The sequence below is a fragment of the Taudactylus pleione genome, unplaced genomic scaffold, assembly GCF_031769625.1.
Source record: "Taudactylus pleione unplaced genomic scaffold, aTauple2 ptg000174l, whole genome shotgun sequence".
Lineage (NCBI taxonomy): Eukaryota > Metazoa > Chordata > Amphibia > Anura > Myobatrachidae > Taudactylus > Taudactylus pleione.
This window is the reverse complement of record NW_028284576.1, coordinates 6,668,927-6,741,015: the sequence shown is the minus strand read 5'-3', so window position 1 is coordinate 6,741,015 and position 72,089 is coordinate 6,668,927. Positions and strand designations below refer to the sequence as shown.

General features: G+C 36.8%; 20 non-coding genes across 20 annotated transcripts; 9 read left to right on the top strand and 11 right to left on the bottom strand.

The window, feature by feature from the left end:
• Nucleotides 1-20,528: 20,528 nt before the first annotated feature.
• TRNAN-GUU (transfer RNA asparagine (anticodon GUU)) lies at nucleotides 20,529-20,602 on the bottom strand. The gene has a single exon. It is a non-coding gene; the product is annotated as a tRNA-Asn (tRNA).
• Nucleotides 20,603-21,384: 782 nt separating this feature from the next.
• Nucleotides 21,385-21,457, top strand: TRNAA-AGC (transfer RNA alanine (anticodon AGC)). Its single transcript has one exon. It is a non-coding gene; the product is annotated as a tRNA-Ala (tRNA).
• A 1,850-nt stretch (nucleotides 21,458-23,307) lies between these two features.
• TRNAA-AGC (transfer RNA alanine (anticodon AGC)) lies at nucleotides 23,308-23,380 on the top strand. Its single transcript has one exon. It is a non-coding gene; the product is annotated as a tRNA-Ala (tRNA).
• A 5,826-nt stretch (nucleotides 23,381-29,206) lies between these two features.
• TRNAN-GUU (transfer RNA asparagine (anticodon GUU)) lies at nucleotides 29,207-29,280 on the bottom strand. Its single transcript has one exon. It is a non-coding gene; the product is annotated as a tRNA-Asn (tRNA).
• Nucleotides 29,281-30,373: 1,093 nt separating this feature from the next.
• TRNAA-AGC (transfer RNA alanine (anticodon AGC)) lies at nucleotides 30,374-30,446 on the top strand. Its single transcript has one exon. It is a non-coding gene; the product is annotated as a tRNA-Ala (tRNA).
• A 4,527-nt stretch (nucleotides 30,447-34,973) lies between these two features.
• On the bottom strand, nucleotides 34,974-35,047 carry TRNAN-GUU (transfer RNA asparagine (anticodon GUU)). The gene has a single exon. It is a non-coding gene; the product is annotated as a tRNA-Asn (tRNA).
• A 1,093-nt stretch (nucleotides 35,048-36,140) lies between these two features.
• On the top strand, nucleotides 36,141-36,213 carry TRNAA-AGC (transfer RNA alanine (anticodon AGC)). The gene has a single exon. It is a non-coding gene; the product is annotated as a tRNA-Ala (tRNA).
• Nucleotides 36,214-42,039: 5,826 nt separating this feature from the next.
• On the bottom strand, nucleotides 42,040-42,113 carry TRNAN-GUU (transfer RNA asparagine (anticodon GUU)). The gene has a single exon. It is a non-coding gene; the product is annotated as a tRNA-Asn (tRNA).
• A 1,093-nt stretch (nucleotides 42,114-43,206) lies between these two features.
• Nucleotides 43,207-43,279, top strand: TRNAA-AGC (transfer RNA alanine (anticodon AGC)). Its single transcript has one exon. It is a non-coding gene; the product is annotated as a tRNA-Ala (tRNA).
• Nucleotides 43,280-47,806: 4,527 nt separating this feature from the next.
• On the bottom strand, nucleotides 47,807-47,880 carry TRNAN-GUU (transfer RNA asparagine (anticodon GUU)). The gene has a single exon. It is a non-coding gene; the product is annotated as a tRNA-Asn (tRNA).
• Nucleotides 47,881-48,973: 1,093 nt separating this feature from the next.
• TRNAA-AGC (transfer RNA alanine (anticodon AGC)) lies at nucleotides 48,974-49,046 on the top strand. The gene has a single exon. It is a non-coding gene; the product is annotated as a tRNA-Ala (tRNA).
• A 2,606-nt stretch (nucleotides 49,047-51,652) lies between these two features.
• Nucleotides 51,653-51,726, bottom strand: TRNAN-GUU (transfer RNA asparagine (anticodon GUU)). The gene has a single exon. It is a non-coding gene; the product is annotated as a tRNA-Asn (tRNA).
• Nucleotides 51,727-52,819: 1,093 nt separating this feature from the next.
• On the top strand, nucleotides 52,820-52,892 carry TRNAA-AGC (transfer RNA alanine (anticodon AGC)). Its single transcript has one exon. It is a non-coding gene; the product is annotated as a tRNA-Ala (tRNA).
• A 2,295-nt stretch (nucleotides 52,893-55,187) lies between these two features.
• TRNAN-GUU (transfer RNA asparagine (anticodon GUU)) lies at nucleotides 55,188-55,261 on the bottom strand. Its single transcript has one exon. It is a non-coding gene; the product is annotated as a tRNA-Asn (tRNA).
• Nucleotides 55,262-56,354: 1,093 nt separating this feature from the next.
• On the top strand, nucleotides 56,355-56,427 carry TRNAA-AGC (transfer RNA alanine (anticodon AGC)). Its single transcript has one exon. It is a non-coding gene; the product is annotated as a tRNA-Ala (tRNA).
• Nucleotides 56,428-58,720: 2,293 nt separating this feature from the next.
• Nucleotides 58,721-58,794, bottom strand: TRNAN-GUU (transfer RNA asparagine (anticodon GUU)). The gene has a single exon. It is a non-coding gene; the product is annotated as a tRNA-Asn (tRNA).
• A 1,093-nt stretch (nucleotides 58,795-59,887) lies between these two features.
• On the top strand, nucleotides 59,888-59,960 carry TRNAA-AGC (transfer RNA alanine (anticodon AGC)). Its single transcript has one exon. It is a non-coding gene; the product is annotated as a tRNA-Ala (tRNA).
• Nucleotides 59,961-62,557: 2,597 nt separating this feature from the next.
• On the bottom strand, nucleotides 62,558-62,631 carry TRNAN-GUU (transfer RNA asparagine (anticodon GUU)). The gene has a single exon. It is a non-coding gene; the product is annotated as a tRNA-Asn (tRNA).
• A 3,772-nt stretch (nucleotides 62,632-66,403) lies between these two features.
• Nucleotides 66,404-66,477, bottom strand: TRNAN-GUU (transfer RNA asparagine (anticodon GUU)). Its single transcript has one exon. It is a non-coding gene; the product is annotated as a tRNA-Asn (tRNA).
• Nucleotides 66,478-71,237: 4,760 nt separating this feature from the next.
• On the bottom strand, nucleotides 71,238-71,311 carry TRNAN-GUU (transfer RNA asparagine (anticodon GUU)). The gene has a single exon. It is a non-coding gene; the product is annotated as a tRNA-Asn (tRNA).
• Nucleotides 71,312-72,089: the final 778 nt, after the last annotated feature.

Here is a 72,089-nt window from a genome sequence, read left to right as displayed (position 1 = left end):
TGCAAGTAAGTGTGCATCTTGGTAAACCCATGCCGTACTGCAGTTAGAGCAAATATAAAATGCAGAGAGATTTAGATTTGGGAGAGGTGTGTCCAAACTGACATCTACATTGCTGTGTAAAAATAAAGCTGTCCAGCATTTTTGGGCTACATGAAACAGCAGCCACTATTTACCCCACATGCAGAAAATGTATGTATTTGTAGTGGTGTCACAAGGGCGTGTGGGACACAGCCGGGTGTCACCTGCTGAGGGGTGACACCAAGATGCAGACTCCCCCCTCAGTGACAGGAGCCGGGTGCTGCACTGTAACATTTAGTGCAGCACTCGGCTCCTGACACTGCGGGAGCCGGCACTGCACATAGGGCAGTCCGCACCCCCCACCAGTAAGAACCATGGGGGTTAAGGCAGCAAGGCCATGCCCCCTTCCCGCATGATCACGTGCCCAGGCCAAGCATAAACCATCCATCCAGGTGATACCACGGGGGAAGGATGCCACTGTGTATTTGCACCTCTGGCATTGCAGCATGGTTTATACAAGTGCACAGTTACTTACTCTATCTTACTCTATTCCCAAATTGAAATAAGGTCCTATGAGCATTAGAGTGTGTTCTTTCAGGCTGACAGATATCGGACTTTAAATAAATTTCAAATGCTTTGAATTTTCTAAAGATAGATGAGTGATATGTCCAACCATTCATCATGCATCTTCTAGTGGAAAGCAGGAAACACTATTGCATCATCTTCTCTGCTTATGGAAATTGGAGAGACTGAAGACTCATCGCTACTAATGATACCCATCTGCTGCCAGGCAACCACCGGAGGACATTGGTGAAATACTGTCTAATGCGTTACACATGCCAGGGAAAGCTTAGCATAGTACCTTATGCCTAATCTATTTACCAGGTTTTTAAATCGTATATATCATGTTTTTTTAATTTTCTCCATCCACTCCGGGATGTGTATCATCTGACGTTTAACTACAATGAAGGAAAATTTGTTCTGGTTCTACATAAAAGAGTGCAGGAGGGACAATACCCCTTTTCATGTAGCCTTAGAGTGGTAACCACATAGCCTTATAGTGGTAACCAGTAATCAAACAATTATACGACCTGATTGGATGGCAGTAAATAGCTCAACAATGAAAAAGGTGACAGCATCTAGGTAGACTATGGTCGACAGGTACAAAAGGTTGACAATTAAAAAGTCAACATGGATGAAGATCTACAAGTAAAAAAGGTCAACTTGGTCAAAATGTACAAGGGACAAGGTGTGCTGGAATAGCCAGTCCTTGATGCCCTAAATAAGATTTTATTGATGCCCCTTAAATGATGCGGGGGCAGGCCACATTGCCGGTTGTCCCCCTGGAACATGGTTCCCCAGGCATCTGCCTACATGACATGCCCAGGATCAGCTCTGTATACAGGTTATGCAGTAATATCATTAGTTAATTAGGCATCGGTATGACATACCACCGGACCTAAGCCCGATGGATGAAATACTGATGTCGGAAGTCCGGTAGATGAAGATCCCAATGGTGCCTGGTAAGTAACCGCACCCCCCTAGTACCTACACCTAACCCACCCTCCCTGCACCTTAAACCTAACCCTAAATCAAATCAATATTTGGTGTGATCACCCTTTGTCATCAGTTCTTCTAGGTACACTTGAGGAACAACCAACCTCTGCTACAAAGTTGAGGTTGTAGAATACAGTTTCATGTCACAGGTCATACACCATGGCAAGACTGAGCACAGCAACAAGACGTGAGGTAGTTATACTGCATTAGTAAGGTCTCTCCCAGGCAAAGATTTCAAAGCAGACTGGGGTTTCCAGATGTGCTGTTCAAGCCTTTTTGAAGAAGCACAAAGAAACGGCCAACATTGAAGACCATAGACACAGTGGTCGGCCAGGGAAACTTAGTGACAGATGATAGACACATCAGGCCAAATATAATAGGTTGCAAAGTTGTTAAAAAATGTGAGTTTAACGCTAAACTTGCATTTTTTTACTCACATGCAAATGTAATAGGGTGTGCCTGTAGTAAAACTCACATTTTCCAGGTTTTATTATTACTTGCAAAGAAGCATCTCGCATCCAGATGTTTTCCCATTCTTTAGATAGAACTCGGGCAATGTAATAGAGTGCGAGGGCTTCACTCGCACATATTACTGCCTGAGAAATCGTAAAAACAATAGACCAGCTTCAGGATAGCAAATATATCCTGAGCAGGTCAGAGTAACACAGGAACATGCACATATCCATGAGATACGTGCATGATTCAGTGTGTACATATTAAAATTCTTTAAGAAACAAAAAAAAGATGTGCAGCCCCTCCCCAGAAGCATAACCAGCCTCGGGCTCTGTACAGCCTGTGCTGGTTTTTAAAATACTGGGGACAAAACCTGTAGGGGGCCCCTGTATTTTAAGAACCAGCATCAGGCTATTTAAAGACTGTCCTGGTTCTGAAAATACAGGGGACAAAATTAGTAGGGGCCCCTATATTTTAAGTACCAGCATCAATTTTTTTGATCCGGTCCAGTTTGTGGAAATACAGGCGACAAAACCAGTAGAGGTCCAATGTAATTTCCATAACAAGGACCGGACTCTTTCTAGCAGGGGGGGGGGGGGGTAATGCCACAGCCAGGAAAACCAATTAATCGGGACATCACCACTTAATTCACATATATATTTTTTATCACTTTTCTAATTGTTTGTTTATGTAATTTTAATTCTCTCTTATTTCATTAACACTTATTGATTTATCTTTACACATCTATTTTTTACACTTCACTATCACCTTTTTTCCCCTTTTCGAGTGATGCCCTGGGGATGGTCCTTGGCTGGAATTTTTTGGGGTACCTTGCTTCTCGGATGTGAACCCCTTAATGTTAGGGATGCCAGTATAGAGGAGCCTTGACGATGGCCTGATGCTTATTCATATATTTGCAAATGTATGTTACTAATACCTCTGAATCTCTATTATCATGTAGGATTTAAGTATTTTTTGTTAATTTTGCTGCAGTGTGCTGGAGGGCAAATCCCTTTTTTTTCTGTGTTCAGTGTAAACCCCGCCCTTTACAAGCACCTCTGCTATGTCATTAAGCTGATATGAGTGACCACCATAATTTTTGTTTGCAGTCTTGAGAGGCATGAAGGGAGCCAGCATTGGGAGGATGTGCTGGTCCTTATAGTGCCATGTGGAGGTTTCTGGGGTACCTCCAAGGTGAGTCAGCTCTCAGCTTATACATGTGCTGTTATTATGCAGTACACCAATTTGTAATTATATGACCCAGAGTGGGTGCTACTATTATGTAGCAATAATTATTTTGGGGTGAGCGTTTGGGAGTGAGGCCCCCGGAATTGTTCTGGCTGAACCTTTTTCAGGGCATCACCACTTAATTCACATAGATATATTTTATCACTTTTCTAATTGTTTGTTTATTATTTATGTCATTTTAATTCTTTCTCATTTCATTAACTTATTGATTTATCTTTACACATCTATTCTTTACACTTCACTATCACCTTTTTTCCCCTTTTCAAGTGATGCCCTGGGGATGGTCCTTGGCTGGAATTTTTTGGGCTACTTTGCTTCTCGGACGTGAATCCCTTAATGGTAGGGATGCCAGTATAGAGGAGCCTTGACGATGGCCTGGCGCTTATTCATATATTTGCAAATGTATGTAACTAATACCTCCTGAATCTCTATTATCATGTAGGATTTAAGTATTTTTTGTTGATTTTGCTGCAGTGTGCTGGAGGGCAAATCCCCTTTTTTTCTAAGAATGGAAATATATATACATTCAAAATTCTAATGCAGTAGAATCAATAAGTAATTAAATACAACTCACATTAAAAAAGGAGCAATTTCACAATTGTCATTTAGTCCATTGGGAACTAGAGTGTTCAGTGTGTATGAATATATATATATATATTAATTCACAATATTGACTTGATTTAGAATCCTCTTCTATTCATTATCTTTGCATTTTTTGTGTGTGTATGTATATATATATATATATATATATATATATATATACATACTGTATATGTGTGTGTGTATATATATATATATATATATATATAAAATCTTTGCATATCTAATTTCTATTCATATTTTTTGGCAAGTTTTTGTTTCCATTATATGAAAGACGTAACTCAAATTCTATTCTTTACAAGTGTAATTTTTTATGTATGTTTATGTAAGGCTCCAGCGTATTTCATCTGATTTTGTATGATGGCCGGGACCATTTGGGAATATATATATATATATAGCGCAGCACAGATGGTGTTATGGTTATCATTAATGCCACTACGGCCCGAACTGTGTGGAGTTTGTATATTCTCCCTGTGCTTGCTTGGGTTTCCTCCGGGTACTTCGGTTTCCTCCCACACTCCAAAAATATACTGGTAGGTTAATTGGCTCGCTACAAAATTGACCATAGTGTGTGAGCATGTGGTAGGGAATATATATTGTAAGCTCCACTGGGGCAGGGACAGATGTGAATGGTAAGATATTCTCTGTAAAGCGCTGTGGAATATGTGTGCACTATATAAATAACTGGTAATAAATAAATAAATTTACATATATACAATTTCTGTACATTTCTCACCCTAGGTGCTAGATCCTTATAATGTATTGCTAATCAGAGTGTGCATTCATCCTGTTTTTTTTTTCCTGGCAGCTGGGGAGTTGCTGATATAATAATTCATATATCTCCTAATCTTAATTAACACCTGATTTCCAAAAACTGGGTTTCTTTACCCTTCTATTGATTCCTACCTATCTATACACTCTAAAATTGTCGCTATTTAGCGTTATGAGTCGCACAAGAAATAATTGCTTTCAGACTTTGATTGTGGTTCCAAAGCACAAAAGTTATTATTCACCATAAAAACAGATAGTTACACGCTGTGATCTAAATACAATTAGCGCAAACAAATTATACAGTCACAAGGTACAGTCGTTACATACGCATGCTCTCTGGATCCAGATCCCGGCATCAAAGATGAAACCTCCGTCAACAGCAAAGAAAGGATGACTGGCATCTAGTTTCAGAGAGCCTGCATATATACTCTTACAGAGATAGGCAATACAATAAAACAGGTTGGCATGATTCCATTGGTTCTTCTTCCTGGTTCTTCTGTTACAGTACAGTACATAGTCAGTTCGTATGGCCACAGTCCAGCCTCCAACAGCTCTTTGTGTCATTTTCCCGCTGCATAACAAATCTAACCTGGCTGCATTACAGAGTACATTTTAATGCCTAACTCTCTATGATCCATAATTTGCAGACACAAGTTGCGATCTCCTCACCGATGAAACCGGAAATCTGCAAAGAGACAGTGGTTTAGAATGACACCAAACACAGTCGCTTATCATGTACTAAACCTTAGATATCAACTAACATGTATTTCACAACATTACTGATAATGAATAAAACCTTAAATATTAACCTTAATGCTAGGGAACCTTTTTATGTAAGTGTGCAGTGTGTAATTATTGGGGTATTAAGAAAAGATGCTAGTTAGCGTTGTGAGACTACATGTTTGTGGAGTACACCACGGTACGTGTTTTGCAGGGTTGATCATATTATATGTTTTAGTGACTGTCTGTATTTATATAATGAGGACTTTTAACATTTTTCTATTGCGGGGGAATGGCACGATGCTAAATAATAGCATCGCCTTATGTACTTATTATGTGTGAGATTCGCTAAAATGGTGCTGTGCGGCCATTCGCAAAATGGTGTCTTGCAGATTTAATTTTAAACAGATTCTGTCTCAGCCAATTATCCAGCTTCGACACTTCTTTTTTAGTTTCATTTTTCTAGCCCCGGCATCTTACTTGTGATGGACATTTCAGCAACCTTTGGGTTGCTCAGAGGTCTGATGTTCATCCATCTTTCTATGCTAGCGGCAAATCTGAGATGCTGGCAATGGGCATCTCTGTACAAAAAAATGGCGGCTTCAGTGATATTTGCATAACTTCTCAGATCCACTGCCAATGAAGATGCAGCACCAATGGCCCTTGCTCCCACTTCTGATTCATGCCCAATGTTAACAGAAGTAAAAAGAATAAACTCAGTCTTGGAGAGGGAGGAAAAGTCCAAAATGAGAACTTATTTGTAGTGGTATAAATGTAAGTGATGTATTCACAACTATAGATCTGCCAAAAAATTTTTTTATATCGGGTTGCCAAAAGTGCAACTCCAACTGCAGTTACTGGTGTTACTATCTTGTTGGAAGAGAGACCATATTTTCCATGAGTAACTGACTATTAGCTACATTTATGGTAGCGCCGAACTCGCAGCAATTTGTTTGTAGCCCCATAATGAAGAATAAAATAAAGTGATATCGGGTTGCTAGGGGTACGATTTCAACTGCTGTTACTGGTGTTACTATGCTGTTGCAAGGACAACTTGACCCCTTTGTGGATAATTAAAAAAACATCTCAGAATTAACCCAGTGGATCCCAGTATCTGGTATATATTAATACATTTCTCTTATTCTTTTGGCAAAAAGTCACTGTGAATTTTTTGCTTATTCTCTATAACTTCTCAGGACTGATCACTGGTTTTAAATTTGTAAAGTTCTTTCTAGTATTGTCTGACACTAGCTGGAAAGCTATGGATGTAGATTTAAGGCACACATCCACTAGACAACAGGCAAAAGAATGCACGATTACGAAATTGTAATCGTGCAGTTGTTTGTCTGTCTGTGATATGCCTTAACTGAACGAGCAGTTGTTCAGTGAAGGCACATCAATTATCTGCAAACATGTTGAACCTGATGATATCGTCAGGTTGTACAACATATTGTACGATAATTGATGTCTAAATGACCAGCGAGGTCATTTTAGAAATTTTTTAAACAATCTGCAAACGATTTTCAGATGATTATCAAATGACAACAATATTGTTATCATTCAATCGCTCAATTTAATAGTCTAGTGGATGTGTGCCTTTAGAAAAGTCATAACCTGTGAATTGCCATGTAAGTTTCTGTATTGAGGTAAAATTAAGACATATGCCTGGTAAATACAGTCAGATATAGAGTATATTTTTTTGTCAAATACAGAATCCTCCTGCCACAGAATAACAAATACTAAACACGTCCCTGGGTGGGCTTGAACCACCAACCTTTCGGTTAACAGCCGAACGCGCTAACCAATTGCATCATAGAGACACGTGAAAGTGCTTTCTAATGGATTTTTATCAGTAAGGGAAGATGAACCAGCAGAACTGAACTTAAACTGCTTAAAAGTTTCTAACTTGGATCATTTCTTACAAATGGACACAATAATATGAATTTGTGCAAAGTAAGAAATAACAGGATTATACCCTGTGAATTGAGAATTTTGTCAGGGTGTGAGAATATCTTAGTCATGATGGGGGGGAATCAATCCAGTTATAAAAGGGTTGAAATAAGTGGATTTCAGTAAATCCAAGGATCCAAGTATATGAGAAATTATTCGCAGTGTTATGAAAAATTCTAGTGATGTATTCACAATGATAGATATGCCAAATTGTATTTATAATCAAGATAGAGGATGGTGGAACTGAGTTTTTCCAATATAAAGCTATATGGCATTTGGTAGCACTCAAAATATGTGTTATACATTTTTGGGTATACTTAGGAATATCAGAAATATAATGAGATAAAAGGGAATCTGACAGGGAGTTGGGCATTAAAATTCCTATGAGAAGGAAAGTAAGACAATGTATCACAGTCCACCATGGAAGTAAGTTAGCACAGTGCCACCAGATGTGGGACAGTTTCCTCAGCCCCACAAAGTCTCTAACACAATGGTGATAAAGAAGGAAACATTTTATGAAATCATTAAGGTACTAAATACCAACGATAATGGGATTTCACTAAACTTGAGGCTAATGGATGTTTTTAAAATGTTATCACTAAATGTAATCCAGTCCTCTTGGTGTAAGTGGTGTAAATGGTTTTAACATCAAAGGGGAATTAGCTCAAATGGTAGAGCACTTGCTTAGCATGCGAGAAGTAGCGGTATCGATATACGCATTCTCCAGAAAAATTTTTGCAACCAAAATTTGCTGAATTATATCAAGTGAAGAATAACATTCCTGACCAAAATTCTTCACTCTTTTTATTTTCTTCTGATGCCCCAGAGGAATGCTGAGTTACATATAGTTGTCTTGAAAATTACATGCAACCAATTTATGGTTGATTCAGAGAGCTGATACACCAAATTTCCTGTGAGTAACTGACTATAAGCCACACTTATGGTAGCTCCAAACTTGCAGCAATTTGTTGTAGCCAAATAATGCTGCATAAAAAAGTGATATCGGGTTGCTAGGGGTCCGATTTCAACTGCTGTAATTGGTGTAACTATACTGTTGCAAGGTTAACTTACCCCCTTTGTAAATAATTGAATCAACTTCTCAGAAATAACCCAGTGGATCCCAGTATCTGGTATATATTAATACATTTTTCTTATTCTTCTGGCTAAAAGTCACTGTGAATTTTTAGCTTATTCTCTATATCTTCTTAGGACTGATCACTTGTTTTCAATTTGTAAAGTTCTTTCTAGTATTATCTAACACTAGCTGGAAAGCCATGGATGTAGAGTTAGTAAAGTCATAGCTGTTAATTTCCATGTAAGTTTGTGTATTGAGGTAAAATGAAGACAAATGCCTGGTAAATTTTGTCAAATATAGAATCCTCCTGCCACAGAATAACAAATACTAAACATGTCCCTGGGTGGGCTTGAATCACCAACCTTTTGGTTAACAGCTGAACGCGCTAACCAATTGCACCACAGAGACACAAGAAAGTGCTTTCTAATGGATATTATCAGTAAGGGAAGATGAACCAGCAGAACTGAACTTAAACTGCTTAAAAGTTTCTAACGTGGATCATTTCTTACAAATGGACACTATAATATGAACTTGTGCAAAGTAAGAAATAACAGGATTATTCCCTGTGAATCGAGAATTTTGTCAGGGTGTGAAAATATCTTAGCCATGATCGGGGGGAATCAATGCAGTTATAAAATTGTTGAAATAGGGGGATTTCAGTTAGTCCAAGGATCCAAGTATATGAGAACTTATTCTCAGTGTTATGAAAAATTCTAGTGATGTATTCACAATGATAGATGTGCCAAATTGTATTTATAATAAAGATAGAGAATGGTGGAACTGAGTTTTTTCAATATAAAGCTATATGGCATTTGGTAGCACTCAAAATATGTGTTATAAATTTGAGGGTATACTTAGGAATATCAGAAATATAATGAGATAAAAGGGAATATGACAGGGAATTGGGCATTAAAATTCCTATGAGAAGGAAAGTAAGACAATGTATCTCTGTCCACAATGGAAGTAAGTTGGGACAGTGCCACCAGATGTGGGACAGTTTCCTCAGCCCCACAAAGTCTCCAACACAATGGTGATAAAGAAGGAAACATTTTATGAAATCATTAAGGTACTAAATACCAACGATAATGGGATTTCACTAAACTTGAGGCTAATGGATGTTTTTGAGATGTTATCTCTAAATGTAATCCAGTCCTCTTGGTGTAAGTGGTGTAAATGGTTTTAACATCAAAGGGGAATTAGTTCAAATGGTAGAGCGCTCGCTTAGCATGCGAGAGGTTCCGGGATCGATGCCCCTATTCTCTAGATAAGATTTTGGAACCAAAATTTGCTGGAAAATTTCAAGTGAAGAATAACATTCCTGACCAAAATTCTTCACTGTTTTTATTTTCTTCTGATGCCCCAGAGGAATGCTGAGTTACATATAGTTGTCTTGAAAATTACATGCAAACAATTTGGGGTTGATTCAAAGAGCTGATGCACCACATTTCCTGTGAGTAACTGACTATAAGCCACACTTATGGTAGCTCCAAACTTGCAGCAATTTGTTGTAGCCCCATAATGCTGCATAAAAAAGTGATATCGGGTTGCTGGGGGTCCAATTTCAACTGCTGTAACTGGTACTACTATGCTGTTGCAAGGTTAACTTACCCCCGTTGTAAATAATTGAATCAACTTCTCAGAATTAACCCAGTGGATCCCAGTATCTGGTATATATTAATAAATTTTTCTTATTCTTCTGGCTAAAAGTCACTGTGAATTTTTAGCTTATTCTCTATATCTTCTTAGGAGTAATCACTTGTTTTCAATTTGTAAAGTTCTTTCTAGTATTATCTAACACTAGCTGGAAAGCCATGGATGTAGAGTTAGTAATGTCATAAGGTGCATACACACACAATGATTTTCAGGACGATTTCACTATAAGGACGTCGTTATATTGAAATCGTTTCTAAAAATCGTTGTTCATTTAACCAAAAATGATGAACGAAATTCGTTCATGCGCGCGCCCATTTGTCGTTTTTCGTTTGCATTCATCGTCCATTCTGACCATCCAACAGAAAGATTTTCATTTGGAAAATCATTCTTGTTTGGCAGAATGAACGATAAACGACGGACCCTCCCACAACACTCCCCGCCGGACTACAGTCATTGCCGCGCATGGACATCTGCAAGATGCCAGCTATCCACGGAGTCCCCGACCAGCAATTTCTTGTGGTAAGTACACATCTCACCCTCCCCCCACTGTCCACCAATGCTTTAGGGGCTCATGTGGCTGCAGATTAGGGGGCATATGTCAGCATTTGAAGGGCCTGAATATGGCAGCATATTAGGGGCCTATGGCAGCATATAAGGGTCATATGGCAGGATATAAGGGGCCTATGGCAGCATATAAGGGTCATACGGCAGCATATAAGGGGCCTATGGCAGCATATAAGGGGCCTATTACAGCATATAAGGGGCCTATGGCAGCATATAAAGGGGCCTATGGCAGCATATAAGGGGCCTATTACAGCATATAAGGGCCTATGGCATCATATAAGGGGCCTATGGCAGCATATAAGGGGCCTATGGCAGCATATAAGGGGCCTATTACAGTATATAAGGGGCCTATGGCAGCATATAAGGGGCCTATTACAGCATATAAGGGGCCTATGGCAGCATATAAGGGGCCTATTACAGCATATAAGGGGCCTATGGCAGCATATAAGGGGCCTATGGCAGCATATAAGGGGCCTATTACAGCATATAAGGGGCCTATGGCAGCACATAAGTGGCCTATGGCAGCATATAAGGGGCCTTTTACAGCATTTAAGGGGCCTATGGCAGCATATAAGGGGCCTATGGCAGCATATAAGGGGGCACTATGGCAGGCTTTTGGGCCCTTGGGGTTGTTTTGCAATTTAAAAATTGGGTACATAGCATCTTTGGTCGAACAACTGTGAAATGTTATGTGTGTTTTCCAGGCCAAGTTGGTAATTGGAAGTTGGTGATCTTGGGGGAGTGGGGGAGCCCCCAAAGAAGTGTCCCACCCTCCCCCACCCAAGCACCACAGGCTTATGAAGGCCGGGGTTCTTCCCCGCACCCCTGGAGCGGTTGTTAATGGGGTAATGGGGGGGCCAAATAATGACAAACTATTGAATGTTACAGTGGAACTACAACTGCCAGCATGCCTGCCATTTTGCACTTGTGCAAATACAAGTGCCAGCAGACATGCAGTACCTGTAATTTCAGTGTAAAATTTTTATCCTTTGTATAAAACACACACTGTCACAGTCTAACTTTATTACACACACCTACTCATTCACACATACTTACCTATACCAGAATAATCTGTCCCCTTTACCACTAGAATATCCATGATTGTCATTGTAAAATCAAAACACATACTCACCTATACCCTTGTGCTGATCACCGCAGAACACATACCGCTGAGACGCCACACACAACAGCTCTGAATATGTGTGTTTACAGACATATTCAAAGCTGGCGACTGGGATCTGACGGGACATGCAGGGATATCCATGTGCCCTCAGCCAATCATCGTTGCGGCTTTCGGAATAACGTCCTGCTGATTGGCTCCGGCTACTGACAGTTCCCACGTGTGAGTTCCCACATGCCAGCTGTCAGTATCCGTACCCAAACAACGGTTGTTTCTCATAAAGCAGCGCCGCTGATTGGCTGAGGGGACATGGATATCCCTGTATGTCTCGTCAGATCCCAGTTGCCAGCTATGAATATGTGTGTCAACACACATATTCAGAGCTGTTGTGTGTGGCATCTGACCCGTATGGGTTGTGTGGAGACCAGCGCAGGATATTGGTGAGTATGTAAACTTACTGACAGGCCCAGTCATCATGGTTTTATACTGTAGAAGGGGACCTAAACATCTATTATAGGTAACTATGTGTCAATGGGTAGGTGTGTGTTTAAATTTGAAATGGACATGGTGTGTATTTTTTGTATATTTTTTAAAAGCATTTTTGGAGTTTGAAGTGACAGGTGTGCCATGTCTGCTGGCACTTCTACTTCCACTGCAAAGGAATTTTTTGATACATTACTTAGCACCCCTATTTGGCCAAAAGATCAACATTTTGAAGACCAACATGTGTAAAAGAAGGCATTTTTCCTGTAATTAGCCCTCCATAAGCATCTTCACATCAATTTGACAATTTTTGTACCCCTCTATTTTACCAACAGAAGTGGCTGCTAACCGAGAGTTCTGGACAGGATTCATTGATATATACAGAGATCATGCGTGCCTCTGGAACCCAAAAATGAAGTCCTTCTTAGATCGGCAAAGGAAGGCAGTAGCATATGAGAAATTGATCACATATGCACAAACCCGGGATTCCAAGGCAAACCTAGCTTCTGTGAAGCAAAAAATCAACAATTTCCAAACCGCTTTTACAAGGGAACACAACAAGTACCTGAGCTCCATGCGTTCCGGAGCTGGGACAGACGAGGTCCATAAACCAACACTATGGTATTATGATCTGTTCACCATTGTCTTGGATAAAGAGCCGGAGATGCCGTCGGTGGGTACGCTGGACGAGGACGTTCCTTGCCAGGATTTGGAGAGTTAAGACAGCGTATGTTTTTTTATTGACTTAATGTGTTTTTCAAAAGGACTATTTGTTTCACATTTTCCGTAAAAAACTTTCCACCATATGTAATATGTATTACAATTTTGTCTGTTAACATTTTCAAACCACATCTTAGTTTTTTGAGACAGCAAGTATTGGATGTACCTTTTGTTTTTATCATGCTTTCAATATGGATGAGGAGAATAGGTTAGGTTTAATTTTGATATTTTTAAAAAACTTTACATTTAGGGTGAAAATGATCATGTGCCCCCCATAAAGGTGTTTAGACATGTGGTGTAAATGTAGTTTCCGCCAATTTGAATGGTATTTGGGGTTGTAATTTTTAAATGTTGCCCTCCAGGTGTATATTTCTGTGCAGAATCTTAAAAGTCAAATTATTTTTAGAAAATGCAAACCTCACAACTTATTATAACAATGTCATTATTGTGCTTGTTTCTCCTAGTTTCGTGCTCCGGAAGTTGTTGTTGGCTCTCCAACCAGTGTACACATCGACCGTGGGGAGAGCAGCATGGTGCAGCCAACAGCTGAAGAGCCTGCCCAAGAAGCCTCTCAGCCACCGGCAAAGAGGAGGAGGCCGGGTGGCAAGGCTGCTGCGAAAACCTCACGGTCGGGATGGTCAGAGGAAGAGGATGAGTTTATGAGGCTTGCAAAGGAGATGTTGAATACAAACACTGACAGATTTACAGTGTTCGGGCTTAATATAGCGCACGACATGCGGAAAATGAATCCCCAGGCACAGGTGTATTTTGAAAGGGTCGTATATGAGGCATTGCATCGTGGGTTAGTCGATACTCTCAAAGAACACACGATGCTAACCCCATATAGTCTCCACCAGCTACCACCACCATCATATCCAACCTTTGCTCCCCTTCGTTCGTTTCCACCAAACCCTCCCTATGAATATCATTCCCACTATGCGTCGGGGTCCACTGCTCCCGGTTCCCAACAACCTGGGCCATCCACGAGTACTGTGCAATAACTTTGGCACAGTACTCATGCAGTACTTCATCCTGATGATGAGTATTGATTTTTGGATAACCAATTTTGTTTTTAAATTTGCGTGTTTTTTTTGGTGTAAGTTTCATAATTTAATCCCTCCTCTATCTCCAGCTCTTTATTTAAGATAATGACTGAATAGATCATATTATCATACAGTTGGTTTATTACCCTCGTTTATCCCTGCTCTGGAATATTGGAGTTCAAGTATTTTGTTGTGATTCCCTTGTATAGTGGTCGGAAATTGGTTTTTTTGGCTTCACAAAACTAGGTCTGTTCTTTGCATTGTGGTTTGTGCCATATGTGACCAATTTCTCATGTGCCTGCTTCCACCGATCTGAGAAGGACGGATGTTAAGGGCACCCATGATCTCTGTATATTTATTTGAATCGTGTCCACAATTTAATTTATTATAATGGCCAGGAATGGCATTATAAAACTCTGAAAAAGTGAAAAACTTGTCTGTTTTTTTTTCAAATAACAAAGTTATTGGTACCAAAACCTCACTTCCAAAGTTTTACAATATTTAGTGGCTATTTTATTCAGTTGTAAAAATGTACCAAAACAATCTACATAAAATCCTGGCCAAACTAATGCAAAATTTGCACAATGTACATAGCTCAACATGGCACCCAAGGTACGAGGGGAACACATGAAAAAGTACCAAGGTAACACATTGAACGGTGCTAACACATGGTACCAATGTAACACATGAAAAGGTGCTAACACTGGTACCAAGGTAATACATGAAAAGGTGCTAACACGGTACCAAGGTAATACATGAAAAGGTGCTAACACATGGTACCAAGGTAACACATGAAAAGGTGCTAACACATGGTACCAAGGTAACACATGAAAAGGTGCTAACACATGGTACCAAGGTAAAACATGAAAAAGTGCTAACACATGGTACCAAGGTAACACATTGAACGGTGCTAACACATGGTACCAAGGTAACAGTAAACCTATTTAAATTTGTATCTTTGTTTGGGGTGTGTGTGATTTGTAAAAAGTTTGGTAGTAGTTCTCTAAAAAATGAACAATGTAACTATATATATATATATATATATATATATACACAATATACCTTAAAATAATGACATGACAAGACGTTATATTGTGAAGGGTTCAATATATTTATTTTCATGTGAAATAAACGTGTAATAAAAAATGTCTTCATTTGGGAAAGTCATTAATTATGCTAAGAAATCTGGGATTCTTGCCACGGAACAGCACCTTCCCCATTAAAGAAAGACACATATTGTTCTCTTATCTGTCTACCAGCAGGAGTACTTGATTGTGGAACTGTGGGGTGAGACACAGATATGAGATGTTGGGAAATTTGGTCAGTACCTTCCACTGCAGTAGAAATACTTGCATTTAGGGTCTTGTGCCTTAATAGATTGTGCAATGCACAGGCTGCTAAAACAATGGCATTAATCTTGTCTATGCGGAGGTTTATAGCACTATGAAAAATGCAAAACCGGTTTGTGAGTAGGCCAAAAGCATTTTCCACACATCTGCGTGCCCTGGATAGCCGATAGTGAGTCAGAGTTCTTTGGGGAAAGGGCTTCAACAATTGTTGGCCTAAGGCAAAGGCCTCATCGGCCACAAACACAAAGCCAAGTCCATGTGCACACTGATCCTACGGGGGCAGATGGAGGGTGTTATTAGCAAGACGTTCTCCAAACTGTGTTTTTTTGAAGGATCCCCCATCGGAAGACCTTACGTTTTTCCCAACATCAACAAAGAGAAACTCCAAATTCGCATTGACTACTGCCATTAAAACAATACTAAAAAAACCCTTATAATTATAATATAAGGATCCAGATGGGGGGAATCAATGCAGTTATAAAATTGTTGAAATAGGGGGATTTCAGTTAGTCCAAGGATCCAAGTATATGAGAACTTATTGGCAGCGTTATGAAAAATTCTAGTGATGTATTCACAATGATAGATGTGCCAAATTGTATTTATAATAAAGATAGAGAATGGTGGAACTAAGTTTTTTCAATATAAAGCTGTATGGCATTTGGTAGCACTCAAAATATGTGTTATAAATTTGTGGGTATACTTAGGAATATCAGAAATATAATGAGATAAAAGGGAATATGACAGGGAGTTGGGCATTAAAATTCCTATGAGAAGGAAAGTAAGACAATGTATCTCTGTCCACAATGGAAGTACATTGGGACAGTGCCACCAGATGTGGGACAGTTTCCTCAGCCCCACAAAGTCTCCAACACAATGGTGATAAAGAAGGAAACATTTTATGAAATCATTAAGGTACTAAATACCAACGATAATGGGATTTCACTAAACTTGAGGCTAATGGAAGTTTTTGAGATGTTATTTCTAAATGTAATCCAGTCCGCATTCTCCAGATAAGATTTTGCAACCAAAATTTGCTGCAATATATCAAGTGAAGAATAACATTGCTGACCAAAATTCTTAACTGTTTTTATTTTCTTCTGTTGCCCCAGAGGAATGCGGAGTGACATATAGTTGTCTTGAAAATTACATGCAAACAATTTGGGGTTGATTCAAAGTGCTGATACACCACATTTCCTGTGAGTAACTGACTATAAGCCACACTTATGGTAGCTCCAAACTTGCACCAATTTGTTGTAGCCCCATAATGCTGCATAAAAAAGTGATATTGTGTTACTAGGGGTCCAATTTCAACTGCTGTAACTGGTATTACTAGACATTTGCAAGGTAACTTACCCCCTTTTTAAATAATTGAATCCACTTCTCAGAATTAACCCAGTGGATCCCAGTATCTGGTATATATTAATAAATTTTTCTTATTCTTCTGGCTAAAAGTCACTGTGAATTTTTAGCTTATTCTCTATATCTTCTTAGAACTGATCACTTGTTTTCAATTTGTAACGTTCTTTCTAGTATTATCTAACACTAGCTGGAAAGCCATGGATGTAGAGTTAGTAAAGTCATAGCTGTTAATTTCCATGTAAGTTTGTGTATTGAGGTAAAATGAAGACAAATGGCTGGTAAATTTCGTCAAATATAGAATCCTCCTGCCACAGAATAACAAATACTAAACACGTCCCAGGGTGGGCTTGAACCACCAACTTTTTGGTTAACAGCTGAATGCGCTAACCAATTGCTCCACAGATACATGAGAAAGTGCTTTCTAATGGATATTATCAGTAAGGGAAGATGAACCAGCAGAACTGAACTTAAACTGCTTAAAAGTTTCTAACTTGGATAATTTCTTACAAATGGACACTATAATATGAACTTGTGCAAAGTAAGAAATAACAGGATTATACCCTGTAAATTGAGAATTTTGGCAGGGTGTGAAAATATCTTAGTCATGATGGGGGCGAATCAATCCAGTTATAAAAGGGTTGAAATAGGGGGATTTCAGTTAGTCCAAGTATCCAAGTATATGAGAACTTATTTGCAGTGTTATGAAAAATTCTGGTGATGTATTCACAATGATAGATGTGCCAAATTGTATTTATAATAAAGATAGAGAATGGTGGAACTGAGTTTTTTCAATATAAAGCTATATGGCATTTGGTAGCACTCAAAATATGTGTTATAAATTTGTGGGTATACTTAGGAATATCAGAAATATAATGAGATAAAAGGGAATATGATAGGGAGTTGGGCATTAAAATTCCTATGAGAAGGAAAGTAAGACAATGTATCTCTGTCCACAATGGAAGTAAGTTGGGACAGTGCCACCAGATGTGGGCCAGTTTCCTCAGCCCCACAAAGTCTCCAACACAATGGTGATAAAGAAGGAAACATTTTATGAAATCATTAAGGTACTAAATACCAACGATAATGGGATTTCACTAAACTTGAGGCTAATGGATGTTTTTGAGATGTTATCTCTAAATGTAATCCAGTCCTCTTGGTGTGAGTGGTGTAAATGATGTTAAAATCAAAGGGGAATTAGCTCAAATGGTAGAGAGCTCGCTTAGCATGCAGGAGGTAGTGGGATCGATGCCTACATTCTCCAGCTAAGATTTTGGAACCAAAATTTGCTGCAATATATCAAGTGAAGAATAACATTCCTGACCAAAATTCTTCATTGTTTTTATTTTCTTTTGATGCCCCAGAGGAATGCTGAGTTACATATAGTTGTCTTGAAAATTACATGCAAACAATTTGGGGTTGATTCAAAGAGCTGATACACCACATTTCCTGTGAGTATCTGACTATAAGCCACACTTATGATAGCTCCAAACTTGCAGCAATTTGTTGTAGCCCCATAATGCTGCATAAAAAAGTGATATCGGGTGGCTAGGGGTCCAATTTCAACTGCTGTAACTTGTGTTAATACACTGTTGCAAGGTTATCTTACCCCCGTTGTAAATAATTGAATCAACTTCTCAGAATTAACCCAGTGGATTCCAGTATCTGGTATATATTAATAAATTTTTCTTATTCTTCTGGCTAAAAGTCAATGTGAATTTTTAGCTTATTCTCTATATCTTCTTAGGACTGATCACTTGTTTTCAATTTGTAAAGTTCTTTCTAGTATTATCTAACACTAGCTGGAAAGCCATGGATGTAGAGTTAGTAAAGTCATAGCTGTTAATTTCCATGTAAGTTTGTGTATTGAGGTAAAATGAAGACAAATGCCTGGTAAATTTTGTCAAATACAGTATCCTCCTGCCACAGAATAACAAATACTAAACACGTCCCAGGGTGGGCTTGAACCACCAACTTTTTGGTTAACAGCTGAACGCGCTAACCAATTGCGCCACAGAGACACGTGAAAGTACTTTCTAATAGATATTATCAGTAAGGGAAGATGAATCAGCAGAACTGAACTTAAACTGCTTAAAAGTTTCTAACTTGGATCATTTCTTACAAATGGACACTATAATATGAACTTGTGCAAAGTAAGATATAACAGGATTATACCCTGTGAATTGAGAATTTTGTCAGGGTGTGAAAATATCTTAGTCATGATGGGGTCGAATCAATCCAGTTATAAAAGGGTTGAAATAGGGGGATTTCAGTTAGTCCAAGGATCCAAGTATATGAGAACTTATTTGCTAACCAATTGCGCCACAGAGACACGTGAAAGTACTTTCTAATAGATATTATCAGTAAGGGAAGATGACCCAGCAGAACTGAACTTAAACTGCTTAAAAGTTTCTAACTTGGATCATTTCTTACAAATGGACACTATAATATGAACTTGTGCAAAGTAAGAAATAACAGGATTATACCCTGTAAATTGAGAATTTTGTCAGGGTGTGAAAATATCTTAGTCATGATGGGGGTGAATCAATCCAGTTATAAAAGGGTTGAAATAGGGGGATTTCAGTTAGTCCAAGGATCCAAGTATATGAGAACTTATTTGCAGTGTTATGAAAAATTCTGGTGATGTATTCACAATGATAGATGTGCCAAATTGTATTTATAATAAAGATAGAGAATGGTGAAACTGAGTTTTTTCAATATAAAGCTTTATGGCATTTGGTAGCACTCATAATATGTGTTATAAATTTGTGGGTATACTTAGGAATATCAGAAATATAATGAGATAAAAGGGAATATGATAGGGAGTTGGGCATTAAAATTCCTATGAGAAGGAAAGTAAGACAATGTATCTCTGTCCACAATGGAAGTAAGTTGGGACAGTGCCACCAGATGTGGGCCAGTTTCCTCAGCCCCACAAAGTCTCCAACACAATGGTGATAAAGAAGGAAACATTTTATGAAATCATTAAGGTACTAAATACCAACGATAATGGGATTTCACTAAACTTGAGGCTAATGGATGTTTTTGAGATGTTATCTCTAAATGTAATCCAGTCCTCTTGGTGTGAGTGGTGTAAATGGGTTTAACATCAAAGGGGAATTAGCTCAAATGGTAGAGCGCTCGCTTAGCATGCGAGAGGTAGCGGGATAAGATTTTGGAACCAAAATTTGCTGCAATATATCAAGTGAAGAATAACATTGCTGACCAAAATTCTTCACTGTTTGTATTTTCTTCTGATGCCCTAGAGGAATGCTGAGTTACATATAGCTGTCTTGAAAAGTACATGCAAACAATTTGGGGTTGATTCAAAGAGCTGATACACCACATTTCCTGTGAGTAACTGACTAAAAGCCACACTTATGGTAGCTCCAAACTTGCAGCAATTTGTTGTAGCCCCATAATGCTGCATAAATAAGTGATATCGGGTTGCTAGGGGTCCAATTTCAACTGATGTAACTGGTGTTACTATACTGTTGCAAGGTTAACTTACCCCCTTTGTAAATAATTGAATCAACTTCTCAGAATTAACCCAGTGGATCCAGTATCTGGTATATATTAATAAATTTTTCTTATTCTTCTGGCTAAAAGTCACTGTGAATTTTTAGCTTAGTCTCTATATCTTCTTAGGACTGATCACTTGTTTTCAATTTGTAAAGTTTTTTCTAGTATTATCTAACACTAGCTGGAAAGCCATGGATGTAGAGTTAGTAAAGTCATAGCTGTTAATTTCCATGTAAGTTTGTGTATTGAGGTAAAATGAAGACAAATGCCTGGTAAATTTTGTCAAATACAGAATCCTCCTGCCGCAGAATAACAAATACTAAACACGTCCCTGGGTGGGCTTGAACCACCAACCTTTCAGTTAACAGCCCAACGCGCTAACCAATTGCGCCACAGAGACACACGTATGTGCTATCTAATGGATATTATCAGTAAGGGAAGATGAACCAGCAGAACTGAACTTAAACTGCTTAAAAGTTTCTAACTTGGATCATTTCTTACAAATGGACACTATAATATGAACTTGTGCAAAGTAAGAAATAACAGGATTATACCCTGTAAATTGAGAATTTTGTCAGGGTGTGAAAATATCTTAGTCATGATGGGGGCGAATCAATCCAGTTATAAAAGGGTTGAAATAGGGGGATTTCAGTTAGTCCAAGGATCCAAGTATATGAGAACTTATTTGCAGTGTTATGAAAAATTCTGGTGATGTATTCACAATGATAGATGTGCCAAATTGTATTTATAATAAAGATAGAGAATGGTGGAACTGAGTTTTTTCAATATAAAGCTATATGGCATTTGGTAGCACTCAAAATATGTGTTATAAATTTGTGGGTATACTTAGGAATATCAGAAATATAATGAGATAAAAGGGAATATGATAGGGAGTTGGGCATTAAAATTCCTATGAGAAGGAAAGTAAGACAATGTATCTCTGTCCACAATGGAAGTAAGTTGGGACAGTGCCACCAGATGTGGGACAGATTCCTCAGCCCCACAAAGTCTCCAACACAATGGTGATAAAGAAGGAAACATTTTATGAAATCATTAAGGTACTAAATACCAACGATAATGGGATTTCACTAAACTTGAGGCTAATGGATGTTTTTGAGATGTTATCTCTAAATGTAATCCAGTCCTCTTGGAGTGAGTGGTGTAAATGGCTTTAACATCAAAGGGGAATTAGCTCAAATGGTAGAGCGCTCGCTTAGCATGCGAGAGGTAGTGGGATCGATGCCCGCATTCTCCAGATAAGGTTTTGGAACCAAAATTTGCTGCAATATATCAAGTGAAGAATAACATTGCTGACCAAAATTCTTCACTGTTTTTATTTTCTTCTGATGCCCTAGAGTAATGCTGAGTTACATATAGCTGTCTTGAAAAGTACATGCAAACAATTTGGGGTTGATTCAAAGAGCTGATACACCACATTTCCTGTGAGTATCTGACTATAAGCCACACTTATGATAGCTCCAAACTTGCAGCAATTTGTTGTAGCCCCATAATGCTGCATAAAAAAGTGATATCGGGTGGCTAGGGGTCCAATTTCAACTGCTGTAACTTGTGTTAATACACTGTTGCAAGGTTATCTTACCCCCGTTGTAAATAATTGAATCAACTTCTCAGAATTAACCCAGTGGATTCCAGTATCTGGTATATATTAATAAATTTTTCTTATTCTTCTGGCTAAAAGTCAATGTGAATTTTTAGCTTATTCTCTATATCTTCTTAGGACTGATCACTTGTTTTCAATTTGTAAAGTTCTTTCTAGTATTATCTAACACTAGCTGGAAAGCCATGGATGTAGAGTTAGTAAAGTCATAGCTGTTAATTTCCATGTAAGTTTGTGTATTGAGGTAAAATGAAGACAAATGCCTGGTAAATTTTGTCAAATACAGTATCCTCCTGCCACAGAATAACAAATACTAAACACATCCCAGGGTGGGCTTGAACCACCAACTTTTTGGTTAACAGCTGAACGCGCTAACCAATTGCGCCACAGAGACACGTGAAAGTACTTTCTAATAGATATTATCAGTAAGGGAAGATGAATCAGCAGAACTGAACTTAAACTGCTTAAAAGTTTCTAACTTGGATCATTTCTTACAAATGGACACTATAATATGAACTTGTGCAAAGTAAGATATAACAGGATTATACCCTGTGAATTGAGAATTTTGTCAGGGTGTGAAAATATCTTAGTCATGATGGGGTCGAATCAATCCAGTTATAAAAGGGTTGAAATAGGGGGATTTCAGTTAGTCCAAGGATCCAAGTATATGAGAACTTATTTGCTAACCAATTGCGCCACAGAGACACGTGAAAGTACTTTCTAATAGATATTATCAGTAAGGGAAGATGACCCAGCAGAACTGAACTTAAACTGCTTAAAAGTTTCTAACTTGGATCATTTCTTACAAATGGACACTATAATATGAACTTGTGCAAAGTAAGAAATAACAGGATTATACCCTGTAAATTGAGAATTTTGTCAGGGTGTGAAAATATCTTAGTCATGATGGGGGTGAATCAATCCAGTTATAAAAGGGTTGAAATAGGGGGATTTCAGTTAGTCCAAGGATCCAAGTATATGAGAACTTATTTGCAGTGTTATGAAAAATTCTGGTGATGTATTCACAATGATAGATGTGCCAAATTGTATTTATAATAAAGATAGAGAATGGTGGAACTGAGTTTTTTCAATATAAAGCTTTATGGCATTTGGTAGCACTCATAATATGTGTTATAAATTTGTGGGTATACTTAGGAATATCAGAAATATAATGAGATAAAAGGGAATATGATATGGAGTTGGGCATTAAAATTCCTATGAGAAGGAAAGTAAGACAATGTATCTCTGTCCACAATGGAAGTAAGTTGGGACAGTGCCACCAGATGTGGGCCAGTTTCCTCAGCCCCACAAAGTCTCCAACACAATGGTGATAAAGAAGGAAACATTTTATGAAATCATTAAGGTACTAAATACCAACGATAATGGGATTTCACTAAACTTGAGGCTAATGGATGTTTTTGAGATGTTATCTCTAAATGTAATCCAGTCCTCTTGGTGTGAGTGGTGTAAATGGGTTTAGAATCAAAGGGGAATTAGCTCAAATGGTAGAGCGCTCGCTTAGCATGCGAGAGGTAGCGGGATCGATGCCCGCATTCTCCAGATAAGATTTTGGAACCAAAATTTGCTGCAATATATCAAGTGAAGATTAACATTGCTGACCAAAATTCTTCACTGTTTGTATTTTCTTCTGATGCCCTAGAGTAATTCTGAGTTACATATAGCTGTCTTGAAAAGTACATGCAAACAATTTGGGGTTGATTCAAAGAGCTGATGCACCACATTTCCTGTGAGTAACTGACTAAAAGCCACACTTATGGTAGCTCCAAACTTGCAGCAATTTGTTGTAGCCCCATAATGCTGCATAAAAAAGTGATATCGGGTTGCTAGGGGTCCAATTTCAACTGATGTAACTGGTGTTACTATACTGTTGCAAGGTTAACTTACCCCCTTTGTAAATAATTGAATCAACTTCTCAGAATTAACCCAGTGGATCCAGTATCTGGTATATATTAATAAATTTTTCTTATTCTTCTGGCTAAAAGTCACTGTGAATTTTTAGCTTAGTCTCTATATCTTCTTAGGACTGATCACTTGTTTTCAATTTGTAAAGTTTTTTCTAGTATTATCTAACACTAGCTGGAAAGCCATGGATGTAGAGTTAGTAAAGTCATAGCTGTTAATTTCCATGTAAGTTTGTGTATTGAGGTAAAATGAAGACAAATGCCTGGTAAATTTTGTCAAATACAGAATCCTCCTGCCGCAGAATAACAAACACTAAACACATTCCTGGGTGGGCTTGAACCACCAACCTTTCAGTTAACAGCCCAACGCGCTAACCAATTGCGCCACAGAGACACACGTAAGTGCTATCTAATGGATATTATCAGTAAGGGAAGATGAACTAGCAGAACTGAACTTAAACTCCTTAAACATTTCTAACTTGGATCATTTCTTACAAATGGACACTATAATATGAACTTGTGCAAAGTAAGATATAACAGGATTATACCCTGTGAATTGAGAATTTTGTCAGGGTGTGAAAATATCTTAGTCATGATGGGGGCGAATCAATCCAGTTATAAAAGGGTTGAAATAGGGGGATTTCAGTTAGTCCAAGGATCCAAGTATATGAGAACTTATTTGCAGTGTTATGAAAAATTCTGGTGATGTATTCACAATGATAGATGTGCCAAATTGTATTTATAATAAAGATAGAGAATGGTGGAACTGAGTTTTTTCAATATAAAGCTATATAGCATTTGGTAGCACTCAAAATATATGTTATAAATTTATCGGTATACTAAGGAATATTAGAAAAATAATGAGATAAAAGGGAATATTACAGGGAGTTGGGCATTAAAATTCCTAAGAGAAGGAAAGTAAGACAATGTATCTCTGTCCACAATGGAAGTAAGTTGGGACAGTGCCACCAGATGTGGGACAGATTCCTCAGCACCACACAGTCTCCAACACAACGGTGATAAAGAAGGAAACATTTTATGAAATCATTAAGGTACTAAATACCAACGATAATGGGATTTCACTAAACTTGAGGCTAATGGATGTTTTTGAGATGTTATCTCTAAATGTAATCCAGTCCTCTTGGTGTGAGTGGTGTAAATGATGTTAAAATCAAAGGGGAATTAGCTCAAATGGTAGAGAGCTTGCTTAGCATGCAAGAGGTAGTGGGATCGATGCCTGCATTCTCCAGTTAAGATTTTGGAACCAAAATTTGCTGCAATATATCAAGTGAAGAATAACATTCCTGACCAAAATTCTTCACTGTTTTTATTTTCTTTTGATGCCCCAGAGGAATGCTGAGTTACATATAGTTGTCTTGAAAATTACATGCAAACAATTTGGGGTTGATTCAAAGAGCTGATACACCACATTTCCTGTGAGTATCTGACTATAAGCCACACTTATGGTAGCTCCAAACTTGCAGCAATTTCTTGTAGCCCCATAATGCTCCATAAAAAAGTGATATCGGGTTGCTAGGGGTCCAATTTCAACTGATGTAACTGGTGTTACTATACTGTTGCAAGGTTAACTTACCCCCTTTGTAAATAATTGAATCAACTTCTCAGAATTAACCCAGTGGATCCCAGTATCTGGTATATATTAATACATTTTTCTTATTCTTCTGGCCAAAAGTCACTGTGAATTCTTAGCTTATTCTCTATATCTTCTTAGGACTGATCACATGTTTTCAATTTGTAAAGTTTTTTCTAGTATTATCTAACCTAGCTGGAAAGCCATGGATGTAGAGTTAGTAAAGTCATAGCTGTTAATTTCCATGTAAGTTTGTGTATTGAGGTAAAATGAAGACAAATGCCTGGTAAATTTTGTCAAATACAGATTCCTCCTGCCACAGAATAACAAATACTAAACACGTCCCAGGGTGGGCTTGAACCACCAACTTTTTGGTTAACAGCTGAACGCGCTAACCAATTGCTCCACAGATACATGAGAAAGTGCTTTCTAATGGATATTATCAGTAAGGGAAGATGAACCAGCAGAACTGAACTTAAACTGCTTAAAAGTTTCTAACTTGGATGATTTCTTACAAATGGACACTATAATATGAACTTGTGCAAAGTAAGAAATAACAGGATTATACCCTGTAAATTGAGAATTTTGTCAGGGTGTGAAAATATCTTAGTCATGATGGGGGCGAATCAATCCAGTTATAAAAGGGTTGAAATAGGGGGATTTCAGTTAGTCCAAGGATCCAAGTATATGAGAACTTATTTGCAGTGTTATGAAAAATTCTGGTGATGTATTCACAATGATAGATGTGCCAAATTGTATTTATAATAAAGATAGAGAATGGTGGAACTGAGTTTTTTCAATATAAAGCTATATGGCATTTGGTAGCACTCAAAATATGTGTTATAAATTTGTGGGTATACTTAGGAATATCAGAAATATAATGAGATAAAAGGGAATATGATAGGGAGTTGGGCATTAAAATTCCTATGAGAAGGAAAGTAAGACAATGTATCTCTGTCCACAATGGAAGTAAGTTGGGACAGTGCCACCAGATGTGGGACAGATTCCTCAGCCCCACAAAGTCTCCAACACAACGGTGATAAAGAAGGAAACATTTTATGAAATCATTAAGGTACTAAATACCAACGATAATGGGATTTCACTAAACTTGAGGCTAATGGATGTTTTTGAGATGTTATCTCTAAATGTAATCCAGTCCTCTTGGAGTGAGTGGTGTAAATGACTTTAACATCAAAGGGGAATTAGCTCAAATGGTAGAGCGCTCGCTTAGCATGCGAGAGGTAGTGGGATCGATAGTGGGATTCTCCAGATAAGGTTTTGGAACCAAAATTTGCTGCAATATATCAAGTGAAGAATAACATTGCTGACCAAAATTCTTTACTGTTTTTATTTTCTTCTGATGCCCTAGAGTAATGCTGAGTTACATATAGCTGTCTTGAAAAGTACATGCAAACAATTTGGGGTTGATTCAAAGAGCTGATACACCACATTTCCTGTGAGTATCTGACTATAAGCCACACTTATGATAGCTCCAAACTTGCAGCAATTTGTTGTAGCCCCATAATGCTGCATAAAAAAGTGATATCGGGTGGCTAGGGGTCCAATTTCAACTGCTGTAACTTGTGTTACTACACTGTTGCAAGGTTATCTTACCCCCGTTGTAAATAATTGAATCAACTTCTCAGAATTAACCCAGTGGATTCCAGTATCTGGTATATATTAATACATTTTTCTTATTCTTCTGGCTAAAAGTCAATGTGAATTTTTAGCTTATTCTCTATATCTTCTTAGGACTGATCACTTGTTTTCAATTTGTAAAGTTCTTTCTAGTATTATCTAACACTAGCTGGAAAGCCATGGATGTAGAGTTAGTAAATTCATAGCTGTTAATTTCCTTGTAAGTTTGTGTATTGAGGTGAAATGAAGACAAATGCTTGGTAAATTTTGTCAAATACAGTATCCTCCTGCCACAGAATAACAAATACTAAACACGTCCCAGGGGGGGCTTGAACCACCAACTTTTTGGTTAACAGCTGAACGCGCTAACCAATTGCGCCACAGAGACACGTGAAAGTACTTTCTAATAGATATTATCAGTAAGGGAAGATGAATCAGCAGAACTGAACTTAAACTGCTTAAAAGTTTCTAACTTGCATCATTTCTTACAAATGGACACTATAATATGAACTTGTGCAAAGTAAGATATAACAGGATTATACCCTGTGAATTGAGAATTTTGTCAGGGTGTGAAAATATCTTAGTCATGATGGGGTCGAATCAATCCAGTTATAAAAAGGTTGAAATAGGGGGATTTCAGTTAGTCCAAGGATCCAAGTATATGAGAACTTATTTTCTAACCAATTGCGCCACAGAGACACGTGAAAGTACTTTCTAATAGATATTATCAGTAAGGGAAGATGACCCAGCAGAACTGAACTTAAACTGCTTAAAAGTTTCTAACTTGAATCATTTCTTACAAATGGACACTATAATATGAACTTGTGCAAAGTAAGAAATAACAGGATTATACCCTGTAAATTGAGAATTTTGTCAGGGTGTGAAAATATCTTTGTCATGATGGGGGCGAATCATTCCAGTTATAAAAGGGTTGAAATAGGGGGATTTCAGTTAGTCCAAGGATCCAAGTATATGAGAACTTATTTGCAGTGTTATGAAAAATTCTGGTGATGTATTTACAATGATAGATGTGCCAAATTGTATTTATAATAAAGATAGAGAATGGTGGAATTGAGTTTTTTCAATATAAAGCTATATGGCATTTGGTAGCACTCATAATATGTGTTATAAATTTGTGGGTATACTTAGGAATATCAGAAATATAATGAGATAAAAGGGAATATGATAGGGAATTGGGCATTAAAATTCCTATGAGAAGGAAAGTAAGACAATGTATCTCTGTCCACAATGGAAGTAAGTTGGGAAAGTGCCACCAGATGTGGGACAGTTTCCTCAGCCCCACAAAGTCTCCAACACAATGGTGATAAAAAAGGAAACATTTTATGAAATCATTAAGGTACTAAATACCAACGATAATGGGATTTCACTAAACTTGAGGCTAATGGATGTTTTTGAGATGTTATCTCTAAATGTAATCCAGTCCTCTTGGTGTGAGTGGTGTAAATGATGTTAAAATTAAAGGGGAATTAGCTCAAATGGTAGAGCTCGCTTAGCATGCAAGAGGTAGTGGGATCGATGCCTGCATTCTCCAGCTAAGATTTTGGAACCAAAATTTGCTGCAATATATGAAGTGAAGATTAACATTCCAGACCAAAATTCTTCACTGTTTTTATTTTCTTTTGATGCCCCAGAGGAATGCTGAGTTACATATAGTTGTCTTGAAAATTACATGCAAACAATTTGGGGTTGATTCAAAGAGCTGATACACCACATTTCCTGTGAGTATCTGACTATAAGCCACACTTATGGTAGCTCCAAACTTGCAGCAATTTGTTGTAGCCCCATAATGCTGCATAAAAAAGTGATATCGGGTTGCTAGGGATCCAATTTCAACTGATGTAACTGGTGTTACTATACTGTTGCAAGGTTAACTTACCCCCTTTGTAAATAATTGAATCAACTTCTCAGAATTAAACCAGTGGATCCCAGTATCTGGTATATATTAATACATTTTTCTTATTCTTCTGGCTAAAAGTCACTGTGAATTTTTAGCTTAGTCTCTATATCTTCTTAGGACTGATCACTTGTTTTCAATTTGTAAAGTTTTTTCTAGTATTATCTAACACTAGCTGGAAAGCCATGGATGTAGAGTTAGTAAAGTCATAGCTGTTAATTTCCATGTAAGTTTGTGTATTGAGGTAAAATGAAGACAAATGCCTGGTAAATTTTGTCAAATACAGAATCCTCCTGCCACAGAATAACAAATACCAAACACGTCCCTGGGTGGGCTTGAACCACCAACCTTTCAGTTAACAGCCGAACGCGCAAACCAATTGCGCCACAGAGACACACAAAAGTGCTATCTAATGGATATTTTCAGTAAGGGAAGATGAACCAGCAGAACTGAACTTAAACTGCTTAAACATTTCTAACTTGGATCATTTCTTACAAATGGACACTATAATATGAACTTGTGCAAAGTAAGATATAACAGGATTATACCCTGTGAATTGAGAATTTTGTCAGGGTGTGAAAATATCTTAGTCATGATGGGGGCGAATCAATCCAGTTATAAAAGGGTTGAAATAGGGGGATTTCAGTTAGTCCAAGGATCCAAGTATATGAGATCTTATTTGCTAACCAATTGCACCACAGAGACACGTGAAAGTACTTTCTAATAGATATTATCAGTAAGGGAAGATGACCCAGCAGAACTGAACTTAAACTGCTTAAAAGTTTCTAACTTGGATCATTTCTTACAAATGGACACTATAATATGAACCTGTGCAAAGTAAGAAATAACAGGACTATACCCTGTAAATTGAGAATTTTGTCAGGGTGTGAAAATATCTTAGTCATGATGGGGGCGAATCAATCCAGTTATAAAAGGGTTGAAATAGGGGGATTTTAGTTAGTCCAAGGATCCAAGTATATGAGAACTTATTTGCAGGGTTATGAAAAATTCTGGTGATGTATTCACAATGATAGATGTGCCAAATTGTATTTATAATAAAGATAGAGAATGGTGGAACTGAGTTTTTTCAATATAAAGCTATATGGCATTTGGTAGCACTCATAATATGTGTTATAAATTTGTGGGTATACTTAGGAATATCAGAAATATAATGAGATAAAAGGGAATATGATAGGGAATTGGGCATTAAAATTCCTATGAGAAGGAATGTAAGACAATGTGTCTCTGTCCACAATGGAAGTAAGTTGGGACAGTGCCACCAGATGTGGGACAGTTTCCTCAGCCCCACAAAGTCTCCAACACAATGGTGATAAAGAAGGAAACATTTTATGAAATCATTAAGGTACTAAATACCAACGATAATGGGATTTCACTAAACTTGAGGCTAATGGATGTTTTTGAGATGTTATCTCTAAATGTAATCCAGTCCTCTTGGAGTGAGTGGTGTAAATGGCTTTATCATCAAAGGGGAATTAGCTCAAATGGTAGAGCGCTCGCTTAGCATGCGAGAGGTAGCGGGATCGATGCCCGCATTCTCCAGATAAGGTTTTGGAACCAAAATTTGCTGCAATATATCAAGTGAAGAATAACATTGCTGACCAAAATTTTTCACTGTTTTTATTTTCTTCTGATGCCCTAGAGTAATGCTGAGTTACATATAGCTGTCTTGAAAAGTACATGCAAACAATTTGGGGTTGATTCAAAGAGCTGATACACCACATTTCCTGTGAGTATCTGACTATAAGCCACACTTATGGTAGCTCCAAACTTGCAGCAATTTGTTGTAGCCCCATAATGCTGCATAAAAAAGTGATATCGGGTTGCTAGGGGTCCAATTTCAACTGCTGTAACTTGTGTTACTACACTGTTGCAAGGTTAACTTACCCCCTTTGTAAATAATTGAATCAACTTCTCAGAATTAACCTAGTGGATTCCAGTATCTGGTATATATTAATACATTTTTCTTATTCTTCTGGCTAAAAGTCAATGTGAATTTTTAGCTTATTCTCTATATCTTCTTAGGACTGATCACTTGTTTTCAATTTGTAAAGTTCTTTCTAGTATTATCTAACACTAGCTGGAAAGCCATGGATGTAGAGTTAGTAAAGTCATAGCTGTTAATTTCCATGTAAGTTTGTGTATTGAGGTAAAATGAAGACAAATGCCTGGTAAATTTTGTCAAATACAGTATCCTCCTGCCACAGAATAACAAATACTAAACACGTCCTAGGGTGGGCTTGAACCACCAACTTTTTGGTTAACAGCTGAATGCGCTAACCAATTGCACCACAGAGACACGTGAAAGTACTTTGTAATAGATATTATCAGTAAGGGAAGATGAACCAGCAGAACTGAACTTAAACTGCTTAAAAGTTTCTAACTTGGATCATTTCTTACAAATGGACACTATAATATGAACTTGTGCAAAGTAAGATATAACAGGATTATACCCTGTGAATTGAGAATTTTGTCAGGGTGTGAAAATATCTTAGTCATGATGGGGTCGAATCAATCCAGTTATAAAAGGGTTGAAATAGGGGGATTTCAGTTAGTCCAAGGATCCAAGTATATGAGAACTTATTTGCTAACCAATTGCGCCACAGAGACACGTGAAAGTACTTTCTAATAGATATTATCAGTAAGGGAAGATGACCCAGCAGAACTGAACTTAAACTGCTTAAAAGTTTCTAACTTGGATCATTTCTTACAAATGGACACTATAATATGAACTTGTGCAAAGTAAGAAATAACAGGATTATACCCTGTAAATTGAGAATTTTGTCAGGGTGTGAAAATATCTTTGTCATGATGGGGGCGAATCAATCCAGTTATAAAAGGGTTGAAATAGGGGGATTTCAGTTAGTCCAAGGATCCAAGTATATGAGAACTTATTTGCAGTGTTATGAAAAATTCTGGTGATGTATTTACAATGATAGATGTGCCAAATTGTATTTATAATAAAGATAGAGAATGGTGGAATTGAGTTTTTTCAATATAAAGCTATATGGCATTTGGTAGCACTCATAATATGTGTTATAAATTTGTGGGTATACTTAGGAATATCAGAAATATAATGAGATAAAAGGGAATATGATAGGGAATTGGGCATTAAAATTCCTATGAGAAGGAAAGTAAGACAATGTATCTCTGTCCACAATGGAAGTAAGTTGGGAAAGTGCCACCAGATGTGGGACAGTTTCCTCAGCCCCACAAAGTCTCCAACACAATGGTGATAAAAAAGGAAACATTTTATGAAATCATTAAGGTACTAAATACCAACGATAATGGGATTTCACTAAACTTGAGGCTAATGGATGTTTTTGAGATGTTATCTCTAAATGTAATCCAGTCCTCTTGGTGTGAGTGGTGTAAATGATGTTAAAATTAAAGGGGAATTAGCTCAAATGGTAGAGCTCGCTTAGCATGCAAGAGGTAGTGGGATCGATGCCTGCATTCTCCAGCTAAGATTTTGGAACCAAAATTTGCTGCAATATATGAAGTGAAGAATAACATTCCAGACCAAAATTCGTCACTGTTTTTATTTTCTTTTGATGCCCCAGAGGAATGCTGAGTTACATATAGTTGTCTTGAAAATTACATGCAAACAATTTGGGGTTGATTCAAAGAGCTGATACACCACATTTCCTGTGAGTATCTGACTATAAGCCACACTTATGGTAGCTCCAAACTTGCAGCAATTTGTTGTAGCCCCATAATGCTGCATAAAAAAGTGATATCGGGTTGCTAGGGATCCAATTTCAACTGATGTAACTGGTGTTACTATACTGTTGCAAGGTTAACTTACCCCCTTTGTAAATAATTGAATCAACTTCTCAGAATTAAACCAGTGGATCCCAGTATCTGGTATATATTAATACATTTTTCTTATTCTTCTGGCTAAAAGTCACTGTGAATTTTTAGCTTAGTCTCTATATCTTCTTAGGACTGATCACTTGTTTTCAATTTGTAAAGTTTTTTCTAGTATTATCTAACACTAGCTGGAAAGCCATGGATGTAGAGTTAGTAAAGTCATAGCTGTTAATTTCCATGTAAGTTTGTGTATTGAGGTAAAATGAAGACAAATGCCTGGTAAATTTTGTCAAATACAGAATCCTCCTGCCACAGAATAACAAATACCAAACACATCCCTGGGTGGGCTTGAACCACCAACCTTTCAGTTAACAGCCGAACGCGCAAACCAATTGCGCCACAGAGACACACAAAAGTGCTATCTAATGGATATTTTCAGTAAGGGAAGATGAACCAGCAGAACTGAACTTAAACTGCTTAAACATTTCTAACTTGGATCATTTCTTACAAATGGACACTATAATATGAACTTGTGCAAAGTAAGATATAACAGGATTATACCCTGTGAATTGAGAATTTTGTCAGGGTGTGAAAATATCTTAGTCATGATGGGGGCGAATCAATCCAGTTATAAAAGGGTTGAAATAGGGGGATTTCAGTTAGTCCAAGGATCCAAGTATATGAGATCTTATTTGCTAACCAATTGCACCACAGAGACACGTGAAAGTACTTTCTAATAGATATTATCAGTAAGGGAAGATGACCCAGCAGAACTGAACTTAAACTGCTTAAAAGTTTCTAACTTGGATCATTTCTTACAAATGGACACTATAATATGAACCTGTGCAAAGTAAGAAATAACAGGACTATACCCTGTAAATTGAGAATTTTGTCAGGGTGTGAAAATATCTTAGTCATGATGGGGGCGAATCAATCCAGTTATAAAAGGGTTGAAATAGGGGGATTTCAGTTAGTCCAAGGATCCAAGTATATGAGAACTTATTTGCAGGGTTATGAAAAATTCTGGTGATGTATTCACAATGATAGATGTGCCAAATTGTATTTATAATAAAGATAGAGAATGGTGGAACTGAGTTTTTTCAATATAAAGCTATATGGCATTTGGTAGCACTCATAATATGTGTTATAAATTTGTGGGTATACTTAGGAATATCAGAAATATAATGAGATAAAAGGGAATATGATAGGGAATTGGGCATTAAAATTCCTATGAGAAGGAATGTAAGACAATGTGTCTCTGTCCACAATGGAAGTAAGTTGGGACAGTGCCACCAGATGTGGGACAGTTTCCTCAGCCCCACAAAGTCTCCAACACAATGGTGATAAAGAAGGAAACATTTTATGAAATCATTAAGGTACTAAATACCAACGATAATGGGATTTCACTAAACTTGAGGCTAATGGATGTTTTTGAGATGTTATCTCTAAATGTAATCCAGTCCTCTTGGAGTGAGTGGTGTAAATGGCTTTAACATCAAAGGGGAATTAGCTCAAATGCTAGAGCGCTTGCTTAGCATGCGAGAGGTAGCGGGATCGATGCACGCATTCTCCAGATAAGGTTTTGGTACCAAAATTTGCTGCAATATATCAAGTGAAGAATAACATTCCTGACCAAAATTCTTCACTGTTTTTATTTTCTTTTGATGCCCCAGAGGAATGCTGAGTTACATACAGTTGTCTTGAAAATTACATGCAAACAATTTGGGGTTGATTCAAAGAGCTGATACACCACATTTCCTGTGAGTATCTGACTATAAGCCACACTTATGGTAGCTCCAAACTTGCAGTAATTTGTTGTAGCCCCATAATGCTGCATAAAAAAGTGATATCAGGTTGCTAGGGGTCCAATTTCAACTGCTGTAACTTGTGATACTACACTGTTGCAAGGTTAACTTACCCCCGTTGTAAATAATTGAATCAACTTCTCAGAATTAACCCAGTGGATCCCAGTATCTGGTATATATTAATACATTTTTCTTATTCTTCTGGCTAAAAGTCAATGTGAATTTTTAGCTTATTCTCTATATCTTCTTAGGACTGATCACTTGTTTTCAATTTGTAAAGTTTTTTCTAGTATTATCTAACACTAGCTGGAAAGCCATGGATGTAGAGTTAGTAAAGTCATAGCTGTTAATTTCCATGTAAGTTTGTGTATTGAGGTAAAATGAAGACAAATGCCTGGTAAATTTTGTCAAATACAGAATCCTCCTGCCACAGAATAACAAATACCAAACACGTCCCTGGGTGGGCTTGAACCACCAACCTTTCAGTTAACAGCCGAACGCGCAAACCAATTGCGCCACAGAGACACACGAAAGTGCTATCTAATGGATATTTTCAGTAAGGGAAGATGAACCAGCAGAACTGAACTTAAACTGCTTAAACATTTCTAACTTGGATCATTTCTTACAAATGGACACTATAATATGAACTTGTGCAAAGTAAGATATAACAGGATTATACCCTGTGAATTGAGAATTTTGTCAGGGTGTGAAAATATCTTAGTCATGATGGGGTCGAATCAATCCAGTTATAAAAGGGTTGAAATAGGGGGATTTCAGTTAGTCCAAGGATCCAAGTATATGAGAACTTATTTGCTAACCAATTGCGCCACAGAGACACGTGAAAGTACTTTCTAATAGATATTATCAGTAAGGGAAGATGACCCAGCAGAACTGAACTTAAACTGCTTAAAAGTTTCTAACTTGGATCATTTCTTACAAATGGACACTATAATATGAACTTGTGCAAAGTAAGAAATAACAGGATTATACCCTGTAAATTGAGAATTTTGTCAGGGTGTGAAAATATCTTAGTCATGATGGGGGTGAATCAATCCAGTTATAAAAGGGTTGAAATAGGGGGATTTCAGTTAGTCCAAGGATCCAAGTATATGAGAACTTATTTGCAGTGTTATGAAAAATTCTGGTGATGTATTCACAATGATAGATGTGCCAAATTGTATTTATAATAAAGATAGAGAATGGTGGAACTGAGTTTTTTCAATATAAAGCTTTATGGCATTTGGTAGCACTCATAATATGTGTTATAAATTTGTGGGTATACTTAGGAATATCAGAAATATAATGAGATAAAAGGGAATATGATATGGAGTTGGGCATTAAAATTCCTATGAGAAGGAAAGTAAGACAATGTATCTCTGTCCACAATGGAAGTAAGTTGGGACAGTGCCACCAGATGTGGGCCAGTTTCCTCAGCCCCACAAAGTCTCCAACACAATGGTGATAAAGAAGGAAACATTTTATGAAATCATTAAGGTACTAAATACCAACGATAATGGGATTTCACTAAACTTGAGGCTAATGGATGTTTTTGAGATGTTATCTCTAAATGTAATCCAGTCCTCTTGGTGTGAGTGGTGTAAATGGGTTTAGAATCAAAGGGGAATTAGCTCAAATGGTAGAGCGCTCGCTTAGCATGCGAGAGGTAGCGGGATCGATGCCCGCATTCTCCAGATAAGATTTTGGAACCAAAATTTGCTGCAATATATCAAGTGAAGATTAACATTGCTGACCAAAATTCTTCACTGTTTGTATTTTCTTCTGATGCCCTAGAGTAATTCTGAGTTACATATAGCTGTCTTGAAAAGTACATGCAAACAATTTGGGGTTGATTCAAAGAGCTGATGCACCACATTTCCTGTGAGTAACTGACTAAAAGCCACACTTATGGTAGCTCCAAACTTGCAGCAATTTGTTGTAGCCCCATAATGCTGCATAAAAAAGTGATATCGGGTTGCTAGGGGTCCAATTTCAACTGATGTAACTGGTGTTACTATACTGTTGCAAGGTTAACTTACCCCCTTTGTAAATAATTGAATCAACTTCTCAGAATTAACCCAGTGGATCCAGTATCTGGTATATATTAATAAATTTTTCTTATTCTTCTGGCTAAAAGTCACTGTGAATTTTTAGCTTAGTCTCTATATCTTCTTAGGACTGATCACTTGTTTTCAATTTGTAAAGTTTTTTCTAGTATTATCTAACACTAGCTGGAAAGCCATGGATGTAGAGTTAGTAAAGTCATAGCTGTTAATTTCCATGTAAGTTTGTGTATTGAGGTAAAATGAAGACAAATGCCTGGTAAATTTTGTCAAATACAGAATCCTCCTGCCGCAGAATAACAAACACTAAACACATTCCTGGGTGGGCTTGAACCACCAACCTTTCAGTTAACAGCCCAACGCGCTAACCAATTGCGCCACAGAGACACACGTAAGTGCTATCTAATGGATATTATCAGTAAGGGAAGATGAACTAGCAGAACTGAACTTAAACTCCTTAAACATTTCTAACTTGGATCATTTCTTACAAATGGACACTATAATATGAACTTGTGCAAAGTAAGATATAACAGGATTATACCCTGTGAATTGAGAATTTTGTCAGGGTGTGAAAATATCTTAGTCATGATGGGGGCGAATCAATCCAGTTATAAAAGGGTTGAAATAGGGGGATTTCAGTTAGTCCAAGGATCCAAGTATATGAGAACTTATTTGCAGTGTTATGAAAAATTCTGGTGATGTATTCACAATGATAGATGTGCCAAATTGTATTTATAATAAAGATAGAGAATGGTGGAACTGAGTTTTTTCAATATAAAGCTATATAGCATTTGGTAGCACTCAAAATATATGTTATAAATTTATCGGTATACTAAGGAATATTAGAAAAATAATGAGATAAAAGGGAATATTACAGGGAGTTGGGCATTAAAATTCCTAAGAGAAGGAAAGTAAGACAATGTATCTCTGTCCACAATGGAAGTAAGTTGGGACAGTGCCACCAGATGTGGGACAGATTCCTCAGCACCACACAGTCTCCAACACAACGGTGATAAAGAAGGAAACATTTTATGAAATCATTAAGGTACTAAATACCAACGATAATGGGATTTCACTAAACTTGAGGCTAATGGATGTTTTTGAGATGTTATCTCTAAATGTAATCCAGTCCTCTTGGTGTGAGTGGTGTAAATGATGTTAAAATCAAAGGGGAATTAGCTCAAATGGTAGAGAGCTTGCTTAGCATGCAAGAGGTAGTGGGATCGATGCCTGCATTCTCCAGTTAAGATTTTGGAACCAAAATTTGCTGCAATATATCAAGTGAAGAATAACATTCCTGACCAAAATTCTTCACTGTTTTTATTTTCTTTTGATGCCCCAGAGGAATGCTGAGTTACATATAGTTGTCTTGAAAATTACATGCAAACAATTTGGGGTTGATTCAAAGAGCTGATACACCACATTTCCTGTGAGTATCTGACTATAAGCCACACTTATGGTAGCTCCAAACTTGCAGCAATTTCTTGTAGCCCCATAATGCTCCATAAAAAAGTGATATCGGGTTGCTAGGGGTCCAATTTCAACTGATGTAACTGGTGTTACTATACTGTTGCAAGGTTAACTTACCCCCTTTGTAAATAATTGAATCAACTTCTCAGAATTAACCCAGTGGATCCCAGTATCTGGTATATATTAATACATTTTTCTTATTCTTCTGGCCAAAAGTCACTGTGAATTCTTAGCTTATTCTCTATATCTTCTTAGGACTGATCACATGTTTTCAATTTGTAAAGTTTTTTCTAGTATTATCTAACCTAGCTGGAAAGCCATGGATGTAGAGTTAGTAAAGTCATAGCTGTTAATTTCCATGTAAGTTTGTGTATTGAGGTAAAATGAAGACAAATGCCTGGTAAATTTTGTCAAATACAGATTCCTCCTGCCACAGAATAACAAATACTAAACACGTCCCAGGGTGGGCTTGAACCACCAACTTTTTGGTTAACAGCTGAACGCGCTAACCAATTGCTCCACAGATACATGAGAAAGTGCTTTCTAATGGATATTATCAGTAAGGGAAGATGAACCAGCAGAACTGAACTTAAACTGCTTAAAAGTTTCTAACTTGGATGATTTCTTACAAATGGACACTATAATATGAACTTGTGCAAAGTAAGAAATAACAGGATTATACCCTGTAAATTGAGAATTTTGTCAGGGTGTGAAAATATCTTAGTCATGATGGGGGCGAATCAATCCAGTTATAAAAGGGTTGAAATAGGGGGATTTCAGTTAGTCCAAGGATCCAAGTATATGAGAACTTATTTGCAGTGTTATGAAAAATTCTGGTGATGTATTCACAATGATAGATGTGCCAAATTGTATTTATAATAAAGATAGAGAATGGTGGAACTGAGTTTTTTCAATATAAAGCTATATGGCATTTGGTAGCACTCAAAATATGTGTTATAAATTTGTGGGTATACTTAGGAATATCAGAAATATAATGAGATAAAAGGGAATATGATAGGGAGTTGGGCATTAAAATTCCTATGAGAAGGAAAGTAAGACAATGTATCTCTGTCCACAATGGAAGTAAGTTGGGACAGTGCCACCAGATGTGGGACAGATTCCTCAGCCCCACAAAGTCTCCAACACAACGGTGATAAAGAAGGAAACATTTTATGAAATCATTAAGGTACTAAATACCAACGATAATGGGATTTCACTAAACTTGAGGCTAATGGATGTTTTTGAGATGTTATCTCTAAATGTAATCCAGTCCTCTTGGAGTGAGTGGTGTAAATGACTTTAACATCAAAGGGGAATTAGCTCAAATGGTAGAGCGCTCGCTTAGCATGCGAGAGGTAGTGGGATCGATAGTGGGATTCTCCAGATAAGGTTTTGGAACCAAAATTTGCTGCAATATATCAAGTGAAGAATAACATTGCTGACCAAAATTCTTTACTGTTTTTATTTTCTTCTGATGCCCTAGAGTAATGCTGAGTTACATATAGCTGTCTTGAAAAGTACATGCAAACAATTTGGGGTTGATTCAAAGAGCTGATACACCACATTTCCTGTGAGTATCTGACTATAAGCCACACTTATGATAGCTCCAAACTTGCAGCAATTTGTTGTAGCCCCATAATGCTGCATAAAAAAGTGATATCGGGTGGCTAGGGGTCCAATTTCAACTGCTGTAACTTGTGTTACTACACTGTTGCAAGGTTATCTTACCCCCGTTGTAAATAATTGAATCAACTTCTCAGAATTAACCCAGTGGATTCCAGTATCTGGTATATATTAATACATTTTTCTTATTCTTCTGGCTAAAAGTCAATGTGAATTTTTAGCTTATTCTCTATATCTTCTTAGGACTGATCACTTGTTTTCAATTTGTAAAGTTCTTTCTAGTATTATCTAACACTAGCTGGAAAGCCATGGATGTAGAGTTAGTAAATTCATAGCTGTTAATTTCCTTGTAAGTTTGTGTATTGAGGTGAAATGAAGACAAATGCTTGGTAAATTTTGTCAAATACAGTATCCTCCTGCCACAGAATAACAAATACTAAACACGTCCCAGGGGGGGCTTGAACCACCAACTTTTTGGTTAACAGCTGAACGCGCTAACCAATTGCGCCACAGAGACACGTGAAAGTACTTTCTAATAGATATTATCAGTAAGGGAAGATGAATCAGCAGAACTGAACTTAAACTGCTTAAAAGTTTCTAACTTGCATCATTTCTTACAAATGGACACTATAATATGAACTTGTGCAAAGTAAGATATAACAGGATTATACCCTGTGAATTGAGAATTTTGTCAGGGTGTGAAAATATCTTAGTCATGATGGGGTCGAATCAATCCAGTTATAAAAAGGTTGAAATAGGGGGATTTCAGTTAGTCCAAGGATCCAAGTATATGAGAACTTATTTTCTAACCAATTGCGCCACAGAGACACGTGAAAGTACTTTCTAATAGATATTATCAGTAAGGGAAGATGACCCAGCAGAACTGAACTTAAACTGCTTAAAAGTTTCTAACTTGAATCATTTCTTACAAATGGACACTATAATATGAACTTGTGCAAAGTAAGAAATAACAGGATTATACCCTGTAAATTGAGAATTTTGTCAGGGTGTGAAAATATCTTTGTCATGATGGGGGCGAATCATTCCAGTTATAAAAGGGTTGAAATAGGGGGATTTCAGTTAGTCCAAGGATCCAAGTATATGAGAACTTATTTGCAGTGTTATGAAAAATTCTGGTGATGTATTTACAATGATAGATGTGCCAAATTGTATTTATAATAAAGATAGAGAATGGTGGAATTGAGTTTTTTCAATATAAAGCTATATGGCATTTGGTAGCACTCATAATATGTGTTATAAATTTGTGGGTATACTTAGGAATATCAGAAATATAATGAGATAAAAGGGAATATGATAGGGAATTGGGCATTAAAATTCCTATGAGAAGGAAAGTAAGACAATGTATCTCTGTCCACAATGGAAGTAAGTTGGGAAAGTGCCACCAGATGTGGGACAGTTTCCTCAGCCCCACAAAGTCTCCAACACAATGGTGATAAAAAAGGAAACATTTTATGAAATCATTAAGGTACTAAATACCAACGATAATGGGATTTCACTAAACTTGAGGCTAATGGATGTTTTTGAGATGTTATCTCTAAATGTAATCCAGTCCTCTTGGTGTGAGTGGTGTAAATGATGTTAAAATTAAAGGGGAATTAGCTCAAATGGTAGAGCTCGCTTAGCATGCAAGAGGTAGTGGGATCGATGCCTGCATTCTCCAGCTAAGATTTTGGAACCAAAATTTGCTGCAATATATGAAGTGAAGATTAACATTCCAGACCAAAATTCTTCACTGTTTTTATTTTCTTTTGATGCCCCAGAGGAATGCTGAGTTACATATAGTTGTCTTGAAAATTACATGCAAACAATTTGGGGTTGATTCAAAGAGCTGATACACCACATTTCCTGTGAGTATCTGACTATAAGCCACACTTATGGTAGCTCCAAACTTGCAGCAATTTGTTGTAGCCCCATAATGCTGCATAAAAAAGTGATATCGGGTTGCTAGGGATCCAATTTCAACTGATGTAACTGGTGTTACTATACTGTTGCAAGGTTAACTTACCCCCTTTGTAAATAATTGAATCAACTTCTCAGAATTAAACCAGTGGATCCCAGTATCTGGTATATATTAATACATTTTTCTTATTCTTCTGGCTAAAAGTCACTGTGAATTTTTAGCTTAGTCTCTATATCTTCTTAGGACTGATCACTTGTTTTCAATTTGTAAAGTTTTTTCTAGTATTATCTAACACTAGCTGGAAAGCCATGGATGTAGAGTTAGTAAAGTCATAGCTGTTAATTTCCATGTAAGTTTGTGTATTGAGGTAAAATGAAGACAAATGCCTGGTAAATTTTGTCAAATACAGAATCCTCCTGCCACAGAATAACAAATACCAAACACGTCCCTGGGTGGGCTTGAACCACCAACCTTTCAGTTAACAGCCGAACGCGCAAACCAATTGCGCCACAGAGACACACAAAAGTGCTATCTAATGGATATTTTCAGTAAGGGAAGATGAACCAGCAGAACTGAACTTAAACTGCTTAAACATTTCTAACTTGGATCATTTCTTACAAATGGACACTATAATATGAACTTGTGCAAAGTAAGATATAACAGGATTATACCCTGTGAATTGAGAATTTTGTCAGGGTGTGAAAATATCTTAGTCATGATGGGGGCGAATCAATCCAGTTATAAAAGGGTTGAAATAGGGGGATTTCAGTTAGTCCAAGGATCCAAGTATATGAGATCTTATTTGCTAACCAATTGCACCACAGAGACACGTGAAAGTACTTTCTAATAGATATTATCAGTAAGGGAAGATGACCCAGCAGAACTGAACTTAAACTGCTTAAAAGTTTCTAACTTGGATCATTTCTTACAAATGGACACTATAATATGAACCTGTGCAAAGTAAGAAATAACAGGACTATACCCTGTAAATTGAGAATTTTGTCAGGGTGTGAAAATATCTTAGTCATGATGGGGGCGAATCAATCCAGTTATAAAAGGGTTGAAATAGGGGGATTTTAGTTAGTCCAAGGATCCAAGTATATGAGAACTTATTTGCAGGGTTATGAAAAATTCTGGTGATGTATTCACAATGATAGATGTGCCAAATTGTATTTATAATAAAGATAGAGAATGGTGGAACTGAGTTTTTTCAATATAAAGCTATATGGCATTTGGTAGCACTCATAATATGTGTTATAAATTTGTGGGTATACTTAGGAATATCAGAAATATAATGAGATAAAAGGGAATATGATAGGGAATTGGGCATTAAAATTCCTATGAGAAGGAATGTAAGACAATGTGTCTCTGTCCACAATGGAAGTAAGTTGGGACAGTGCCACCAGATGTGGGACAGTTTCCTCAGCCCCACAAAGTCTCCAACACAATGGTGATAAAGAAGGAAACATTTTATGAAATCATTAAGGTACTAAATACCAACGATAATGGGATTTCACTAAACTTGAGGCTAATGGATGTTTTTGAGATGTTATCTCTAAATGTAATCCAGTCCTCTTGGAGTGAGTGGTGTAAATGGCTTTATCATCAAAGGGGAATTAGCTCAAATGGTAGAGCGCTCGCTTAGCATGCGAGAGGTAGCGGGATCGATGCCCGCATTCTCCAGATAAGGTTTTGGAACCAAAATTTGCTGCAATATATCAAGTGAAGAATAACATTGCTGACCAAAATTTTTCACTGTTTTTATTTTCTTCTGATGCCCTAGAGTAATGCTGAGTTACATATAGCTGTCTTGAAAAGTACATGCAAACAATTTGGGGTTGATTCAAAGAGCTGATACACCACATTTCCTGTGAGTATCTGACTATAAGCCACACTTATGGTAGCTCCAAACTTGCAGCAATTTGTTGTAGCCCCATAATGCTGCATAAAAAAGTGATATCGGGTTGCTAGGGGTCCAATTTCAACTGCTGTAACTTGTGTTACTACACTGTTGCAAGGTTAACTTACCCCCTTTGTAAATAATTGAATCAACTTCTCAGAATTAACCTAGTGGATTCCAGTATCTGGTATATATTAATACATTTTTCTTATTCTTCTGGCTAAAAGTCAATGTGAATTTTTAGCTTATTCTCTATATCTTCTTAGGACTGATCACTTGTTTTCAATTTGTAAAGTTCTTTCTAGTATTATCTAACACTAGCTGGAAAGCCATGGATGTAGAGTTAGTAAAGTCATAGCTGTTAATTTCCATGTAAGTTTGTGTATTGAGGTAAAATGAAGACAAATGCCTGGTAAATTTTGTCAAATACAGTATCCTCCTGCCACAGAATAACAAATACTAAACACGTCCTAGGGTGGGCTTGAACCACCAACTTTTTGGTTAACAGCTGAATGCGCTAACCAATTGCACCACAGAGACACGTGAAAGTACTTTGTAATAGATATTATCAGTAAGGGAAGATGAACCAGCAGAACTGAACTTAAACTGCTTAAAAGTTTCTAACTTGGATCATTTCTTACAAATGGACACTATAATATGAACTTGTGCAAAGTAAGATATAACAGGATTATACCCTGTGAATTGAGAATTTTGTCAGGGTGTGAAAATATCTTAGTCATGATGGGGTCGAATCAATCCAGTTATAAAAGGGTTGAAATAGGGGGATTTCAGTTAGTCCAAGGATCCAAGTATATGAGAACTTATTTGCTAACCAATTGCGCCACAGAGACACGTGAAAGTACTTTCTAATAGATATTATCAGTAAGGGAAGATGACCCAGCAGAACTGAACTTAAACTGCTTAAAAGTTTCTAACTTGGATCATTTCTTACAAATGGACACTATAATATGAACTTGTGCAAAGTAAGAAATAACAGGATTATACCCTGTAAATTGAGAATTTTGTCAGGGTGTGAAAATATCTTTGTCATGATGGGGGCGAATCAATCCAGTTATAAAAGGGTTGAAATAGGGGGATTTCAGTTAGTCCAAGGATCCAAGTATATGAGAACTTATTTGCAGTGTTATGAAAAATTCTGGTGATGTATTTACAATGATAGATGTGCCAAATTGTATTTATAATAAAGATAGAGAATGGTGGAATTGAGTTTTTTCAATATAAAGCTATATGGCATTTGGTAGCACTCATAATATGTGTTATAAATTTGTGGGTATACTTAGGAATATCAGAAATATAATGAGATAAAAGGGAATATGATAGGGAATTGGGCATTAAAATTCCTATGAGAAGGAAAGTAAGACAATGTATCTCTGTCCACAATGGAAGTAAGTTGGGAAAGTGCCACCAGATGTGGGACAGTTTCCTCAGCCCCACAAAGTCTCCAACACAATGGTGATAAAAAAGGAAACATTTTATGAAATCATTAAGGTACTAAATACCAACGATAATGGGATTTCACTAAACTTGAGGCTAATGGATGTTTTTGAGATGTTATCTCTAAATGTAATCCAGTCCTCTTGGTGTGAGTGGTGTAAATGATGTTAAAATTAAAGGGGAATTAGCTCAAATGGTAGAGCTCGCTTAGCATGCAAGAGGTAGTGGGATCGATGCCTGCATTCTCCAGCTAAGATTTTGGAACCAAAATTTGCTGCAATATATGAAGTGAAGAATAACATTCCAGACCAAAATTCGTCACTGTTTTTATTTTCTTTTGATGCCCCAGAGGAATGCTGAGTTACATATAGTTGTCTTGAAAATTACATGCAAACAATTTGGGGTTGATTCAAAGAGCTGATACACCACATTTCCTGTGAGTATCTGACTATAAGCCACACTTATGGTAGCTCCAAACTTGCAGCAATTTGTTGTAGCCCCATAATGCTGCATAAAAAAGTGATATCGGGTTGCTAGGGATCCAATTTCAACTGATGTAACTGGTGTTACTATACTGTTGCAAGGTTAACTTACCCCCTTTGTAAATAATTGAATCAACTTCTCAGAATTAAACCAGTGGATCCCAGTATCTGGTATATATTAATACATTTTTCTTATTCTTCTGGCTAAAAGTCACTGTGAATTTTTAGCTTAGTCTCTATATCTTCTTAGGACTGATCACTTGTTTTCAATTTGTAAAGTTTTTTCTAGTATTATCTAACACTAGCTGGAAAGCCATGGATGTAGAGTTAGTAAAGTCATAGCTGTTAATTTCCATGTAAGTTTGTGTATTGAGGTAAAATGAAGACAAATGCCTGGTAAATTTTGTCAAATACAGAATCCTCCTGCCACAGAATAACAAATACCAAACACATCCCTGGGTGGGCTTGAACCACCAACCTTTCAGTTAACAGCCGAACGCGCAAACCAATTGCGCCACAGAGACACACAAAAGTGCTATCTAATGGATATTTTCAGTAAGGGAAGATGAACCAGCAGAACTGAACTTAAACTGCTTAAACATTTCTAACTTGGATCATTTCTTACAAATGGACACTATAATATGAACTTGTGCAAAGTAAGATATAACAGGATTATACCCTGTGAATTGAGAATTTTGTCAGGGTGTGAAAATATCTTAGTCATGATGGGGGCGAATCAATCCAGTTATAAAAGGGTTGAAATAGGGGGATTTCAGTTAGTCCAAGGATCCAAGTATATGAGATCTTATTTGCTAACCAATTGCACCACAGAGACACGTGAAAGTACTTTCTAATAGATATTATCAGTAAGGGAAGATGACCCAGCAGAACTGAACTTAAACTGCTTAAAAGTTTCTAACTTGGATCATTTCTTACAAATGGACACTATAATATGAACCTGTGCAAAGTAAGAAATAACAGGACTATACCCTGTAAATTGAGAATTTTGTCAGGGTGTGAAAATATCTTAGTCATGATGGGGGCGAATCAATCCAGTTATAAAAGGGTTGAAATAGGGGGATTTCAGTTAGTCCAAGGATCCAAGTATATGAGAACTTATTTGCAGGGTTATGAAAAATTCTGGTGATGTATTCACAATGATAGATGTGCCAAATTGTATTTATAATAAAGATAGAGAATGGTGGAACTGAGTTTTTTCAATATAAAGCTATATGGCATTTGGTAGCACTCATAATATGTGTTATAAATTTGTGGGTATACTTAGGAATATCAGAAATATAATGAGATAAAAGGGAATATGATAGGGAATTGGGCATTAAAATTCCTATGAGAAGGAATGTAAGACAATGTGTCTCTGTCCACAATGGAAGTAAGTTGGGACAGTGCCACCAGATGTGGGACAGTTTCCTCAGCCCCACAAAGTCTCCAACACAATGGTGATAAAGAAGGAAACATTTTATGAAATCATTAAGGTACTAAATACCAACGATAATGGGATTTCACTAAACTTGAGGCTAATGGATGTTTTTGAGATGTTATCTCTAAATGTAATCCAGTCCTCTTGGAGTGAGTGGTGTAAATGGCTTTAACATCAAAGGGGAATTAGCTCAAATGCTAGAGCGCTTGCTTAGCATGCGAGAGGTAGCGGGATCGATGCACGCATTCTCCAGATAAGGTTTTGGTACCAAAATTTGCTGCAATATATCAAGTGAAGAATAACATTCCTGACCAAAATTCTTCACTGTTTTTATTTTCTTTTGATGCCCCAGAGGAATGCTGAGTTACATACAGTTGTCTTGAAAATTACATGCAAACAATTTGGGGTTGATTCAAAGAGCTGATACACCACATTTCCTGTGAGTATCTGACTATAAGCCACACTTATGGTAGCTCCAAACTTGCAGTAATTTGTTGTAGCCCCATAATGCTGCATAAAAAAGTGATATCAGGTTGCTAGGGGTCCAATTTCAACTGCTGTAACTTGTGATACTACACTGTTGCAAGGTTAACTTACCCCCGTTGTAAATAATTGAATCAACTTCTCAGAATTAACCCAGTGGATCCCAGTATCTGGTATATATTAATACATTTTTCTTATTCTTCTGGCTAAAAGTCAATGTGAATTTTTAGCTTATTCTCTATATCTTCTTAGGACTGATCACTTGTTTTCAATTTGTAAAGTTTTTTCTAGTATTATCTAACACTAGCTGGAAAGCCATGGATGTAGAGTTAGTAAAGTCATAGCTGTTAATTTCCATGTAAGTTTGTGTATTGAGGTAAAATGAAGACAAATGCCTGGTAAATTTTGTCAAATACAGAATCCTCCTGCCACAGAATAACAAATACCAAACACGTCCCTGGGTGGGCTTGAACCACCAACCTTTCAGTTAACAGCCGAACGCGCAAACCAATTGCGCCACAGAGACACACGAAAGTGCTATCTAATGGATATTTTCAGTAAGGGAAGATGAACCAGCAGAACTGAACTTAAACTGCTTAAACATTTCTAACTTGGATCATTTCTTACAAATGGACACTATAATATGAACTTGTGCAAAGTAAGATATAACAGGATTATACCCTGTGAATTGAGAATTTTGTCAGGGTGTGAAAATATCTTAGTCATGATGGGGGCGAATCAATCCAGTTATAAAAGGGTTGAAATAGGGGGATTTCAGTTAGTCCAAGGATCCAAGTATATGAGATCTTATTTGCTAACCAATTGCACCACAGAGACACGTGAAAGTACTTTCTAATAGATATTATCAGTAAGGGAAGATGACCCAGCAGAACTGAACTTAAACTGCTTAAAAGTTTCTAACTTGGATCATTTCTTACAAATGGACACTATAATATGAACCTGTGCAAAGTAAGAAATAACAGGATTATACCCTGTAAATTGAGAATTTTGTCAGGGTGTGAAAATATCTTAGTCATGATGGGGGCGAATCAATCCAGTTATAAAAGGGTTGAAATAGGGGGATTTCAGTTAGTCCAACGATCCAAGTATATGAGAACTTATTTGCAGGGTTATGAAAAATTCTGGTGATGTATTCACAATGATAGATGTGCCAAATTGTATTTATAATAAAGATAGAGAATGGTGGAACTGAGTTTTTTCAATATAAAGCTATATGGCATTTGGTAGCACTCATAATATGTGTTATAAATTTGTGGGTATACTTAGGAATATCAGAAATATAATGAGATAAAAGGGAATATGATAGGGAATTGGGCATTAAAATTCCTATGAGAAGGAATGTAAGACAATGTGTCTCTGTCCACAATGGAAGTAAGTTGGGACAGTGCCACCAGATGTGGGACAGTTTCCTCAGCCCCACAAAGTCTCCAACACAATGGTGATAAAGAAGGAAACATTTTATGAAATCATTAAGGTACTAAATACCAACGATAATGGGATTTCACTAAACTTGAGGCTAATGGATGTTTTTGAGATGTTATCTCTAAATGTAATCCAGTCCTCTTGGAGTGAGTGGTGTAAATGGCTTTAACATCAAAGGGGAATTAGCTCAAATGGTAGAGCGCTCGCTTAGCATGCGAGAGGTAGTGGGATCGATGCCCGCATTCTCCAGATAAGGTTTTGGAACCAAAATTTGCTGCAATATATCAAGTGAAGAATAACATTGCTGACCAAAATTCTTTACTGTTTTTATTTTCTTCTGATGCCCTAGAGTAATGCTGAGTTACATATAGCTGTCTTGAAAAGTACATGCAAACAATTTGGGGTTGATTCAAAGAGCTGATACACCACATTTCCTGTGAGTATCTGACTATAAGCCACACTTATGATAGCTCCAAACTTGCAGCAATTTGTTGTAGCCCCATAATGCTGCATAAAAAAGTGATATCGGGTGGCTAGGGGTCCAATTTCAACTGCTGTAACTTGTGTTACTACACTGTTGCAAGGTTATCTTACCCCCGTTGTAAATAATTGAATCAACTTCTCAGAATTAACCCAGTGGATACCAGTATCTGGTATATATTAAGAAATTTTTCTTATTCTTCTGGCTAAAAGTCAATGTGAATTTTTAGCTTATTCTCTATATCTTCTTAGGACTGATCACTTGTTTTCAATTTGTAAAGTTCTTTCTAGTATTATCTAACACTAGCTGGAAAGCCATGGATGTAGAGTTAGTAAAGTCATAGCTGTTAATTTCCATGTAAGTTTGTGTATTGAGGTAAAATGAAGACAAATGCCTGGTAAATTTTGTCAAATACAGTATCCTCCTGCCACAGAATAACAAATACTAAACACGTCCCAGGGTGGGCTTGAACCACCAACTTTTTGGTTAACAGCTGAATGCGCTAACCAATTGCGCCACAGAGACACGTGAAAGTACTTTCTAATAGATATTATCAGTAAGGGAAGATGAATCAGCAGAACTGAACTTAAACTGCTTAAAAGTTTCTAACTTGGATCATTTCTTACAAATGGACACTATAATATGAACTTGTGCAAAGTAAGATATAACAGGATTATACCCTGTGAATTGAGAATTTTGTCAGGGTGTGAAAATATCTTAGTCATGATGGGGTCGAATCAATCCAGTTATAAAAGGGTTGAAATAGGGGGATTTCAGTTAGTCCAAGGATCCAAGTATATGAGAACTTATTTGCTAACCAATTGCGCCACAGAGACACGTGAAAGTACTTTCTAATAGATATTATCAGTAAGGGAAGATGACCCAGCAGAACTGAACTTAAACTGCTTAAAAGTTTCTAACTTGGATCATTTCTTACAAATGGACACTATAATATGAACTTGTGCAAAGTAAGAAATAACAGGATTATACCCTGTAAATTGAGAATTTTGTCAGGGTGTGAAAATATCTTAGTCATGATGGGGGTGAATCAATCCAGTTATAAAAGGGTTGAAATAGGGGGATTTCAGTTAGTCCAAGGATCCAAGTATATGAGAACTTATTTGCAGTGTTATGAAAAATTCTGGTGATGTATTCACAATGATAGATGTGCCAAATTGTATTTATAATAAAGATAGAGAATGGTGGAACTGAGTTTTTTCAATATAAAGCTATATGGCATTTGGTAGCACTCATAATATGTGTTATAAATTTGTGGGTATACTTAGGAATATCAGAAATATAATGAGATAAAAGGGAATATGATAGGGAATTGGGCATTAAAATTCCTATGAGAAGGAAAGTAAGACAATGTATCTCTGTCCACAATGGAAGTAAGTTGGGAAAGTGCCACCAGATGTGGGGCAGTTTCCCCAGCCCCACAAAGTCTCCAACACAATGGTGATAAAAAAGGAAACATTTTATGAAATCATTAAGGTACTAAATACCAACGATAATGGGATTTCACTAAACTTGAGGCTAATGGATGTTTTTGAGATGTTATCTCTAAATGTAATCCAGTCCTCTTGGTGTGAGTGGTGTAAATGATGTTAAAATTAAAGGGGAATTAGCTTAAATGGTAGAGAGCTCGCTTAGCATGCAAGAGGTAGTGGGATCGATGCCTGCATTCTCCAGCTAAGATTTTGGAACCAAAATTTGCTGCAATATATGAAGTGAAGAATAACATTCCAGACCAAAATTCTTCACTGTTTTTATTTTCTTTTGATGCCCCAGAGGAATGCTGAGTTACATATAGTTGTCTTGAAAATTACATGCAAACAATTTGGGGTTGATTCAAAGAGCTGATACACCACATTTCCTGTGAGTATCTGACTATAAGCCACACTTATGGTAGCTCCAAACTTGCAGCAATTTGTTGTAGCCCCATAATGCTGCATAAAAAAGTGATATCGGGTTGCTAGGGGTCCAATTTCAACTGATGTAACTGGTGTTACTATACTGTTGCAAGGTTAACTTACCCCCTTTGTAAATAATTGAATCAACTTCTCAGAATTAAACCAGTGGATCCCAGTATCTGGTATATATTAATACATTTTTCTTATTCTTCTGGCTAAAAGTCACTGTGAATTTTTAGCTTAGTCTCTATATCTTCTTAGGACTGATCACTTGTTTTCAATTTGTAAAGTTTTTTCTAGTATTATCTAACACTAGCTGGAAAGCCATGGATGTAGAGTTAGTAAAGTCATAGCTGTTAATTTCCATGTAAGTTTGTGTATTGAGGTAAAATGAAGACAAATGCCTGGTAAATTTTGTCAAATACAGAATCCTCCTGCCACAGAATAACAAATACCAAACACGTCCCTGGGTGGGCTTGAACCACCAACCTTTCAGTTAACAGCCGAACGCGCAAACCAATTGCGCCACAGAGACACACGAAAGTGCTATCTAATGGATATTTTCAGTAAGGGAAGATGAACCAGCAGAACTGAACTTAAACTGCTTAAACATTTCTAACTTGGATCATTTCTTACAAATGGACACTATAATATGAACTTGTGCAAAGTAAGATATAACAGGATTATACCCTGTGAATTGAGAATTTTGTCAGGGTGTGAAAATATCTTAGTCATGATGGGGGCGAATCAATCCAGTTATAAAAGGGTTGAAATAGGGGGATTTCAGTTAGTCCAAGGATCCAAGTATATGAGATCTTATTTACTAACCAATTGCACCACAGAGACACGTGAAAGTACTTTCTAATAGATATTATCAGTAAGGGAAGATGACCCAGCAGAACTGAACTTAAACTGCTTAAAAGTTTCTAACTTGGATCATTTCTTACAAATGGACACTATAATATGAACCTGTGCAAAGTAAGAAATAACAGGACTATACCCTGTAAATTGAGAATTTTGTCAGGGTGTGAAAATATCTTAGTCATGATGGGGGCGAATCAATCCAGTTATAAAAGGGTTGAAATAGGGGGATTTCAGTTAGTCCAAGGATCCAAGTATATGAGAACTTATTTGCAGGGTTATGAAAAATTCTGGTGATGTATTCACAATGATAGATGTGCCAAATTGTATTTATAATAAAGATAGAGAATGGTGGAACTGAGTTTTTTCAATATAAAGCTATATGGCATTTGGTAGCACTCATAATATGTGTTATAAATTTGTGGGTATACTTAGGAATATCAGAAATATAATGAGATAAAAGGGAATATGATAGGGAATTGGGCATTAAAATTCCTATGAGAAGGAATGTAAGACAATGTGTCTCTGTCCACAATGGAAGTAAGTTGGGACAGTGCCACCAGATGTGGGACAGTTTCCTCAGCCCCACAAAGTCTCCAACACAATGGTGATAAAGAAGGAAACATTTTATGAAATCATTAAGGTACTAAATACCAACGATAATGGGATTTCACTAAACTTGAGGCTAATGGATGTTTTTGAGATGTTATCTCTAAATGTAATCCAGTCCTCTTGGAGTGAGTGGTGTAAATGGCTTTATCATCAAAGGGGAATTAGCTCAAATGGTAGAGCGCTCGCTTAGCATGCGAGAGGTAGCGGGATCGATGCCCGCATTCTCCAGATAAGGTTTTGGAACCAAAATTTGCTGCAATATATCAAGTGAAGAATAACATTGCTGACCAAAATTTTTCACTGTTTTTATTTTCTTCTGATGCCCTAGAGTAATGCTGAGTTACATATAGCTGTCTTGAAAAGTACATGCAAACAATTTGGGGTTGATTCAAAGAGCTGATACACCACATTTCCTGTGAGTATCTGACTATAAGCCACACTTATGGTAGCTCCAAACTTGCAGCAATTTGTTGTAGCCCCATAATGCTGCATAAAAAAGTGATATCGGGTTGCTAGGGGTCCAATTTCAACTGCTGTAACTTGTGTTACTACACTGTTGCAAGGTTAACTTACCCCCTTTGTAAATAATTGAATCAACTTCTCAGAATTAACCCAGTGGATTCCAGTATCTGGTATATATTAATACATTTTTCTTATTCTTCTGGCTAAAAGTCAATGTGAATTTTTAGCTTATTCTCTATATCTTCTTAGGACTGATCACTTGTTTTCAATTTGTAAAGTTCTTTCTAGTATTATCTAACACTAGCTGGAAAGCCATGGATGTAGAGTTAGTAAAGTCATAGCTGTTAATTTCCATGTAAGTTTGTGTATTGAGGTAAAATGAAGACAAATGCCTGGTAAATTTTGTCAAATACAGTATCCTCCTGCCACAGAATAACAAATACTAAACACGTCCTAGGGTGGGCTTGAACCACCAACTTTTTGGTTAACAGCTGAATGCGCTAACCAATTGCACCACAGAGACATGTGAAAGTACTTTGTAATAGATATTATCAGTAAGGGAAGATGAACCAGCAGAACTGAACTTAAACTGCTTAAAAGTTTCTAACTTGGATCATTTCTTACAAATGGACACTATAATATGAACTTGTGCAAAGTAAGAAATAACAGGATTATACCCTGTAAATTGAGAATTTTGTCAGGGTGTGAAAATATCTTTGTCATGATGGGGGCGAATCAATCCAGTTATAAAAGGGTTGAAATAGGGGGATTTCAGTTAGTCCAAGGATCCAAGTATATGAGAACTTATTTGCAGTGTTATGAAAAATTCTGGTGATGTATTTACAATGATAGATGTGCCAAATTGTATTTATAATAAAGATAGAGAATGGTGGAATTGAGTTTTTTCAATATAAAGCTATATGGCATTTGGTAGCACTCATAATATGTGTTATAAATTTGTGGGTATACTTAGGAATATCAGAAATATAATGAGATAAAAGGGAATATGATAGGGAATTGGGCATTAAAATTCCTATGAGAAGGAAAGTAAGACAATGTATCTCTGTCCACAATGGAAGTAAGTTGGGAAAGTGCCACCAGATGTGGGACAGTTTCCTCAGCCCCACAAAGTCTCCAACACAATGGTGATAAAAAAGGAAACATTTTATGAAATCATTAAGGTACTAAATACCAACGATAATGGGATTTCACTAAACTTGAGGCTAATGGATGTTTTTGAGATGTTATCTCTAAATGTAATCCAGTCCTCTTGGTGTGAGTGGTGTAAATGATGTTAAAATTAAAGGGGAATTAGCTCAAATGGTAGAGAGCTCGCTTAGCATGCAAGAGGTAGTGGGATCGATGCCTGCATTCTCCAGCTAAGATTTTGGAACCAAAATTTGCTGCAATATATGAAGTGAAGAATAACATTCCAGACCAAAATTCTTCACTGTTTTTATTTTCTTTTGATGCCCCAGAGGAATGCTGAGTTACATATAGTTGTCTTGAAAATTACATGCAAACAATTTGGGGTTGATTCAAAGAGCTGATACACCACATTTCCTGTGAGTATCTGACTATAAGCCACACTTATGGTAGCTCCAAACTTGCAGCAATTTGTTGTAGCCCCATAATGCTGCATAAAAAAGTGATATCGGGTTGCTAGGGGTCCAATTTCAACTGATGTAACTGGTGTTACTATACTGTTGCAAGGTTAACTTACCCCCTTTGTAAATAATTGAATCAACTTCTCAGAATTAAACCAGTGGATCCCAGTATCTGGTATATATTAATACATTTTTCTTATTCTTCTGGCTAAAAGTCACTGTGAATTTTTAGCTTAGTCTCTATATCTTCTTAGGACTGATCACTTGTTTTCAATTTGTAAAGTTTTTTCTAGTATTATCTAACACTAGCTGGAAAGCCATGGATGTAGAGTTAGTAAAGTCATAGCTGTTAATTTCCATGTAAGTTTGTGTATTGAGGTAAAATGAAGACAAATGCCTGGTAAATTTTGTCAAATACAGAATCCTCCTGCCACAGAATAACAAATACCAAACACGTCCCTGGGTGGGCTTGAACCACCAACCTTTCAGTTAACAGCCGAACGCGCAAACCAATTGCGCCACAGAGACACACGAAAGTGCTATCTAATGGATATTTTCAGTAAGGGAAGATGAACCAGCAGAACTGAACTTAAACTGCTTAAACATTTCTAACTTGGATCATTTCTTACAAATGGACACTATAATATGAACTTGTGCAAAGTAAGATATAACAGGATTATACCCTGTGAATTGAGAATTTTGTCAGGGTGTGAAAATATCTTAGTCATGATGGGGGCGAATCAATCCAGTTATAAAAGGGTTGAAATAGGGGGATTTCAGTTAGTCCAAGGATCCAAGTATATGAGATCTTATTTACTAACCAATTGCACCACAGAGACACGTGAAAGTACTTTCTAATAGATATTATCAGTAAGGGAAGATGACCCAGCAGAACTGAACTTAAACTGCTTAAAAGTTTCTAACTTGGATCATTTCTTACAAATGGACACTATAATATGAACTTGTGCAAAGTAAGAAATAACAGGATTATACCCTGTAAATTGAGAATTTTGTCAGGGTGTGAAAATATCTTAGTCATGATGGGGGCGAATCAATCCAGTTATAAAAGGGTTGAAATAGGGGGATTTCAGTTAGTCCAAGGATCCAAGTATATGAGAACTTATTTGCAGGGTTATGAAAAATTCTGGTGATGTATTCACAATGATAGATGTGCCAAATTGTATTTATAATAAAGATAGAGAATGGTGGAACTGAGTTTTTTCAATATAAAGCTATATGGCATTTGGTAGCACTCATAATATGTGTTATAAATTTGTGGGTATACTTAGGAATATCAGAAATATAATGAGATAAAAGGGAATATGATAGGGAATTGGGCATTAAAATTCCTATGAGAAGGAATGTAAGACAATGTGTCTCTGTCCACAATGGAAGTAAGTTGGGACAGTGCCACCAGATGTGGGACAGTTTCCTCAGCCCCACAAAGTCTCCAACACAATGGTGATAAAGAAGGAAACATTTTATGAAATCATTAAGGTACTAAATACCAACGATAATGGGATTTCACTAAACTTGAGGCTAATGGATGTTTTTGAGATGTTATCTCTAAATGTAATCCAGTCCTCTTGGAGTGAGTGGTGTAAATGGCTTTATCATCAAAGGGGAATTAGCTCAAATGGTAGAGCGCTCGCTTAGCATGCGAGAGGTAGCGGGATCGATGCCCGCATTCTCCAGATAAGGTTTTGGAACCAAAATTTGCTGCAATATATCAAGTGAAGAATAACATTGCTGACCAAAATTTTTCACTGTTTTTATTTTCTTCTGATGCCCTAGAGTAATGCTGAGTTACATATAGCTGTCTTGAAAAGTACATGCAAACAATTTGGGGTTGATTCAAAGAGCTGATACACCACATTTCCTGTGAGTATCTGACTATAAGCCACACTTATGGTAGCTCCAAACTTGCAGCAATTTGTTGTAGCCCCATAATGCTGCATAAAAAAGTGATATCGGGTTGCTAGGGGTCCAATTTCAACTGCTGTAACTTGTGTTACTACACTGTTGCAAGGTTAACTTACCCCCTTTGTAAATAATTGAATCAACTTCTCAGAATTAACCCAGTGGATTCCAGTATCTGGTATATATTAATACATTTTTCTTATTCTTCTGGCTAAAAGTCAATGTGAATTTTTAGCTTATTCTCTATATCTTCTTAGGACTGATCACTTGTTTTCAATTTGTAAAGTTCTTTCTAGTATTATCTAACACTAGCTGGAAAGCCATGGATGTAGAGTTAGTAAAGTCATAGCTGTTAATTTCCATGTAAGTTTGTGTATTGAGGTAAAATGAAGACAAATGCCTGGTAAATTTTGTCAAATACAGTATCCTCCTGCCACAGAATAACAAATACTAAACACGTCCTAGGGTGGGCTTGAACCACCAACTTTTTGGTTAACAGCTGAATGCGCTAACCAATTGCACCACAGAGACATGTGAAAGTACTTTGTAATAGATATTATCAGTAAGGGAAGATGAACCAGCAGAACTGAACTTAAACTGCTTAAAAGTTTCTAACTTGGATCATTTCTTACAAATGGACACTATAATATGAACTTGTGCAAAGTAAGAAATAACAGGATTATACCCTGTAAATTGAGAATTTTGTCAGGGTGTGAAAATATCTTTGTCATGATGGGGGCGAATCAATCCAGTTATAAAAGGGTTGAAATAGGGGGATTTCAGTTAGTCCAAGGATCCAAGTATATGAGAACTTATTTGCAGTGTTATGAAAAATTCTGGTGATGTATTTACAATGATAGATGTGCCAAATTGTATTTATAATAAAGATAGAGAATGGTGGAATTGAGTTTTTTCAATATAAAGCTATATGGCATTTGGTAGCACTCATAATATGTGTTATAAATTTGTGGGTATACTTAGGAATATCAGAAATATAATGAGATAAAAGGGAATATGATAGGGAATTGGGCATTAAAATTCCTATGAGAAGGAAAGTAAGACAATGTATCTCTGTCCACAATGGAAGTAAGTTGGGAAAGTGCCACCAGATGTGGGACAGTTTCCTCAGCCCCACAAAGTCTCCAACACAATGGTGATAAAAAAGGAAACATTTTATGAAATCATTAAGGTACTAAATACCAACGATAATGGGATTTCACTAAATTTGAGGCTAATGGATGTTTTTGAGATGTTATCTCTAAATGTAATCCAGTCCTCTTGGTGTGAGTGGTGTAAATGATGTTAAAATTAAAGGGGAATTAGCTCAAATGGTAGAGCTCGCTTAGCATGCAAGAGGTAGTGGGATCGATGCCTGCATTCTCCAGCTAAGATTTTGGAACCAAAATTTGCTGCAATATATGAAGTGAAGAATAACATTCCAGACCAAAATTCTTCACTGTTTTTATTTTCTTTTGATGCCCCAGAGGAATGCTGAGTTACATATAGTTGTCTTGAAAATTACATGCAAACAATTTGGGGTTGATTCAAAGAGCTGATACACCACATTTCCTGTGAGTATCTGACTATAAGCCACACTTATGGTAGCTCCAAACTTGCAGCAATTTGTTGTAGCCCCATAATGCTGCATAAAAAAGTGATATCGGGTTGCTAGGGATCCAATTTCAACTGATGTAACTGGTGTTACTATACTGTTGCAAGGTTAACTTACCCCCTTTGTAAATAATTGAATCAACTTCTCAGAATTAAACCAGTGGATCCCAGTATCTGGTATATATTAATACATTTTTCTTATTCTTCTGGCTAAAAGTCACTGTGAATTTTTAGCTTAGTCTCTATATCTTCTTAGGACTGATCACTTGTTTTCAATTTGTAAAGTTTTTTCTAGTATTATCTAACACTAGCTGGAAAGCCATGGATGTAGAGTTAGTAAAGTCATAGCTGTTAATTTCCATGTAAGTTTGTGTATTGAGGTAAAATGAAGACAAATGCCTGGTAAATTTTGTCAAATACAGAATCCTCCTGCCACAGAATAACAAATACCAAACACGTCCCTGGGTGGGCTTGAACCACCAACCTTTCAGTTAACAGCCGAACGCGCAAACCAATTGCGCCACAGAGACACACGAAAGTGCTATCTAATGGATATTTTCAGTAAGGGAAGATGAACCAGCAGAACTGAACTTAAACTGCTTAAACATTTCTAACTTGGATCATTTCTTACAAATGGACACTATAATATGAACTTGTGCAAAGTAAGATATAACAGGATTATACCCTGTGAATTGAGAATTTTGTCAGGGTGTGAAAATATCTTAGTCATGATGGGGGCGAATCAATCCAGTTATAAAAGGGTTGAAATAGGGGGATTTCAGTTAGTCCAAGGATCCAAGTATATGAGATCTTATTTGCTAACCAATTGCACCACAGAGACACGTGAAAGTACTTTCTAATAGATATTATCAGTAAGGGAAGATGACCCAGCAGAACTGAACTTAAACTGCTTAAAAGTTTCTAACTTGGATCATTTCTTACAAATGGACACTATAATATGAACCTGTGCAAAGTAAGAAATAACAGGATTATACCCTGTAAATTGAGAATTTTGTCAGGGTGTGAAAATATCTTAGTCATGATGGGGGCGAATCAATCCAGTTATAAAAGGGTTGAAATAGGGGGATTTCAGTTAGTCCAAGGATCCAAGTATATGAGAACTTATTTGCAGGGTTATGAAAAATTCTGGTGATGTATTCACAATGATAGATGTGCCAAATTGTATTTATAATAAAGATAGAGAATGGTGGAACTGAGTTTTTTCAATATAAAGCTATATGGCATTTGGTAGCACTCATAATATGTGTTATAAATTTGTGGGTATACTTAGGAATATCAGAAATATAATGAGATAAAAGGGAATATGATAGGGAATTGGGCATTAAAATTCCTATGAGAAGGAATGTAAGACAATGTGTCTCTGTCCACAATGGAAGTAAGTTGGGACAGTGCCACCAGATGTGGGACAGTTTCCTCAGCCCCACAAAGTCTCCAACACAATGGTGATAAAGAAGGAAACATTTTATGAAATCATTAAGGTACTAAATACCAACGATAATGGGATTTCACTAAACTTGAGGCTAATGGATGTTTTTGAGATGTTATCTCTAAATGTAATCCAGTCCTCTTGTAGTGAGTGGTGTAAATGGCTTTATCATCAAAGGGGAATTAGCTCAAATGGTAGAGCGCTCGCTTAGCATGCGAGAGGTAGCGGGATCGATGCCCGCATTCTCCAGATAAGGTTTTGGAACCAAAATTTGCTGCAATAAATCAAGTGAAGAATAACATTGCTGACCAAAATTTTTCACTGTTTTTATTTTCTTCTGATGCCCTAGAGTAATGCTGAGTTACATATAGCTGTCTTGAAAAGTACATGCAAACAATATGGGGTTGATTCAAAGAGCTGATACACCACATTTCCTGTGAGTATCTGACTATAAGCCACACTTATGGTAGCTCCAAACTTGCAGCAATTTGTTGTAGCCCCATAATGCTGCATAAAAAAGTGATATCGGGTTGCTAGGGGTCCAATTTCAACTGCTGTAACTTGTGTTACTACACTGTTGCAAGGTTAACTTACCCCCTTTGTAAATAATTGAATCAACTTCTCAGAATTAACCCAGTGGATTCCAGTATCTGGTATATATTAATACATTTTTCTTATTCTTCTGGCTAAAAGTCAATGTGAATTTTTAGCTTATTCTCTATATCTTCTTAGGACTGATCACTTGTTTTCAATTTGTAAAGTTCTTTCTAGTATTATCTAACACTAGCTGGAAAGCCATGGATGTAGAGTTAGTAAAGTCATAGCTGTTAATTTCCATGTAAGTTTGTGTATTGAGGTAAAATGAAGACAAATGCCTGGTAAATTTTGTCAAATACAGTATCCTCCTGCCACAGAATAACAAATACGTCCTAGGGTGGGCTTGAACCACCAACTTTTTGGTTAACAGCTGAATGCGCTAACCAATTGCACCACAGAGACACGTGAAAGTACTTTGTAATAGATATTATCAGTAAGGGAAGATGAACCAGCAGAACTGAACTTAAACTGCTTAAAAGTTTCTAACTTGGATCATTTCTTACAAATGGACACTATAATATGAACTTGTGCAAAGTAAGATATAACAGGATTATACCCTGTGAATTGAGAATTTTGTCAGGGTGTGAAAATATCTTAGTCATGATGGGGTCGAATCAATCCAGTTATAAAAGGGTTGAAATAGGGGGATTTCAGTTAGTCCAAGGATCCAAGTATATGAGAACTTATTTGCTAACCAATTGCGCCACAGAGACACGTGAAAGTACTTTCTAATAGATATTATCAGTAAGGGAAGATGACCCAGCAGAACTGAACTTAAACTGCTTAAAAGTTTCTAACTTGGATCATTTCTTACAAATGGACACTATAATATGAACTTGTGCAAAGTAAGAAATAACAGGATTATACCCTGTAAATTGAGAATTTTGTCAGGGTGTGAAAATATCTTTGTCATGATGGGGGCGAATCAATCCAGTTATAAAAGGGTTGAAATAGGGGGATTTCAGTTAGTCCAAGGATCCAAGTATATGAGAACTTATTTGCAGTGTTATGAAAAATTCTGGTGATGTATTTACAATGATAGATGTGCCAAATTGTATTTATAATAAAGATAGAGAATGGTGGAATTGAGTTTTTTCAATATAAAGCTATATGGCATTTGGTAGCACTCATAATATGTGTTATAAATTTGTGGGTATACTTAGGAATATCAGAAATATAATGAGATAAAAGGGAATATGATAGGGAATTGGGCATTAAAATTCCTATGAGAAGGAAAGTAAGACAATGTATCTCTGTCCACAATGGAAGTAAGTTGGGAAAGTGCCACCAGATGTGGGACAGTTTCCTCAGCCCCACAAAGTCTCCAACACAATGGTGATAAAAAAGGAAACATTTTATGAAATCATTAAGGTACTAAATACCAACAATAATGGGATTTCACTAAACTTGAGGCTAATGGATGTTTTTGAGATGTTATCTCTAAATGTAATCCAGTCCTCTTGGTGTGAGTGGTGTAAATGATGTTAAAATTAAAGGGGAATTAGCTCAAATGGTAGAGCTCGCTTAGCATGCAAGAGGTAGTGGGATCGATGCCTGCATTCTCCAGCTAAGATTTTGGAACCAAAATTTGCTGCAATATATGAAGTGAAGAATAACATTCCAGACTAAAATTCTTCACTGTTTTTATTTTCTTTTGATGCCCCAGAGGAATGCTGAGTTACATATAGTTGTCTTGAAAATTACATGCAAACAATTTGGGGTTGATTCAAAGAGCTGATACACCACATTTCCTGTGAGTATCTGACTATAAGCCACACTTATGGTAGCTCCAAACTTGCAGCAATTTGTTGTAGCCCCATAATGCTGCATAAAAAAGTGATATCGGGTTGCTAGGGATCCAATTTCAACTGATGTAACTGGTGTTACTATACTGTTGCAAGGTTAACTTACCCCCTTTGTAAATAATTGAATCAACTTCTCAGAATTAAACCAGTGGATCCCAGTATCTGGTATATATTAATACATTTTTCTTATTCTTCTGGCTAAAAGTCACTGTGAATTTTTAGCTTAGTCTCTATATCTTCTTAGGACTGATCACTTGTTTTCAATTTGTAAAGTTTTTTCTAGTATTATCTAACACTAGCTGGAAAGCCATGGATGTAGAGTTAGTAAAGTCATAGCTGTTAATTTCCATGTAAGTTTGTGTATTGAGGTAAAATGAAGACAAATGCCTGGTAAATTTTGTCAAATACAGAATCCTCCTGCCACAGAATAACAAATACCAAACACGTCCCTGGGTGGGCTTGAACCACCAACCTTTCAGTTAACAGCCGAACGCGCAAACCAATTGCGCCACAGAGACACACGAAAGTGCTATCTAATGGATATTTTCAGTAAGGGAAGATGAACCAGCAGAACTGAACTTAAACTGCTTAAACATTTCTAACTTGGATCATTTCTTACAAATGGACACTATAATATGAACTTGTGCAAAGTAAGATATAACAGGATTATACCCTGTGAATTGAGAATTTTGTCAGGGTGTGAAAATATCTTAGTCATGATGGGGGCGAATCAATCCAGTTATAAAAGGGTTGAAATAGGGGGATTTCAGTTAGTCCAAGGATCCAAGTATATGAGATCTTATTTGCTAACCAATTGCACCACAGAGACACGTGAAAGTACTTTCTAATAGATATTATCAGTAAGGGAAGATGACCCAGCAGAACTGAACTTAAACTGCTTAAAAGTTTCTAACTTGGATCATTTCTTACAAATGGACACTATAATATGAACCTGTGCAAAGTAAGAATTAACAGGATTATACCCTGTAAATTGAGAATTTTGTCAGGGTGTGAAAATATCTTAGTCATGATGGGGGCGAATCAATCCAGTTATAAAAGGGTTGAAATAGGGGGATTTCAGTTAGTCCAAGGATCCAAGTATATGAGAACTTATTTGCAGTGTTATGAAAAATTCTGGTGATGTATTCACAATGATAGATGTGCCAAATTGTATTTATCATAAAGATAGAGAATGGTGGAACTGAGTTTTTTCAATATAAAGCTTTATGGCATTTGGTAGCACTCATAATATGTGTTATAAATTTGTGGGTATACTTAGGAATATCAGAAATATAATGAGATAAAAGGGAATATGATAGGGAATTGGGCATTAAAATTCCTATGAGAAGGAAAGTAAGACAATGTATCTCTGTCCACAATGGAAGTAAGTTGGGACAGTGCCACCAGATGTGGGACAGTTTCCTAAGCCCCACAAAGTCTCCAATACAATGGTGATAAAAAAGGAAACATTTTATGAAATCATTAAGGTACTAAATACCAACGATAATGGGATTTCACTAAACTTGAGGCTAATGGATGTTTTTGAGATGTTATCTCTAAATGTAATCCAGTCCTCTTGGAGTGAGTGGTGTAAATGGCTTTAACATCAAAGGGGAATTAGCTCAAATGGTAGAGCGCTCGCTTAGCATGCGAGAGGTAGCGGGATCGATGCCCGCATTCTCAAGATAAGGTTTTGGAACCAAAATTTGCTGCAATATATCAAGTGAAGAATAACATTCCTGACCAAAATTCTTCACTGTTTTTATTTTCTTTTGATGCCCCAGAGGAATGCTGAGTTACATACAGTTGTCTTGAAAATTACATGCAAACAATTTGGGGTTGATTCAAAGAGCTGATACACCACATTTCCTGTGAGTATCTGACTATAAGCCACACTTATGGTAGCTCCAAACTTGCAGTAATTTGTTGTAGCCCCATAATGCTGCATAAAAAAGTGATATCGGGTTGCTAGGGGTCCAATTTCAACTGCTGTAACTTGTGTTACTACACTGTTGCAAGGTTAACTTACCCCCGTTGTAAATAATTGAATCAACTTCTCAGAATTAACCCAGTGGATCCCAGTATCTGGTATATATTAATACATTTTTCTTATTCTTCTGGCTAATAGTCAATGTGAATTTTTAGCTTATTCTCTATATCTTCTTAGGACTGATCACTTGTTTTCAATTTGTAAAGTTTTTTCTAGTATTATCTAACACTAGCTGGAAAGCCATGGATGTAGAGTTAGTAAAGTCATAGCTGTTAATTTCCATGTAAGTTTGTGTATTGAGGTAAAATGAAGACTAATGCCTGGTAAATTTTGTCAAACACAGTATCCTCCTGCCACAGAATAACAAATACTAAACACGTCCCAGGGTGGGCTTGAACCACCAACTTTTTGGTTAACAGCTGAACACGCTAACCAATTGTGCCACAGAAACACGTGAAAGTGCTTTCTAATAGATATTATCAGAAAGGGAAGATGAATCAGCAGAACTGAACTTAAACTGCTTAAAAGTTTCTAACTTGGATCATTTCTTACAAATGGACACTATAATATGAACTTGTGCAAAGTAAGATATAACAGGATTATACCCTGTGAATTGAGAATTTTGTCAGGGTGTGAAAATATCTTAGTCATCTTGGGGTCGAATCAATCCAGTTATAAAAGGGTTGAAATAGGGGGATTTCAGTTAGTCCAAGGATCCAAGTATATGAGAACTTATTTGCTAACCAATTGCGCCACAGAGACCCGTGAAAGTACTTTCTAATAGATATTATCAGTAAGGGAAGATGAATCAGCAGAACTGAACTTAAACTGCTTAAAAGTTTCTAACTTGGATCATTTCTTACAAATGGACACTATAATATGAACTTGTGCAAAGTAAGAAATAACAGGATTATACCCTGTAAATTGAGAATTTTGTCAGGGTGTGAAAATATCTTAGTCATGATGGGGGCGAATCAATCCAGTTATAAAAGGGTTGAAATAGGGGGATTTCAGTTAGTCCAAGGATCCAAGTATATGAGAACTTATTTACAGTGTTATGAAAAATTATGGTGATGTATTCACAATGATAGATGTGCCAAATTGTATTTATAATAAAGATAGAGAATGGTGGAACTGAGTTTTTTCAATATAAAGCTTTATGGCATTTGGTAGCACTCATAATATGTGTTATAAATTTGTGGGTATACTTAGGAATATCAGAAATATAATGAGATAAAAGGGAATATGATAGGGAATTGGGCATTAAAATTCCTATGAGAAGGAAAGTAAGACAATGTATCTCTGTCCACAATGGAAGTAAGTTGGGACAGTGCCACCAGATGTGGGACAGTTTCCTAAGCCCCACAAAGTCTCCAATACAATGGTGATAAAAAAGGAAACATTTTATGAAATCATTAAGGTACTAAATACCAACGATAATGGGATTTCACTAAACTTGAGGCTAATGGATGTTTTTGAGATGTTATCTCTAAATGTAATCCAGTCCTCTTGGAGTGAGTGGTGTAAATGGCTTTAACATCAAAGGGGAATTAGCTCAAATGGTAGAGCGCTCGCTTAGCATGCGAGAGGTAGCGGGATCGATGCCCGCATTCTCAAGATAAGGTTTTGGAACCAAAATTTGCTGCAATATATCAAGTGAAGAATAACATTCCTGACCAAAATTCTTCACTGTTTTTATTTTCTTTTGATGCCCCAGAGGAATGCTGAGTTACATACAGTTGTCTTGAAAATTACATGCAAACAATTTGGGGTTGATTCAAAGAGCTGATACACCACATTTCCTGTGAGTATCTGACTATAAGCCACACTTATGGTAGCTCCAAACTTGCAGTAATTTGTTGTAGCCCCATAATGCTGCATAAAAAAGTGATATCGGGTTGCTAGGGGTCCAATTTCAACTGCTGTAACTTGTGTTACTACACTGTTGCAAGGTTAACTTACCCCCGTTGTAAATAATTGAATCAACTTCTCAGAATTAACCCAGTGGATCCCAGTATCTGGTATATATTAATACATTTTTCTTATTCTTCTGGCTAATAGTCAATGTGAATTTTTAGCTTATTCTCTATATCTTCTTAGGACTGATCACTTGTTTTCAATTTGTAAAGTTTTTTCTAGTATTATCTAACACTAGCTGGAAAGCCATGGATGTAGAGTTAGTAAAGTCATAGCTGTTAATTTCCATGTAAGTTTGTGTATTGAGGTAAAATGAAGACTAATGCCTGGTAAATTTTGTCAAATACAGAATCCTCCTGCCACAGAATAACAAATACTAAACACATCCCTGGGTGGGCTTGAACCACCAACCTTTCAGTTAACAGCTGAACGCGCTAACCAATTGCGCCACAGAGACACACGAAAGTGCGATCTAATGGATATTTTCAGTAAGGGAAGATGAATCAGCAGAACTGAACTTAAACTGCTTAAAAGTTTCTAACTTGGATCATTTCTTACAAATGGACACTATAATATGAACTTGTGCAAAGTAAGATATAACAGGATTATACCCTGTGAATTGAGAATTTTGTCAGGGTGTGAAAATATCTTAGTCATGATGGGGTCGAATCAATCCAGTTATAAAAGGGTTGAAATAGGGGGATTTCAGTTAGTCCAAGGATCCAAGTATATGAGAACTTATTTGCAGTGTTATTGAAATTTCTGGTGATGTATTCACAATGATAGATGTGCCAAATTGTATTTATAATAAAGATAGAGAATGGTGGAACTGAGTTTTTTCAATATAAAGCCATATAGCATTTGGTAGCACTCAAAATATGTGTTAGAAATGTATGGGTATACTAAGGAATATTAGAAAAATAATGAGATAAACGGGAATACTACAGGGAGTTGGGCATTAAAATTCCTAAGAGAAGGAAAGTAAGACAATGTATCTCTGTCCACAATGGAAGTAATTTGGGACAGTGCCACCAGATGTGGGACAGATTCCTCAGCCCCACAAAGTCTCCAACACAACGGTGATAAAGAAGGAAACATTTTATGAAATCATTAAGGTACTAAATACCAATGATAATGGGATTTCACTAAACTTGAGGCTAATGGATGTTTTTGAGATGTTATCTCTAAATGTAATCCAGTTCTCTTGGAGTGAGTGGTGTAAATGGCTTTAACATCAAAGGGGAATTAGCTCAAATGGTAAAGCGCTCGCTTAGCATGCGAGAGGTAGCGGGATCGATGCCCGCATTCTCCAGATAAGGTTTTGGAACCAATATTTGCTGCAATATATCAAGTGAAGAATAACATTTCTGACCAAAATTCTTCACTGTTTTTATTTTCTTTTGATGCCCCAGAGGAATGCTGAGTTACATACAGTTGTCTTGAAAATTACATGCAAACAATTTGGGGTTGATTCAAAGAGCTGATACACCACATTTCCTGTGAGTATCTGACTATAAGCCACACTTATGGTAGCTCCAAACTTGCAGTAATTTGTTGTAGCCCCATAATGCTGCATAAAAAAGTGATAGCGGGTTGCTAGGGGTCCAATTTCAACTGCTGTAACTTGTGTTACTACACTGTTGCAAGGTTAACTTACCCCCGTTGTAAATAATTGAATCAACTTCTCAGAATTAACCCAGTGGATCCCAGTATCTGGTATATATTAATACATTTTTCTTATTCTTCTGGCTAAAAGTCAATGTGAATTTTTAGCTTATTCTCTATATCTTCTTAGGACTGATCACTTGTTTTAAATTTGTAAAGTTCTTTCTAGTATTATCTATCACTAGCTGGAAAGCCATGGATGTAGAGTTAGTAAAGTCATAGCTGTTAATTTCCATGTAAGTTTGTGTATTGAGGAAAAATGAAGACAAATGCCTGGAAAATTTTGTCAAATACAGTATCCTCCTGCCACAGAATAACAAATACTAAACACGTCACAGGGTGGGCTTGAACCACCAACTTTTTGGTTAACAGCTGAACGCGCTAACCAGTTGCGCCATAGATACATGTGAAAGTGCGTTCTAATGGATATTATCAGTAAGGGAAGATGAACCAGCAGAAATGTGATTAAACTGCTTAAAAGTTTCTAACTTGGATCATTTCTTACAAATGGACACTATAATATGAACTTGTGCAAAGTAAGAAATAACAGGATTATACCCTGTGAATTGAGAATTTTGTCAGGGTGTGAAAATATCTTAGTCATGATGGGGGCGAATGAATCCAGTTATAAAAGGGTTGAAATAGGGGGATTTCAGTTAGTCCAAGGATCCAGGTATATGAGAACTTATTTGCAGTATTATGAAAAATTCTGGTGATGTATTCACAATGATAGATGTGCCAAATTGTATTTATAATAAAGATAGAGAATGGTGGAACTGAGTTTTTTCAATATAAAGCTATATAGCATTTGGTAGCACTCAAAATATGTGTTAGAAATTTATGGGTATACTAAGGAATATTAGAAAAATAATGAGATAAAAGGGAATATTACAGGGAGTTGGGCATTAAAATTCCTAAGAGAAGGAAAGTAAGACAATGTATCTCTGTCCACAATGGAAGTAAGTTGGGACAGTGCCACCAGATGTGGGACAGATTCCTCAGCCCCACAAAGTCTCCAACACAACGGTGATAAAGAAGGAAACATTTTATGAAATCATTAAGGTACTAAATACCAACGATAATGGGATTTCACTAAACTTGAGGCTAATGGATGTTTTTGAGATGTTATCTCTAAATGTAATCCAGTCCTCTTGGAGTGAGTGGTGTAAATGGCTTTGACATCAAAGGGGAATTAGCTCAAATGGTAGAGCGCTCGCTTAACATGCGAGAGGTAGCTGGATCGATACCCGCATTCTCCAGATAAGGTTTTGGAACCAAAATTTGCTGCAATATATCAAGTGAAGAATAACATTCCTGACCAAAATTCTTCACTGTTTTTATTTTCTTTTGATGCCCCAGAGGAATGCTGAGTTACATACAGTTGTCTTGAAAATTACATGCAAACAATTTGGGGTTGATTCAAAGAGCTGATACACCACATTTCCTGTGAGTATCTGACTATAAGCCACACTTATGGTAGCTCCAAACTTGCTGTAATTTGTTGTAGCCCCATAATGCTGCATAAAAAAGTGATATCGGGTTGCTAGGGGTCCAATTTCAACTGCTGTAACTTGTGTTACTACACTGTTGCAAGGTTAACTTACCCCCGTTGTAAATAATTGAATCAACTTCTCAGAATTAACCCAGTGGATCCCAGTATCTGCTATATTAATACATTTTTCTTATTCTTCTGGCTAAAAGTCAATGTGAATTTTTAGCTTATTCTCTATATCTTCTTAGGACTGATCACTTGTTTTCAATTTGTAAAGTTCTTTCTAGTATTATCTAACACTAGCTGGAAAGCCTTGGATGTAGAGTTAGTAAAGTCATAGCTGTTAATTTCCATGTAAGTTTGTGTATTGAGGTAAAATGAAGACAAATGCCTGGTAAATTTTGTCAAATACAGTATCCTCCTGCCACAGAATAACAAATACTAAACACGTCACAGGGTGGGCTTGAACCACCAACTTTTTGGTTAACAGCTGAACGCGCTAACCAGTTGCGCCATAGATACATGTGAAAGTGCGTTCTAATGGATATTATCAGTAAGGGAAGATGAACCAGCAGAAATGTGATTAAACTGCTTAAAAGTTTCTAACTTGGATCATTTCTTACAAATGGACACTATAATATGAACTTGTGCAAAGTAAGAAATAACAGGATTATACCCTGTAAATTGAGAATTTTGTCAGGGTGTGAGAATATCTTAGTCATGATGGGGGCAAATCAATCCAGTTATAAAAGGGTTGAAATAGGGGGATTTTAGTTAGTCCAAGGATCCAAGTATATGAGAACTTATTTGCAGTGTTATGAAAAATTCTGGTGATGTATTCACAATGATAGATGTGCCAAATTGTATTTATAATAAAGATAGAGAATGGTGGAACTGAGTTTTTTCAATGTAAAGCTATATGGCATTTGGTAGCACTCAAAATATGTGTTATAAATTTGTGGGTATACTTAGGAATATCAGAAATATAATGAGATAAAAGGGAATATGACAGGGAGTTGGGCATTAAAATTCCTATGAGAAGGAAAGTAAGACAATGTATCTCTGTCCACAATGGAAGTAAGTTGGGACAGTGCCACCAGATGTGGGACAGTTTCCTCAGCCCCACAAAGTCTCCAACACAATGGTGATAAAGAAGGAAACATTTTATGAAATCATTAAGGTTCTAAATACCAACGATAATGGGATTTCACTAAACTTGAGACTAATGGATGTTTTTGAGATGTTATCTCTAAATGTAATCCAGTCCTCTTGGTGTGAGTGGTGTAAATGATGTTAATATTAAAGGGGAATTAGCTCAAATGGTAGAGAGCTCGCTTAGCATGCAAGAGGTAGTGGGATCGATGCCTGCATTCTTCTGCTAAGATTTTGGAACCAAAATTTGCTGCAATATATGAAGTGAAGAATAACATTCCTGACAAAAATTCTTCACTGTTTTTATTTTCTTTTGATGCCCCAGAGGAATGCTGAGTTACATATAGTTGTCTTGAAAATTACATGCAAACAATTTGGGGTTGATTCAAAGAGCTGATACACCACATTTCCTGTGAGAATCTGACTATAAGCCACACTTATGGTAGCTTCAAACTTGCAGCAATTTGTTGTAGCCCCATAATGCTGCATAAAAAAGTGATATCGGGTTGCTAGGGGTCCAATTTCAACTGATGTAACTGGTGTTACTATACTGTTGCAAGGTTAACTTACCCCCTTTGTAAATAATTGAATCAACTTCTCATAATTAACCCAGTGGATCCCAGTATCTGGTATATATTAATACATTTTTCTTATTCTTCTGGCTAAAAGTCACTGTGAATTTTTAGCTTAGTCTCTATATCTTCTTAGGACTGATCACTTGTTTTCAATTTGTAAAGTTTTTTCTAGTTTTATCTAACACTAGCTGGAAAGCCATGGATGTAGAGTTAGTAAAGTCATAGCTGTTAATTTCCATGTAAGTTTGTGTATTGAGGTAAAATGAAGACAAATGCCTGGTAAATTTTGTCAAATACAGAATCCTCCTGCCACAGAATAACAAATACTAAACACGTCCCTGGGTGGGCTTGAACCACCAACCTTTCAGTTAACAGCCGAACGCGCTAACCAATTGCGCCACAGAGACACACGAAAGTGCTATCTAATGGATATTTTCAGTAAGGGAAGATGAACCAGCAGAACTGAACTTAAACTGCTTAAACATTTCTAACTTGGATCTTTTCTTACAAATGGACACTATAATATGAACTTGTGCAAAGTAAGATATAACAGGATTATACCCTGTGAATTGAGAGTTTTGTCAGGGTGTGAAAATATCTTAGTCATGATGGGGGCGAATCAATCCAGTTATAAAAGGGTTGAAATAGGGGGATTTCAGTTAGTCCAAGGATCCAAGTATATGAGAACTTATTTGCAGTGTTATTGAAAATTCTGGTGATGTATTCACAATGATAGATGTGCCAAATTGTATTTATAATAAAGATAGAGAATGGTGGAACTGAGTTTTTTCAATATAAAGCTATATAGCATTTGGTAGCACTCAAAATATGTGTTAGAAATTTATGGGTATACTAAGGAATATTAGAAAATAATGAGATAAAAGGGAATATTACAGGGAGTTGGGCATTAAAATTCCTAAGAGAAGGAAAGTAAGACAATGTATCTCTGTCCACATTGGAAGTAAGTTGGGACAGTGCCACCAGATGTGGGACAGATTGCTCAGCCCCACAAAGTCTCCAACACAACGGTGATAAAGAAGGAAACATTTTATGAAATCATTAAGGTACTAAATACCAACGATAATGGGATTTCACTAAACTTGAGGCTAATGGATGTTTTTGAGATGTTATCTCTAAATGTAATCCAGTCCTCTTGGAGTGAGTGGTGTAAATGGCTTTGACATC